The following is a 57,305-nucleotide window of genomic DNA, read 5'->3' as shown; positions in this document are numbered from 1 at the left end:
CCAATTGAACCTAACAGAAAAGAAAGACTAAGGGCGCAATCCTAACCCCTTATGTCAGTGCTTTCCAGCACTGACATAAGGGCAATGCAGCTCTGTAAACATACCCTTACTTTGAGGAGGTCTCCGTGAGTGACACCCAACTGCAGGGTGCAACACACATCCCATTGGCTGGAAAGCACTGACATAAGGGGTTAGGATTTTGCCCTTAGCCACATGTTGCCACACTGATCCTGATTATGTAAGAAAGAAAATAAGGAATAAAAAGGAGCTTATTGTGGCCAAATTCTGCCTGATAATATAGAGGGAAGTAGGTGGAATAAGGGAGTGCTTGGGGGGAAGGAATAAAATACTGGTGGTCAAACAGTCTGATTGTGTAAAAGGGGGAGGGGATAAAATTAGAGCCACATGTAGCCAAATTGAGCCTGATTTTTTTAGAATTGAAAGAATGTAAAAATGATCTATGTGTAGGGTTACCAGATACAAAGGGGGGACAGAGTGCATATACCTTCAACCATTGTATAGAAGAGGGACTTTTATCAGGTGCAGCTTTTTAAACCCTTCCATGTTGAACTGTTCCTGCCAAAATTCCTTCTTCTATACAATGGTTAAAGGTATAGGCACTCTGCCTCCCTTTGTATCTGGCCACCCTAGCTATGTGTGAACTACTTGAACCAGATAACATGAGGGGTGGGGAAGAAAAACTCACTGAGAAAGAAAGAAAATAAGGCACAGGTAAGCAGTGGTCAAATACAGCCTAATAATGTAAGAAAGAAATGATGGCATACCAGAGAGCTTGGTGTGGACAAACCAAGCTTGAAAGGTAGGCCCCCCCAAAAGGAGGAAGAATGGAGACCTCAATGGGAAAGAGGAACAAGACACAGGTAAGTAGTGGCAAAATGAAACCTGATACTATCTGATAGAAAGGAAAGAATAATATACAACCATGAGTGGCTAGATTGAACCTGATAATGTCAGAAAGAAAAGTCAGAATTAAAAGGCACTGAGGGTGGCCTCTTGATCCCGATAAGGTAAGAAAAAAAAATTATGGGCCAGCAATTATGGGAAGGGAAAAAAAAAGGAGTACAGCACAGGAAATTAGTTGCCAAATTTCAAGGATGTGACAATCTACCACCGCTTGACTCCAGTCTAACCCTGCCCCATTTGACTTGTGCTCAAGTCATAATGGGTGGCTGTGGGGACCTGTCCAGAGCATTTTGGGAACTCAGACTCAAGTGCGAGTCTTTTCATCAGGCATGGTTCTGCAGAAAAAACAGAGGTGGTGGTGGTGGGTGTGTGTGTGTGTGTGTGTGTGTGTGTGTCAGATAATGTATTTAACACACCCCAGATGTACCCATCCCATCTGTAAACAAAAACTTTTCTGTTCCTCAAGTGAGAGCAGTAGCACAGAGGTTGTGGCACAGTTGAGTCTAGTAAAGTAACAAAAGAGGAGGAATAAAGGAGAGTAAAGTGTGACTAAACTAAACCTGATAACGGAACAAAATTTAGAATAAGGGAGAACGCAGTGGGAAGGGAAAAGATGTAATAAGACACAGGCCAAATATAGTCCGATAATGTAAGATAGAACAGATAGAGCTTAGCTCTGTCTTAGCTCTCCAAGCCTGCAAATTTCTTAAAATAGTTCCAAAAAAAAAAAACTGCCTGAGGTGAGTTTTTTTTTTTAAACCCTTTACCCCTGCAGCAGTGCAATTGCAGTGATCTTTGCTGCCTTTGCCCGCCCCTTAAGGGGGCAGAGACAGAAATTCCTGGGCTGGGGCATCATGACACCCCAGTTTGGGAACCTCTGACCAAGGGAGAGAAAGGAAGAATGAGAGTGTTGGAAAGGGAATATTAGTAAGTTGAAATTATGCCTGCCAGTGTAAAAATAAATTTATTTATTTATTAAATTTGTATTCCGCCTTTCTCCCCAAAGGGCACCCAAGGAAAAGGAGGCATGAAGGAGAGCTACACGGTAGCCAAACTGAATCTGATAATGTAACAAAAGGAAGAATAAAAGAGAGAGAAGTGTAGCCAAAATGAGTATAAAAACTAGGAAGGGGGGATGAGAGAGAGCTCAGTGGGAAAGAAAGAAATGGCATAAGATACAGATAAGTAGTGGCCAAAACCAGCTGAAATAAAATAAGAAATACAAGGTAACTCAATGTGTCCAAATTTAGTCTGACAATGTGGGGGGAGGGAGTGAATGAACTGGGGACACATAGTGGAAAAAGGGAAAGAAAGCAATAGGATGCAGTTAAGTAGTAATCAAACTGAGCCTGATAATGGAAAGAAGGCATGAATGGGAGCCAAGTGTGACTAAATTGAGCCTGATAAGGGGGTTGGGGTTGGGGTGAAATACGGGAGAGCTCAGTGTGAATGAGAAAAAAAAATAGGACACAGGTAAGTAGTGGCCAAATAGAGCCTGAAAACATAACAAAGAAAACAAAGAATACAATAGCACCTGGTGTGGCCAAATTGAGCCTGATAACATAAAAAAAGAGGAGGAGTAAGGGAGAGCTTGGTGGTTAAATAAAGAAAAGAAATAAGGCACAGGTAAAGTCTTGGCCCTTCTGAGCCTGATAATGTAAGAAGGAATAAAAGAAAGTCAAGTGTGGCCAAATTCAGCCTGGTAAAGTAAGAAAGTGAAGGAGGAATACAGAAAAGGTAAGAGATGGCCAATTTTAACCAAGTAGGAAAATGGGAGATCTCAGTGAGAAAGAAGAGAAGGGAGAGCTAAGTGGTGGCCAAATAGAGCCTCATAATGCAAGAAGAATGAATAACTAAGACACATAACAGTGGACTGAGCTTCATAACTTAGAAGAAAACATGGAATGAAATAGAATTCAGATAAAGATAAAGAATTCAGATAAAGAAATAAGACACAGGTAAGTGGTGGCCAAATTGAACCTGATAAGGGGAGGGGGGGGAAAAGGAGGAATAAAAGAGAGCTAAGTGTGGTAGCTTTGAGCCTGATAGTGTAGGGGGAAAAAGTTGGAATCAGGAAAGCTCAATGGGAAGGGGAAATGAGACACAGGTGGGCAGGGGCCAGGGCTCGCAGGCTGGGGCGTCGTGACGCCCAAGTTTGAAAAGCCCTGTAATACAGGATTCTTGAAGCATGGAGTACACTGTGCACAATCAATGAATATTGGTAACCTGGAGAACGTATACATGTAGAAACAAAAAGCAAAGCATTTGCACAATAACTGCATTAACTGTTCACCAGGGTCCAGTGTGGATTTGAGATATTTATAGTGTAAAACTGACACATTTTCTGAACAGGAATATGGAACCATCAACATACAACTGAATGGCTATGTTGCTTGAATATATATGCTGAAATAAACTCATGAGTGTTCCCTATAGCAAATCTAGGAGGAGTTTGTTGAGCGAAAGGGGCAGAGTCCTGTAGTACCTTCAGGTTGCCATGCTATACATACTTACCTGAGAGTAAGTCCCATTCAACTCAGTGAGATTTACTTCTGAGTAGATATGCATAGAAATGTGAGCTGAAAGACCAGGATTTATTCTGGTGATGTGCTGTTTTTATCCACTAGGGAAGCATTTGGATTTACATGGGAACAGCAGTAAAAACAGTATAAAAGAGACGGAGGTGACAAAAAAACTAACATGTCTGGGAATAAGCTGGGCTAGAACTGTTTTCTGTGTCATGCTGTATTTGTATGGGCAGGGAATCTGGGAAGCAAGAATCATGAGACTTCTTACCTGTTTTGAAGTGGTAGAAGGAAGGCTGTAGTATAATTTCCTTTCTAGGCATATACATGGGCCCTCAGTCTCTCTGCAAGCAGTTGCTCATTACAACAGTTTTGCCTGCAGCCATTTTATAACTACGACCATAAGGTAACATACAATTAGAAAGAACGTATAATGTAGGCCAGTGGTTCCCAAACTGCATGCCAGTGACCTGTTATGCCACAGCAAACTCTGCTGCATGATTTCCATGGCAGCCTCTTCTTGGCTCTTCCAGGTGCTGCCGTCTTGACTGGGCCAAGATCATGTGAGATCTCAGGGGAATGCTGCGGCCAGCTCATCCTCCCCATTGTGGGGCATCATCACAACAGGGTGCCGTGAAAGAAGAACTTCAGGAACCACTGACCTAGGCCTTTATGCACACCTCTATTTTCATATTTCTTTTTCTTGGGTGAACAGAGAGCCCAAAAATAAAAACAAAAGCCCAAAAATTAAAATTAAAGGGGTCCACTTTAAAATGGGCCAGGAGTAAAACATGATGGTTAGAGGCATAGCAAACCCACTCTATTTCTTTACTCAGCGTGTGGTTGGTCTGTGGAACTCCTTGCCACAGGATGTGGTGATGGCATCTGGCCTCGACGCCTTTAAAAGGGGATTGGACAAGTTTCTGGAGGAAAAATCCATTACGGGTTACAAGCCATGATGTGTATGTGCAACCTCCTGATTTTAGAAATGGGCTATGTCAGATGCAAGGGAGGGCACCAGGATGAGGTCTCTTGTTATCTGGTGTGCTCCCTGGGGCATTTGGTGGGCCGCTGTGAGATACAGGAAGCTGGACTAGATGGGCCTATGGCCTGATCCAGCTGGGCTGTTCTTATCTTCTAAAGTGTACTTAGGCCAGGTAGGCAAAACAGTAAAAGTACAAGAGGTGAAACTCTGATGCTGATCATCTGACCAAAGGAGGAAATTTCGGGTAGGGACATTGGCAAGGAGGTTAAAAGGCAGACTGAAAATGAAACCGATCTCTGATGTGCTCTACTACTTTCCCTACCCTAGTTACTCAACTTGTTCCAGGGCTTTGCTTCTTATGCTCACATAGTGGGTAGGGTGCACCTTTTGCAAAGCAGCACCTGTTTTCAGTGATAGGCTAGGCCAATGTACCTAGAATTTTCATGCAAGACTAAACAACCTGGCACTCATGTATATTAACTTGGAGGGTTAGACTACCTGAGAATACAACAAACCTCTTCCAGCAGTCTGTGGGACTCAGAGACAAGTACCCACTCACCAAACAGTGAATGAAAAGGGTTGGAGATTCCTTCACACAAGGTGACTTAGCTAGGGGAAGAAAGGTCTAGGTAGAAAATGTCAGGTTTTCTGGTTCATTTTAGTCCATACTCAGAGCTAGTACAAACTCAGCACATGAGCTGTGAAGCAGATTGAGTAGGGTTGTAGCGCCATCTGCTGGGCATTAATGGTAACTGCACCTTTAGTAACCCTTTATACCAGGGGTGTCAAACTAGTTTCATACCAAGGGTCGAATTACCTGCTGAGGGCCGGAAGTGATGTCATTAGGCAGGAATTGATGCCATTAAACAGGTCATAAGCAAAAATAAGCACTTTTTTCTTACTTAGGAACTCATTAGCTGCAAACAGAAGAGAAAATACACAAATCTTGATCATATTTCAAGATATGAGAGAGCCCAATTTTCACATTACTGTTATCTTCAGCAGTAACATTACAGCACTGCTTAGCAGATGAGAGCCTGAGGGCCGGATAAAAAGCTTCTGCGAGCTGCATCTGGCCCCTGCGCCTTATGTTTGACAACCCTTTTTACATATTTAGGCCTCTAACCTGCTATCAACTTTGACCCCCATCCCACCCCTTTCTTCTCCTACTGCTTTTCAACTTTTAAATAAAACTAGTTCTATTCTACCCTTATTCTCTGCCTGGTCCCTGGTTACCTGGAGTTTTGTGGATTATAGCATCTCTTCGCTCTGGGGGGGGGGGCTCCCGGTTTCAGCAGGTACATTCTAGCAAGGCTTTTCCAGTTGCATTGGATATGCAATACAAAGGGGAGGGGGGAAGAGGCAGTGTGCAAATTATTTGGCCATAGTTCCCTAGTAGTTAGTACAAAGAAAGAATGAAAGAATCCCAAAGTGTTTGGAGTTCCCCACATAATTGAATTTGGTGTTGGCTAATAATCTTTTACATCATTAACTCAAGAAACGGTTGTTGCCTGAAATACATTAAGATCCATTCATTGATGCCTTCTGCTTGCACCACTTTGGATTTCATCCCCCCCCCAGCTCATCCTTGCTGCCATGCTTCTTTGATCATCTTTCTTACAATAAAGGCTTCTGCTCAGCTTCTTCCTTGAAGATCACCTCCAGTACTGAAGCACATCAGAACTATTTTGTGACTGAGGGACTTTCTGACAACTGATGACTGTGTTTTGTCCATTTACTTGAAAGAAAACAGCTCCTCCCAAAAACCAAGCAAGTGTTAAAAACGGTTTATTAAAATCCAGTTTTAGTGTTTTCAGAAATGTACATAATGCTACTATAATAGCCTCAGTCCATGGAAGTGCTTTTGGGAATACAGTACTTAAAGCAGAAACTCTTTTCAAGATTTAGTTTGCGAATACATATACTATCTCCCCTCTAGTCCACCAGAGCCGTTCAGAGGTGTCATAGCTTGACAGAAAAAAAACAGGTAAAAATAATATCTCTGAAAGCAAACCCACAAAAAAAATATAAGAATATATACAGGAAACACTTTCACGTGAAATCTTACATTGTAAAGGCAGGACAGGAGAGCCCATTGCAAAATGACTCAAACTGTACAGGAGGTGTAAGTTTAGCTTCGAAGAGTTGCTAACCGTGACTGCATAGCTTCAATGTCTTCTTCTTCATCCTCATCAATGGCTGCTGCGGCCCCTTCAGGCTCATGCTCAGGAAGGGCATCTGTGACTTTACTGGGCGCTTTACCCAAAGCTCCTGCAGAGAAGCAAAGCAAAAAGAGGCAGGACAGCCTTTAAAAACAATTAGGAAAATGTACAAGAATCAGCCAGAATGCACTTGGCATTTTGCAGGCTTTCAATTTAATTCCAATTCTACAGTCAGAATTCTTTCTAGAGGAGGGTGAGCCTCATCCTGTTTTTTAATCAACTGGCTTCAATTTGCTTTTGGGCAACTCAGGGTGCTGGCTTTCACCTTTAAAGCTTCAACCTATCTTAGGAAACACCTCTCTCCATAAGAGCTCTCTAGGTGACTGAGATCAACGGGTGTGAGCCCCCAGCTTGGGAAGCATCTGGTCAAGCCTGTAGCAGGACTTTTTCTTGCATTAATCCCAGTTTTATACAATTCCATCTCTAGAGAAGCTTGCAGATAGTGAATACCATTGGCCATTAGAACGCTGTTCAAAATAATATATCATTTTCAGAGTGCTAATGAGAACCCAAAAAAACCATGAACTTTCATCACATTTATAGTGAAGATTTTTTTTTTTTGCAATATGGCGATATTGGTGATTTATATTTAATTACAAACTACTTTGAAGCAAAGAAAAGTGGTATATAAAGGAAATACAGGAAGCTGCCTCATACTGAGTCAAACATTTGGTTCATTAGATCAGTACTGTTGACATAAGCAGGCAGCAGCTCCCCAAGGCTACAGACAGGAATTTTTAGGAGGGACTGAGCCTGGAACTTTCGACATGCAAAGCATGCTTTCTTGCTTTCTCTGGATTGCTCTCAGATTTCTTGACCAACTGAGATGCCTGGTAGTGATCGCTTTTCACTCCGGGTCCTACACTGACAAACTTATTAGCAATCAGACTTGCTAATCCAAAGCATCCATATGCAATCCACTGGATCCCACAAAAGTGCATGTGCAACAAGCCATGAGGAAGTAACAATATTGCTGTGTTCCTTTGAAGTTTTAAGTCCCATTCAACACCATATAGATGCGGTTGTTAACCTTTTCTGGGTTATGGATCCCTTTGAGAATCTGAAGAAAGCCATGGACCCCCTTCCCCAGAAAGATACATGCAAAGAGATACACAAGTTTTTTGCACCCAGTTCACAGAAACCCACCCCCAGAGGCCCATCCATGGATTCCAGGTTAAAAATCTCTGCCACACAGCATCTGAGCAAGAGCTCAGCAATACCTGTGAGACTTGCCTGCATTTTTAAATTAATAGTAGAATTGACATTGCAAGGAAAGGAGGTTCACTTAGCTATTAACAAAAAAGCAGTATATGGCACACGCATGCATACTCCTACTTACCAGCTGTAATTTCAAACAAAATTTTGTCAATCTCCATTTCTGCTTCCTCTTCCATCTCCTCTTGGTCTTCCATACTTTCAAAAGTATCCTCCAGCATCTCTTCTATAATACCTGCCTAGAAGATGCACAAATGCAAGATCAAGTTACTTACTTAAAAGGTTAGAACTATACAGCTTCAATCCTATGAATCAGGCCTCTCTCACTGGCCTATTCCAACAAGCAATTTCATGCAGCTAGATTTAAACATTCTAGAAAAAATGGGTAGTATGGTGCTCAATCTGCTATGAACAGGTGGTAGAGAGGCTTCATCTGGACAAAAGGAAGGGGAGATGGGAGTCCTAACCCAAAATAACAGAAGCAACATTCTGAAGCAGATGCCTCTTACATACTCATGAGACCCCCAAAATTAAGAGCGGCTTACCTTCATCATTTCTTTGGACAGTTCCCTCATTGAAGCCTGAATTTCAGGGATTTTCACTAAGTTTTGCATGGCTTTCATGACTTCTGTGCTTTTCTGTAATGACCCAGCTACTCGCAGGACAGCTGCCAGGAAAAAGCATGGAACAATCAGTAGAATAAAATCTTTGACATTCCTTGCCACCAATTCAAGTTTCCAAGTTCAGAGAGGAACCAGGATGCTGGAAGTTTCAACATGCCTACTTGTTCTTCACTTCATAAATTTGTCAAGGCAGCAGGAAAGTGTCAGTAAAGAGCACAGAATTATTTTCCTTTTCCAGTTTTGAAAAACCAAGCATTTCTACAATACAGAAAACCTCTGCTAGATCAGACCAAGGGAAGATCTAGTCCAGCATTCTGTTTCCACTGATCCAGATGCTTACAGGAGGCACTCTCTCTTCTCCACTACCCATCCCCCACCGACCAGTATTCAGAAGTACACTGCCTGAACAAACAGGTTCTGTCAGGTTATCTTGTCTAATGGCTACTGATAAAACCACAAGCCATGAATTCATCCAATCCCGCTTTAAAGGTATCTAAGCCAATGGTCATCATTATCTCTTGTCACAATGAAAAATGATACATTTTCCCTTTAGCCAAGTCACACTTTTACAAATGTGCCAAAGCAGATAGCACAACAATGAGATTAATTAAATCAGGGTTCCAAAAGTGAGCTTCCCTCATCACAAGTTTATATGCCAACTCAAAGTTTAAGTGTTTACATTACAGCCCTGATGCAAACAATGGAAGGGAAGCAAGCAGGCAAAGAAACTGATCTTAGACCTTATATTCAACTCCTGACTCATCTGCAATAGGCACTTGCCAGAAAAGTGTGAAGCATGGACTTTGACTGGACTATGTCAAAGCTCTAGAACTTTTCCACATTCAGGGCTGCACATGCAAATTCTCAAAGTTGTGACTGTACATCCAGAAAGCAATTTCTGCAGGCAAGAAATGCAGTTTTCACCACTTTTTTTTTAAAGAACTACATAATTCAATAAAGCGTTTAGATGCACTTATTGCAATGTATGCCTTTTTAGTGGCCAATGTTATGGGCTCCACGATCTCCTCCAGAGTGTTGTGTAGTCTGCTTATTGCCCCTAGAGGTAATTAAGCAGCCATAAACCCATCCAGCCACAACACCTCTCAGGTTTCTCCTGTTTCAGTTGCCAATTGCTCCATAATCATAAGAGCTTCCAAACCTGATAGTCAGGTCAGTTTAGCAGACCCCTTTGAACTATGCTCCAGCCTGAGCCTCCGGCTTGAACCCAGGAGCAGGTCTCCGTTACTGGGGTCTCCAGTTCACATACCAACCAACTCTGGATTAGCTCCCACAACCAAGTCCCTTTGTTCCATCAATCCAATAATCTGGTCAGCTGTAACTATCACTCACCAAAGTCTTACACTTTCAAAGTTCCAGTCCAACCCATCCTTGCTGCAGTCAAGGCAGGTCCATCTTGACAGAAATGGTCAAAGCTCAGCCCCCCCCCCCCGGCCAGAGATGGACTAAGAAAAATGAACTAAGACAAAGGAAAGCTACTTCCTTCCACCTTTATAGGTCTCCTGACCCATCCACCAATTAGATCCAGCCAAACATTTTAGTGTGGATGTGCCACAGGCCTTCTCCCTAATGGTGGACTCTTCCCCCCCCCACCTGAAAAGTTCACAGCTGCACCTTGTTGTTAATCAAGCGGCCTTGGAGCCAATTTAGCAGCTTGGTACCTTATCTAAGGGTCCTGTGAAATGGCGGCCGCCTCCACAGTTCTCCCAGACATGGTATGTGCTAATGAGCACTTTGGACTGCAGCTGGGCCTTGCAGTTTGGGCTTAGCAAAATGGCCAAAGGCAGAATTTCCTTGCTCTGATTTTACCTTGTCAACCTAATGTTAACTTTTCCGTCACAGCCAAGTTAACTATCCTGGAAAATGAACAACCATAAAATAGTAAACATCCCTTTAATGATATCAGCAAAAGTAATATTGAAAAATGAAAGCGTACATCACCACATTTTTTTTGAGATACCAACTGTTAACAAGGCAAAGTAGATATAGTGTTCAACTCTGACACGAACCCTTAAAACCTCTGGAACTGAAAGATCTGGACATACTAAAGTGAATACCACTGCCAAGCATAAAGCTGAAATCTCAACTATCTTTCTGCATTTAGAAGACCGTATTGGCAATACATGCCCTACAAATAATTCAGGGGTTGGTAAATGATTAATGCAGAAACTATTTACTATTTCATCAGATAGGTTTTATAGATCCATCTTGGACCCATGAAGTCAATAAATTCCAGGACGGAAGTTTTGTTTTAACATAAGTTTTTCTGGAATCTATCATGACCTTTCTTCCAAAAAAATAATCATAAACATGAACACTTCTCACACCCATACTCATTGTGTTCTTTCTGACACTGAGTTATTGGGAGCCTTGAGAGTTTAACAAAGAGATGTAATCGCTTGCATGCAAAGAACCATCAATGGACATATACAACCACAATCAGGTTGTTTCACTGATTCTATTGCTCAGTCTTGTTTTCCCGGCTTTCCTCTTTATGAAACCCCTTAGGATGGGAAAATTGATAGGAAAGAACCTGTCTTCTTCACAGAACTTGAAGGAAACTAAACTTATCTCCAAATCCCTTCAGATCTCCAGCATCACAAAACAGACCATGCTCATATGGCACTTTTGAGAAACACTATTTTACAGAGAGAACAAAGGTTGCATGAAACTATTATACGGGGAGAGACAACACTATTATACAGGGGGGAGAGAACACTGCCACATTTCAGCTCTCTTGCACAGATTACTTGAAATGAAATAGTTCTGGATTAATAGTTATTTATGCTCCCCTCCAAAGATGCACCCACCGATGTGGGAGCTGCTTCTGTGCAATATCAATGTGAGAGTTGCACTGCACTGTTACAAAATCAGATATATAAGTTTATTGTTTTGTATCAAGCTGAGTAGAGATCAGCTCTGGGATCACCTGTGGGATCAGGTGAGGTAGAAATTCAGTAATAATTCCATTGAATTCTATTCTGATTCTTACCCAGCTGATTCTTCATCCCCATCAGCACAGAATTCATGTGGGCTTTGGAGGCATAGAGTTTGCTCACAGCCTTCCGTGAACAAATCATCTCTTTGGCCAGGACTACACACACATCTTTTTGGCCCTTTTTGGCAGCATCTTTGATGGATCTTTTTACCTTTTCCTCTTCTCGCTGAATATCTGGGATCAGAAGGAAATAGAAACAAGGGTAAACCACAATGATTCTGCCTAGGATTTTAAAGATAAATATGCTGCTAGGAGCAGTGCTTTCTCTTGGAGCATCATCCTACATTGGCATAAATGAGTCAAGTATGATTCACTCATCACCAACAAAATACCTACATTCCAGCAACAAGATTGACAGTACAGGTAGAGAATATAACCGAGTTAGGCACCAGGATGTGAAGCATCCAGCGGTTTGGCAAGGCTGAACAAAACAAAAATCTTCTGAAGGAAGAGGTACTCAGAGACAACTTGTAAGAATACATACCTCTGATCTGCCTATCAATCACTCTCATTTCTTTCCGTATCTTCAATGACCACTCATTGACCTGAAAAAGACAAAAATACAAGACATCACAACTGAGTCTGTAGTAGTTTGGGCTTAAAAGGAATGTTCACCTGTTATGCTCAAATTTACCATATAAGTAACCTTTATAAATTGAAATGCCAAAACCTTCCTTCATCATCAAGAACAGTTGATGTTGCTTCTCAACAACAACAACAAAAAGTTCACAAACTTGTTTACATGGCAAAACAAACAGACAAACGGCTCCTTAACCCCAAAGGGCTTACAAACTAAGAAAGATACAGAAGAACCACCAGCAAACATAGCTATGCTGGGGTAAAGAGGGACAATGCTCTTTAAAAAGGTGTCTCTTTGCTAGGATTACCTTTCATCAGGCAAGATTATGATGATGGATATTTGGATAGCAGGTGAGCTAGCCATGAGCTGTTCCTGTGAACAGAGATTATCTAGTTTGTTGGCCAGGGAACTATCAGCATAATTTCAAAATAATGATTTGGGTTTTAATACACAAGTTTGAATCCAAGACTGTGAGGTACACTGATTACGCAAAGAGATTTTCATATAAAATGGCATGAACACAGCTTGCTCTTGTACAGAAAGATCTGTGGATCAGGGCCTCAGATTATCAATTAGAAAAACTAGCACATATATGATATAGATATTTATTTATTTAATTGGATTTGTATTCCGCCTTTCTCCCCAAAGGGCACCCAAGATAGGCAATTTAAGCAAAGTGGGCACTTTCAAGAAAGATAAATGAGCAATTCTTCATGATCTAAGCATAGATAAATGCAACAGAGTGAACCCTTAAGACAGGGCTTTTCAAACTGGGGCATCGCAAGTGGCCCTGGCCACTTTCACCTTAAGGCGCAGGGGCGGCCTGGAGGCAGGGAGGAGGCAGAGAGGATCCTGGCTGCAGACTTGGCTGCACATACCTGAGCCTCCTGCAGCCTCCCTGGGGTGCAGGGAGCCCTGCACGACCTTCTGCAGGGCTCTCCGCAGCTTTGAAAGCTAAAGCAGAGCAATCGCACCCCACCTCCACTAAAACGGAAGTGGAGCATGATTGCTCCACTTTCACTTCTGAAGCTGTGGGGAGCCCTGCAGAAGGTTGTGCAGCGCTCCCTGCACCCCAGGGAGGCTGCAGGAGGCTCAGGTACATGCAGCCAAGCCCCTGCAGCCCCCTGAGCGGTGCAATCCTGGAGATTGTGCCACTGCCTTCCTGCTGCCGCCCCTGCAAGAACTTAGAGCAGCTCAAACTCTCTTGGAGAGTTTGAAAACCACTGCCTTAAGACTTAATAGACTAACAGGGGAAAGGTGTGTCTATTAATGCCTTTGCAGATTTGACTATCTCTGATGGCAATGGGGGGGCACTTTGCACAGATGTCCCCATGCCTGAAAAAATCTTAGTGTTTTGCCTCTCTTCCAGAATGCCAGTGCCCTTGCGATTATGAAACCAGAGGGTTGTCAGGTCACATAGTAATACTGGCCTAAGTGGCAGGGTTATACTATAGATTTCCAAGATGTAAAGAGCTCTGGTTACTTGAAATGTATCATATAAATGTTGAACATTGCATGCATGTTCATCCCTTGATGATCACAACATCCAGGAATAGCTTGCGTGTAGAAATAAGCCATTACAGATTCAATATCATATGACAGAACTCCACTGTCTGTTGTCACCTTCAATGCAACTCATGCCCTCAGCAGCTATTCAGTAAGAAAACAATACACCAGAAGCAGTGCTGATTTACAGCTCATGAAGATAACCAAACAGCCCAGGAACTAAGCTCTCCCTTCCTCTGGGGTAACTGAAGTCATCTGCAGCCCTGTGCACGAATTGCCCCTGTAATCCGTTCACTATGCCTGGCATTTCCACCCCACATCCAGTGGAAAGTCAGGGAGATTGTGTGGTTGGGGGCAAAGGCTAGCAAGTACACCAACATTGGGGTGGGGCCAGTAGGCACCCCCAGCTCCTCTCTCTATACATTCAGCACATAGGGTAGCAATTTCCAACCTTTTTCATCTCATGGCACACAGATGATAAAATTGCCAAGGCACACCATCAGTTTTTTGACAATTGACAAGGCACATCCATTGACAGCAGGCATTTGCATCCCCTGGCAGCCCTACTCTCTTTCCCACAAACTTTCACAGCACACCTGCAGGCCACCCGTGGCGAGTGTGCCACGGCACAGTGGCTGAAAATGGCTGACGTAGGAGCAAGCTCGTGAACAGAGCTTGTACCATTCTGCAGCGATTAAGTCAATTTTACCACAAATTCTTGTAGGTAAGGTGTGACAACCATGGAAATTTTGTACAGGCTCATGTGCGGCACTTGAACTCAGGCTGTCTGCATCTAGCACTGGGTCTGTTCTAACAAGCATTTATCAAGTTGCAACTGACCACAGTGAGCATGTAATCACTTGGAAAGGCAGTTGGTTGTCTGTGGTGCAAGGTGGGTGGGGAGGCAGGTGAGGCAGAGTCTCCCCACCGGAGTCCTTTGAAAAGCGCCACCGCCGTGGGAGGCACCCAAGCACCCACAACCCATGCGCGAGGGTTGTGGGTGCTTAGGTGCCTCCCACAGCAGGGGCGCTTTTCAGAGGACTCCGGCAGGGAGGCTCTGCCTCACCTGCCTCCCCACCCACTGTGGCTTCCTGCCACATGTGATACACCTGTACACACTCCCTGAGATCAGAAACCTCAGGGAGGGGGAAGGCTCCCCTCAGCAGGAGAGGATCCGGGCCCTACCAAGTGGTCCCAGGTACAAGACACGTGTTCAGCGCCTATTCACACGTTCAACACTCTTCCCACGGACATGTGTCGTGCTTGCCACTGCAGTCTCAAGCCCTGGCCAACGGCCCGGCCCTTCCCTAGCCCGCCGCCCCCTTAACGCTCCAGGGTGCGCCTTCAGGGCCACCTGCTCTCTGCTATTACCAGTTCTTTCGGTGGCTTCTCTTGGGTTTTCCCGAACAACCCCATCTCCGGCCAACGGCGCTAACTCTGTCCCTTCCGGCTTCCCGTCTCCACCTAAGGCTTCCTGCTAGGGAAACAAGGAAGTGGTGGAAACAGCACGCACGCGCACCCTCCCAACGCGTGAATATTATGCGCTCGGAGTTTTTTATACGCGTGCGCACTTGGCCCTCTCACGCCATCGTAGAGATAGGAAAAGGCTAGAGTTATAATCCATAGCGATAAATGATTAGAGTTACAATCTATAGAGATAGGAAAAGACTAGAGTTACAATTCAGTAGGAAAAAGTTGGAACTTCCTGGTTCTCTTGGATACTATTTTTTTTTCCTAAGGTAGGAGTGAAAGCAGCCCCTTTGGGGGGATATAGTCTTCCTCTTCCTCGTTTTAGCATAGCTGGGATTGGGCAGCAGTGTGTCCACCTAGACACAAAAGGCAGCAATAACGACAGGACTTCATTGTTTAAGAGCCCAACCCTATGCATGTCTACTCATATGTAAGTCCCATCATAGTCAGTGGGGCGTATTCCCAGGAAAGTGTGGATAGGATTGCAGCCTAACTCGTTATTTCATGTGAAAAATGAGTACTGTATGCATCTTTAGTATTGCAAAAAATTGCTCAAATGTTTTTGAAATTGCCCTTTAAGTGTCAGTGCCAATTCAGAGCACTAGCCACTGCTTTGCAGTATCTCTGGGCCTTTTGAAGAGCAGCTTCCAGAAGGTGGTTCTAGGAGGCTCCTGCCTTCATTCAGTTTTGCGTGGTGCACCAGCTGTACCTGTTCCTGGCCCAGGCTACAATCCTATGCACACTTTCCTGGGAGCAAGAATATAACAGGACTTACTTTAGGCCTGCTTAGGCATGGGTTGTCAGTTAGACCTGGCCTTGATTCCCCATGCACTAGTCACATTTCATTTGGATTACTGCAACACTTGGGGCTGCCCTTGAAGAATTTGCAAAAGCCTTGAGAACTTCTTGGGGACTCTCTTGTGTGTCTGCTGACTGATGTGCAGTTAAAGGGAATTTATTGGAGGGTCTTCCCAGTGGTGCGCCACTCCCCATGAAACTTCCTTTTATTTTCACTCCCAGCTTAAGATGCATAACTGCTTACATTGTATTATGTTGCTTATGCTGTGTTTGCTCTCTCAGCATCCATGATTTACTTGCTGTATTTTTAGATTTTGTTTTAACTGCTTTTGTATTTTATTGTGTATTTTGTATTTCTAAATCCACATGAATCCACATCTTTTTGAAAAGCTAGATATGTTTTAACAAATAAGATAAAACTAAGTGAGGGAGGCAATCTGTGGCCAAGAGTAGCTTAAAACAACCATGCATTGTAGTCCACAGCTGGTTTGGATTTTCATTCAAAAATTCCCCATGCAAAATTTACATGGGGAACAAAATTCTGTTGTACATGTTACAACAAAATTCTGTTTCACTTTCTGTGATAGGTAATCTGTATGTTTTTCATTTTTTTAAAAAAAGCAAAGATCAGTCTGCTTAAATTACCCCTAAGGACCTTTTGCTTGAACGCAGGCACCATCTTTTTGCTTCAGCAAAAATAATTAAGATTCCTGTGGCACCTTAAAGACTAACAACTTTACTTCTGTATCAATTTACATCAGATTAAGGTACTGTCTATGAAAGTTTATTCTAATCTGTAAATTACAGCAAGACTCTTTATTGTTTTTGCTGCTACTGAGTAACATGGTTATTCCTCTGAAACTTGCTCAAGCAAAGAATCAAATAAACTTTCTCAGACAACCCAAAAGGTGAAAAGTGTGACTTGAGGGTGTTTCTTTAAACTCAGTACCCAAAGCTAGTTTTATTTGGAATTTGCATTTTACACTTTGTGAGGGGCAAAGTCCACCATGGCTGCATAAAAGTGAATGAAGTGCAGATGTAGCTCCATGCAACTGAATGCTGTGTTGGGCCAGAAGCAGGTTTCAGTTGGCAATTTAACTGAATTGGTCTCTGCTGCAACCTCTGCTGCAGTGTTTTATAGGGGGTATTTTTTCCTGGAAATTCAAAACAGTCACCAACAAAAAGGCACAGGGAAGTATAGTTTCTACTTATAACCATTGAATTGGTGCAATTTAACAACTACTGTACATGTTGTTTTAAGGAAATGCAGGCAGGAGCTGGATGGGAGTTACAAAGCTGAACACACAATGATGACACTAGGGTAGGGTGTGCAGATGCCCTTTTTCCAGGACATGCCCTCTTTTTTAGCCTTGTGTCCTGGAAAAGAACTTAAATGTCCTCCTGTCCTCTTTGAGCAGGCCCCTGCAGGCAGTGCACAGCCTTCTTGTAATAAATAAATTATATGTAATGTAGTTTTAAATTTAATAAGTAAAAATGTTTAAATGAACCACATGAAGTCAATATAAAACTATTTTAGCTTTTATTTTGTCACTTCCTACATTTTTCTTGGGTGCCCTACATTTTGGAGTGCCTTGTCCTCTTATGCGGTTATGACATCTGTTCACCCTGCACTAGGGAGAAAGGGGAGATTAAGCCTTCAGATTTTGCAATCAAAATCACATGCCCCCCAAGCAATCTGCCTATGAGGGGGGAGGACTTCTGTGATTAGATCCCCTCTCCCCAGTGCCACTACTGCCACCCACTTCACAGTCCTCCTCCTGAATAACAGAAGAAAGTCTACTTCAAGTCTGTTGTACAAAAATGTGACTAAGATGTATTAGCTATTGCAAAATATATGACAACTGGTCTAGGTGGCATATACTATCCTCTCAGCATCATTCTCACCTCCCACCCATGCCCTACGGGAAGAACCACCTATCCCTTTGCAGGGTTGTTGGAAACCACTCTCTCAATCCACCTCCAACTTGCAATATTAACAGTAGATTGCATACCTTATGGGGCTATCATCATAAATCAAAGGACCCACAATTTGGTAAAATTTAAGGACTTTTAAAAAAATTCCCTCGTGAAATAAAACCAAGAGATTTCTTCTTCCTCTCTCTGTGGCGGGGACCCACTGCCCTCAGTCACACCTGAAGAGGAGTGTGTTCTCAGAAATTGCTTTCTACACATCACAATTTTTTGTCAGAACTGTGTACATTTAATCTTTTTGTTTACAAAGATAGCAGAAGGCCAATGGTACACATATAGCCTTGAGGGTAAAACCCAAGGAAGTATTGTTGGGTCTCCAGCTCAGCATTCCTCTCTCACAAGCCTTGGGTGATGGGCCCATCTTGCTTACAGATATTCCCACTATTTTAAATAGCTGCTTTGAGCAGCAAACTATCACTTGACATAGCCATAAACATAGGGACCAGACTCTGCAACAGCCTCAGATGTGAACATGGTCCCAATATTCACACAGGCAGCACTATAAAAATCAGCCATAGGATCAGGAGTTCATGCAGCTGCTCATCATTCAGCATGAAATATAGGCTATCATCTGCCAACAGTAACTTCACACAGATTTGCCTAACAGTTGATATATCCAGGCCTTTCTTGGTGGCACCTGGTTTCTAGAACTCTCTTTCTAGCAAGGCCTGCACATTCTTTTTCCATTTTGAAGCTAGTGAAATCTGTTTAGATTTAGGACGACTAAATTTACTATTTGATCTGTGGAGCGTTTTACATTTGGCTGCCTGTCAAATACATGGAACTATTATGAAGAGAGTCAGACATCTAGTCTGATCCATCTAGCCTGGTACTGATGGAAGCAGTCTCTAGAATCTTGGACAGGAGTCTTTTCCCAAGCCCTACTGAAGGACCTTCTGCAATGTAAAGCACGTGCTTTGCCACTGAGCTGCAGTTCAAACCCAACTCTTTTTGTTCTATTTGAGGTGATTATCCAAATGATTGTTTTTAAGGGTTGTATAGATTTGCTGTAGTATGGATTTTCTCAACGAGTCCTGTCAAAAGCCCAGCAATTAGACTAATTAGGCAAGAAAAAAAAAACACATTAAAAACATTTGAAAAAGTACTAGATGAAGTTTCACATTTGCCATTTGGTATTTAAAAAGCACCATTGACATACATGTCATTTGCTTGTGCCAAAAGAAACAAAAGCAGGATACAGTCGCAGCAAACAGGATATAACTATTTTTCTCTGTTGGAATGGTTTGTTAATAAAATTGTTTAGACTAAAATCCAAACATAGCAGCTAGAAGTATTTTTGGAAAACAAGAGAAGGACAAAACATTACTGGAATTATTAATATGACAAATTGTTAACCTTCTTTTAAAATAATTTATTTTCATGGATTTGTTTTTAAATGTATTCTCACAGACCATACATTAATCAACAAAGGTGCGCTGAACAAACTCTAAAACAAGAAACATTTAAATAAAACAATTACTTTATGCTCAGATTTCCAAGGTCACCCATCCTGCTGAATGTTTGTTGAAATATACGTTTGTTGACATACGTTTGATTTTGTTTTTATGCTTGCAAAGAAAAAAGCAAACACAAACATGTTAACTTTTGAAATGCAAAACATTGTAAGGAAAACTGTAATTGAACAAGAAGTACTTATTGTTTCAACATACAAGGCAACCAAATGATTCTGTCATCAATGTTATCATGTTTATTTTAGTTCACTGCACTAACATTTAAACTAAAACTTCAAACCACACAGCCTGTTTGTGACTAACATTTAAAAGGCAAGCAGTAAATATGCGGGAAGATTACAGAGGACATTATTTAGCACACAGCTAAGATAAGCTGTGGTTCGACAAAAGCTGATGATGTGTGTATGGCTTCTTTTTCTTGTAAGAGGCCCACCTACAAACAGGGCAGCAATGTCGCCCCCCAGCTAGCCACATCACAATGCAATTCTGGTGAAACACATGGCCACATGGCAAACCCATTAACAGGCATCCATTTTCAAAATTCTCTAGACACACAACACATTCTGTACAGTGCAACATATTAGCAGGCCAAGCTGACCAATCAGGCTCCATATCTTCTCCATCACTATCACATCTGGCTTTGGCACATGAACAGGTTTCAGCATTGCAAGGAGGTTCTCCTTCACAGATGTTCTGATGGGTACTTTGCTCGTCTTCAGATATCTCTTTGTCACTACTTGGAACATCTTTGCATTCACTGTCCGAGTCACTTTCACTTTGAGAGATTTCCATTTCCTCTTCAGAATGGCTACCGAGACACTTAAATCGCCACATAGGTAAGTTTTTAATGTAATCAGTTGGTATCAGAGGGTGAAGCCACAAATCAGGGAAAGCTAAGTGCTCGAGGAACAGATCTGGGTCTTCATCCCAATCAGATTCAAAGGGGAAGTGCTGGAAAGAAGTAATTGGGTGGAACAGATAGCTAGTGTACCAGTCCCAAAGACTCGATAGCCACTCTAGATTATTAGCATTTATTTCATCACTGTTATTGTGCCGTCTTTTTTTCTCAAAATAATCTATTAATAAGCCATGACCCAAATAAGTGCTGAGGAACAAGGCAGGATGTGAAGAGTAGAACATCCAGTCAGCTCTTACCCATGAAGCTAGTGTAGTTGTGTTAGAATACCTGAACAGTTTTAAACTATATTCATAGAAACTGTCTAAATAAGGTAACTGCAAAAAACCCAAGACTGGAAGCCAAGAAATAATTAAGAGAGAATTGTATGTCCCTAAAGTGCTTATAAGAACAACAAAGCGCTTTATAGTAGCACCTTGGGTAATAAATAGGTCCATCCATGCCATTAAGTTAACCAACACCAGACTTAAAACAAATAAATCATTCACTTCAGGTTGTAAGGAGCGCAAGAATGAGTCCATGGCATGTAGGGAAATAAACTCACCAGTGTTATTCCCATACCTGTAAATTCCTTCAGGAGTTCTAAGTATGTAGGATGGTGTCTTATAGATACCCATTTCTGCCATGTGACTCTTGTTGTCCCAGTTTTCTACATTCACAAAAATAAATTCAACTCTGCCAGTAAACTTTACACTGAGTGCAGAGAAGAAAGCTGGAGGCTGGTCTAACTTAGCAAACAGGTATATTTTTACCCGATACTGATCACTTTTGTTCCATTCTTCTTTCAAGTGTTCTGACTTGAAGATTGTTTTGATCCGAGAAGCTGCATGGGCTGTTATCCATTTGAAAATATGCTCCGTCTCAATTTTACGTCCAGCATATTCTTTAAGCATCACTTTTCCTTTTGAAGTGCTAGTTTGTGGTACTGACATAATTAATGTGGATCTTACCCAACCTCTTCTCCTGCAGTATCTACAAAGAAAACAGTAGATTAAAGCAAACAGTGCTTTAAAATAAAAGTAATTACCATTTGTCTCACTTACTGAAAGTAAATATTTTAAAATCTACAGCTCTTGCAGAAGTTTGTACATGAAGTGCTTCTGAAATATAGTAAGAACCATTTTTTCTTCTGCATCTATAGAAGCCTGCAATAATCTAACAAGCAGCCCTCCCACTATTAGGAAAATACTGATACACAGCCATAGTTCAAATGTCCTAACATTTTGAAATAAATGTTTTATGGAGGAAAAGCAGGATAAAAATCCAATATATTTGTAAAGCACAATTTTACTTCAAGTCAGCAAAGACTGTACTGTATTTCAGCCATCTCAGTGTGGGCGAGACACATACCCTGATATATCTGCATCCTGAAAGCTAGTACAAATTTAAAGCAAATATACATGACTTTATCACACTTGCTTGCTCATTCATGCACACACATGCACCCACCAGAATCCATGTAAAAGATTTGTAAAAGATGCTGGTTTCACTGTTTTAAGAACTCAAGTACCCCTGGACAAAGAATCAACAAATTTTATTTTTTCATAAAAATGTATTAATCCAGTTTTTCATTTAACTGCCTATCTAATGACCACATACACACTTCTCATATAAACCTTTTTACAACCCATATGGGTGACCAAAATACTGAAGCATGGAATTTAAGTCCCCAATCTTTTTACAACATTTGCAAGCAGCAAAGGTAATGCTCGGATGTCGGGTGTTACAGAAATGGCATAAGACATTTTGGTCCTGAGGTAGAAAATCCAAATTGTGCCCCAAATAGCAGTTAAATTATAAAAATAAGCCCAATAATTGACAACTTACTGCCTTTTAATAGATCCCCAAAATATGTCATCTTAGGCAGATTGCCACACTCTGCCTAAATATAAGGAAAGCCCTATAGTGTTATAGGGCAGTGCTTCCCAAACTTTTTAGCACTAGGATCCACTTTTTAAAATCTATAACAATCTATTACAATCCACTAGATGAGAGAAAGAGAGACATATATAGAAAGAAATCATAATAAATTATTAATTCATACTCAGGATCCTGTGTTCTCGAGGGACCTTAAATATAGGGAGTGGTGACATTTGCTAGACTCTCCCTAGAAACAGAATTCAAGGACTGTTCCCCAAAACATTTACAGCCAGGGTACCCAAAGGGCTGGAGAGTAAGATGTGTAGTTAGAGACTTCCACACCAGACAAAAGGCTGAAACTGGGCATGGCACACCAACAGAGAAAAATAAAAAAATGTGACATTTTAATTTTGGGGTAGGATGACTACCTCATATACCATAGGTTAGCATCCATGCTAAACATTTTCTTCTGCAAAACAAGAAAATGCGCTTGGAAAGTGGTTTTTCTTTTACATTTCAAGAACTTTTTACAACTCACTGGTGGGTCTTAACCCACAGTTTGGGAAACACTGGATAGGCAATTCTGGGAAACCTTCTTATCATTGCAACAATCCACTTGCAATCTAGCTTACCATCAACAACAGCATCTTCAAGTAATCTCAGTACTAAAACAAATTTCAGCCGAGTCAGAATAATTACTTGAAGCAGTGATTGAGAAGAACTTTGTATACCGCTATGTCTAGCACAGTGATTTTCAACTTTTTAAAATCATGGTGCACTGACAAGGTGCTAAAATTTTCAGGGCACACCATCTGCTTTTTAACAATTGACAAGGCACACTGTGCTGCCACTGCTCATATTCTGAAAGGCCCTACTAATAAATTACCCCTTCCCCCAAACTGCTGTGGCACACCTGAAGACCATTTGCAGCACACTGGTTGAAAATTGCTGGTCTAGCACTTCCTTTTCTCCCAGCTGGGTTCAATTCCAGTATGGGAGCTGGGCTGAGGAAAAAGTTATGTTAAGCGATAGACCACAGCAGGGCAAATTGTAGAGTTTAGGTATCTGTGCTCTTTTTCCTCTTAAAATATTATCTTCTCTATGCAAAAATAAGGCAGCCTCATTTAAAAGACAAGTATAGTACTGTCATGTCTCATATGACCCATAAATTCTAAACAAGCCAATGAGAAAGTGAGAATTAGGATTGTGACGAACACACAAAATCAGACACAAAGAAGACATACAACTTCCCCAATACCATGAGTACTAGAAGCATGGAAAGGGAAATGCAAATCATTCACACTATCTGTTGCTGTGCAAGGCTAATGTTCAAAACAGTTCTCAATTAACACAAATGTGCAGTGGCTTTTTATGTTGGTTATGATTTACTTACAATATTTCTAAACATTAAGTTCACAACACGGTTAACCAACGTTTCTTCAAAACCCTCTATAACATCTTCAAGTACATACCTTGGGTCACTGGAGCAGTTAAAAGTGCCTGTACGTATGCCAAACCTTGACACCTTCTTCACCATTTTCTCCCAATGAACCTTTCCCATTAGAGGACTTCGATCATTTGCTATGACCTGTTATTCAAAGTAAATTTTAAAAACACACAACTTTGTATGAACAGTTATATATTTAATGAAGCATACACTAAAAGAAATATGTAAACAGAAAATAAAAAGTTAATATAAAACTTCAAGAAAAATCATTCATTATGAAACATCATATCTGGCTACTTTTACCGCAGAGCTATCCCTGACATGCCGTTGCATGAAACTGCTATCACAAGCGTAAAGAAACCCATTGTATAATATTGGGTCAGCCTATAATGTTAGAATGCTATTTGCAATGTTGCTGGCAGATATTAAAATTTTCAAAACAGAAACAGCCAAGGATGGTGACAGGAGTCAAGCACTGGCTAGGGGCCCACACTCAACAGAAAATCCACCTGGTCAGGCTGACCCTTGAAATGTCAAGTACGGGTGATAATAGTAGCTCCCAATGCATCAGCGTGGGTAGAGAGCATTGGGAGAGACAGTACAGGACTTTGCCCCAGACCTCCCAGTAACAACACCAACACTGACAATTAAAATATTGTGAAAGGAATTGTTTTTGAAAGAGAGCTTCCAATAACCCCACATCACCAAAACAGGAATACCATTAAAAATGGAGACAAAAAATCAGGTAATATTAATGGTTACAAGGGCTACAAGCCACATTGATAAAAGCAATAAAGGGGGGGAAGGGAAGAAACAGGAGCTTGGTTCAGCCTGACAGGCAATTTTAAATGACATGTCTCTTGGTGCCTGGCAGTTACATGCTCTGATTATTTTAGGAATGGCTCACGGACTGATTGGCTATGTAATTTTAAGCCTGTATTTTAGATCTTCCATTTGATGCAGAATGAAAACTGTCCCACTAGTCACCTCACACTCAATAATTTGTTTCCCAAGTTGAATGGTCAAGCAAATGCGATCACACAGAATGGAGAATAAGAATTAAAATTGGAAGATATTGTCAAAACTGCAACCTTCAAAAGAGCCACAAACATATCTCTCTCTAAAGCAGAGAAACACACAGCTGTTATATTAGGAAGACAACACATTAAGTGTTCTCAAGGTAATATATAGACAATCAATAAATACTGTTTGACAGCCTCTTCTACCTCAATTCAGTTGATACCTAGGATATCAGCTAAGGCAGGGGTCTGCAAACCCCAGCCTGGGGGCCAGATGCGGCCTGCGGCAAGCCTCTATCTGGCCCATGGCTAGCCTCTTGTCCCCTGAAAGCCCCTGGCCCACTTTGCCAAACATGACTGGAATGTTGGTTGCATCTGGAAGGTGTTCTAAGGGCCAGAGAGGTTGAATGAATGAACCCATTTATTCACACATCTAAGTTCCATCTCTAATTTATTTATATAAATTTTATATTTAAATTTTTTTCTGGCCCTCAAAACTGCCAGACATTTGATGCGGCCCTCTGGTCAAAAAGTTTGGAGACCCCTGAGCTAAGGCAATGAGACCAACTGCCACTAAATGAATAACCATTCTATTTTTACTATTTGTACTGTTTTTCAAATGCATTATTTGTAAATAGAGCACATGGAAAAAACTCACAGATCTGCTGTTCAGTTAGCAAGGCTAAATCAGATGTAATGAGGTCTGATGGTTTTATTTTTGCTTTTTTAACAGCAGCCTGGGGGCCTTAGAAAGGAGTGAAACTGCAGCGGTGACAGGGGAGGTTGGGTGACTTTAGGACTTTGCCTCCAGCCATTCTGCTCTCAATTGCACCCTTGTACCATTTCAAAACATAAAATATTCCACTGGCTTTCAACTGCACCTTCCTTCCCTTTAAAAAAGGGCTTGGGGTTGTGTAGACCACTGGGCCATGTTATACATTTCACCATAATGGTTTTTGCTCCTTAAATTATTTACTCCTTTGTATTGGCAACCTTCAGTCTCGAAAGACTATGGTACCGTGTTTCCCCGATAATAAGACCTATCCCGAAAATAAGCCCTCCCCTTACAGTGTAAGATTCCTCTAAAATAAGCCCTCCCCCGAAAATAAGCCCTACTGAGATTGCTACTGTAGTGAAGGTGATCCCCTGCGCTACGCGCTACATTACGGTACCCTCTGTATGCACCGTCCCGTCCCCCCCCCGGGTGAAACGCACGCCGCGCTCCGAGCTGCATCCAATCAGAGCTGCAGCAGTGAGCGCGTCATCCTGTTCTTCCCCAGTGATTTGCTTGCTGGCGCCATTGAGAGCAGTGCCGCGGAGGAGAGCTGAGGCAGGACAACATAAAAACCCGGTATGTAAGCGGGAGTGAGGGGGCATGATGGAGGATAAAAGAAGAACTCAGGAGGCATGATGGAGGATAAAAGGGGCACGATGGAGGATAAAAGAAGAACTCAGGAGGCATGATGGAGGATAAAATAAGCACTCAGGGGGCATGATGGAGGATAAAAGAAGAACTCAGGGGGCATGATGGAGGATAAAATAAGCACTCAGGGGGCATGATGGAGGATAAAAGAAGAACTCAAGGGGCATGATTTGTTCACATTTACCTGTTTATTAAAATTGCTGTCAATGTTCATTAAAATAAGCCCTCCCCTGAAAATAAGCCTTCTGGTGTTTTTCTGTCCAAAAATAATAATAAGACAGTGTCTTATTATCGGGGAAACACGGTATTGCGCTCTGAAAGGTAGTTCTGGCACAGCGTCTAGTGTGGCTGAAAAGACCAATCCGGGAGTGACAATCCCTTCCACACCGGGAGCAAGTGCAGTCTGTCCCTGGTCTGTCTCCCTGGCTATGGGCCTTCCTTCTTTCCCTCTTAGCCTCAGACTGTTGGCAAAGTGTCTCTTCAAACTGGGAAAGGCCATGCTGCACAGCCTGCCTCCAAGCGGGCCGCTCAGAGGCCAGGGTTTCCCACTTGTTGAGGTCCATCCCTAAGGCCTTCAGATCCCTCTTGCAGATGTCCTTGTATCGCAGCTGTGGTCTACCTGTAGGGCGCTTTCCTTGCACGAGTTCACCATAGAGGAGATCCTTTGGGATCCGGCCATCATCCATTCTCACGACATGACCGAGCCAACGCAGGCGTCTCTGTTTCAGCAGTGAATACATGCTATGGATTCCAGCACGTTCCAGGACTGTGTTGTTAGGAACTTTGTCCTGCCAGGTGATGCCGAGGATGCGTCGGAGGCAGTGCATGTGGAAAGTGCTCAGTTTCCTCTCCTGTTGTGAGCGAAGAGTCAATGACTCGCTGCAGTACAGAAGTGTACTCAGGACGCAAGCTCTGTAGACCTGGATCTTGGTATGTTCCGTCAGCTTCTTGTTGGACCAGACTCTCTTTGTGAGTCTGGAAAACGTGGTAGCTGCTTTACCGATGCATTTGTTTAGTTCGTTATCGAGAGAAAGAGTGTCAGAGATCGTTGAGCCAAGGTACACAAAGTCATGGACAACCTCCAGTTCATGCGCAGAGACTGTAATGCAGGGAGGTGAGTCCACATCCTGAACCATGACCTGTGTTTTCTTCAGGCTGATTGTCAGTCCAAAATCTTGGCAGGCCTTGCTAAAACGATCCATGAGCTGTTGGAGATCTTTGGCAGAGTGGGTAGTGACAGCTGCATCGTTGTCAAAGAGGAAGTCACGCAGACATTTCAGCTGGACTTTGGATTTTGCTCTCAGTCTGGAGAGGTTGAAGAGCTTTCCGTCTGATCTGGTCCGGAGATAGATGCCTTCTGTTGCAGTTCCAAAGGCCTGCTCCAGCAGGACAGCGAAGAAAATCCCAAACAAGGTTGGCGCAAGAACACAGCCCTGCTTCACTCCGCTTCGGATGTCAAAAGGGTCTGATGTGGAGCCATCAAAGACAACAGTGCCCTTCATGTCCTATTTACTCCTTAGTTGTAAACAACTGTCCTTTTAGTATTCTTACAGCTTATTACAACATTCTAGTTACCTGCCATTTTGAAGTGAAATGTACTTCCCATTTTTCTGCCTTTCATCTTTCTACATCCCAATCATCTGGAAGAAAGCCCCATTGCTTTAAGGAAGAGTTAACTCTATTATGCTCAGAACTGCAACATTACTGATAGTTTCATTTTTAGAACTATCCTGATGCAGCCCACACATTACACAGCCATAAAGTACTGTACAGCAAAAACTTCCACAATCAAAGAGTTTTTGCTGTTCAGTGCACAATTGAAGCATGTATTCCTAAATATATCACCTAGAAAAAAGGGTGGGATATAAATGTCAGAAATATATAAAATATTTTATTTATTTAAGATTTATATAGGGAAAAGAAATATACTATGCTATACACAGAGAGGGATGACACTACAATAGAAAATCAGGATTTTAGAAAGCAGTTATTAAGGTATTTTAATAGCAAGCAACCTTCATATTCAGGAAAGCATGGACCATATTCTGTTTATTTTTTAAAACTTAACAATATTTTGCAAGCAGCTAGCTTCCCACAGTTAGTCTTTCCCACAGCAGTGAGGCACAGAAGGAACATAACACACAGGAAAAACAAGATAAATCAACACTATGTTCAAGGAAAGCACACTGAACACTGAAAACAAACCCATTACCCAAAAAAAAAAAACCTTATCAGTTCATAAATTACAAGAACTGAAAGCACAAACAGGGAGGATCTAGCTTCCTCCTTTTTTTTAACTGACTCTCTCATATTGCATCTTCATCAAAAGCAAGGTAGAAACAAAGCTGGAAAAAGAACACCTTCCTTCCTTCCCATTATATTCAAAGTGCATCAGCATCTCCTATTATACCACACACACAAAAAAAAAACTTAGAAGAAAAAGTGCAACCAAGACAAGATGCACAGTTCATTGTGGTAACGAAAATCAGAGGTTTTCTGTGAAGCCTCTTCTACTGAAAGTGGTCTTGTTGCACAAAGCCCTGCCCCTTGGGAATATGGCACAACTGTAATGGAGATAAGCATGACCCTGACTGTTGATGGTCTCCAGCCAGCAGCTTGTGGCAAATGTTGCCAATTGATTTTTTAAAATCCTGTTTTACTTCTTTGTTCTTAACAACAGCTGTAAAAATGTATAATTTTTTTTCCTAAGCAGTGCAAACTGCTTTGAGAAGTTTTGGCCTGAAAGCTGCTATACAAGTACCTCAAACAAATAAATAAAAAATGCTAGCCTAGGTCCCCCCACATTGGTGGACACCTTTCTAGACCTCATGTAGGGAGAAGTGAAAGGACATGAAGGCTGATCCCGACATGGCCGTGTGGGGTTAACATTCTTAAAATGTTAAGAAAGGTAACATTCTTTGGCATTTGACACGAGTCTTGCTCTGGATCTCTTCTTGAACACAAGTTAAGTCTGCAATCCTATGCATACTTATGTGGAAATAAACCCCACTGAACTGTGTGGAATTTACTTCTGAGTAAATGTACACAGGATCACAGTGTACATTTCTCATTGTGTTAATCTACTCATTTCTCAATGAGTTAATCTCATTGTTTAAAGCAGAAATTAACATCTAACAAACTGTACCTGGAGAGTTAAAAATTGTACTTGCCTAAGCTGAAGCCATGACACTTGCAGCCAAATCATAAGGATGCCTACTTGGAAGTAAGTCCCGCTGCATTCAAGGGGTTAGATTTCTCAGAAGTTATATTTACAATTGCAGCTACAGATATGCAACAAATACTAATTATGAACTTTAAGACATGGTGGCACAAAGTGATCACCATTATTGGTAGTATGAATTCAGAAGCTGCTTTTACTTTCAAAATGAGCATATTTAATACCTGTACAAGCCAGATACCATCCTTTGTATCTTCTACCAGCTCATAAAAGTGCATTTCACCACTGAAGTTTGTGCTAGAAACAGATTCAGAAGCTTCTTCTTCCTTAAGAGCAGAATAAAGTTCACCCTCCATGAGGTCTCCTGAGTAAAATGAAGAAACACCAATTAAACTAATCTCCCAAGGTCACATTAGTCAAAAGGCTGCAATAATAAAATTATACTCATACCTTGCTCCATATACTGTTCATTAAGAAAAATGCCAACTGAATGAGACTTAGCACTTTTTCACATTTTAATCATACTAAAATATTTTTAACATGTTCTTCAAACTTTTGCTACGTATAGGATTTTCTCAGCTGCAAGGTACAGTTTCCCCCCCCCCCCCCAATGCTGCAGTTGGTTGGTATTCTTTTACTTGGTTGCCTCCATCAGAACCAAATTCTGGGCATTTTACATACTTAATAGTATACAAAAACTTCTTCGTAGTCTTAATGAAATGTCTAAACTGCATACAAGTTCAGAATGCTTGTCACCATCTTTAAAGACAGAATCCTCCCATAGACCAGGAACTGAAAAGTGAAAGCTACCCTAGTCTTTTTCTATCTTTTCATGTCTGTAAATTAAGTACATTAAGGACCTTAATTAGGGTTCAATCCTGAGCTCCCCAGTGCTGGTGCTCCAGCCCCACCACCGGTGCTAGGTATCATAAGGCACTCTGACACCAACAGGAGACAGCAGCAGCCACCAAATCCTATATCTCCTCCCAGCCAATAGCGGATGCAGTTCTGAGGAGACCCATTGGGACCAGCAGTATTCTACCTGGGGTAAAGGAACATATATTCCCTTACCCCAAGGAGATTTCAGCAGCTGCTCTGGCCCCACAAAACACAGCAATGCCATTTCAGTGCCACTGTACCTTGCAGCATAGGATTGGGCTTGCACGTCTTGACTTTTCTATGCAAGGGATTGAATTAAACCAGGACTATTCATACACAAAATGTAATTTAAACCAGGATCCAAAGGAGGGCTATGCACCGTCAGATTTTCGTTTGCTGTTTTAATCAGGGTGGTTTGCATATCGTTTTATATGAGATGCAAGCATGTGTGTTTAATAGAGGGAAACGTGGCTCATCCACATCGTTTTCTATCACCCAATCAACGCTATGTATGTCTAGTTGAATTAATTCCCATTAAGTTCAAGGTAAGGGGGAAATTTTGTCTGGTGAATTTTTTCCGAATCCTATCAATCTGGTTTTACAGAGACAGTGCCTTAATTGCTCTGGTGGATAATCTACATTAGAAATCAGACAAGAGAAGCGAATTCCTGTTGGTTCCCCTGGATTTCTCAACAGATTTTGATACCTTCGTCATTTTGATTCCATGATATTCATCTAGACCGGACTAGGATGACACCATTTTCCAAGGCCTCCAGTTATTCTAGATGGCAAGTCTTAGACGGTGGTGCTGGGAGACTGCTGTGCTGCACTACTCCACTCTGTCTTTCCCTTTGGGGTTCTACATCACTCCATCTTGTTAATTGCTGCATTATGCCACTCAGGGGGATTACCCTGAGAATTGAAGCCTGGTGCCATAAATAAGTTGATAACACACAAATTTTTCACTCATTTTCATTGGAATACAAGGAAGCAGTGGAGGTCTTGAACTGGCGTCTGAAGTCAGTGACAGACTGGATGTGAGTAAATAAACTGAGATAAAACACAGACAAGACAAGATTGGGATCTAGCCTATTTTGAATAGTGTTGCACTCTCACTGGAACAGCAGCTTGGGACGTTATTGGGTGAGATGCAGCTTCATGAACTCAGTAATGAAAGTGGTCAGGAATGCTCCCCCCCCCCGTTTAGGTTGGTACACTATCTGTATCTTTTCTAGGTGAAGTCTGATCTGGTCACAGTTATGCCTGCTTCTGGTAACATTCAACCTGGATTATTGTAATATTGTCTATATGAGCCTACTTTGAGAAGTGTTCAGAAAAGTCAGTTGGTACAAAATGCTCAAGCAAGAGTCCTAACAGAGACTTGCTGGATGGAACATATATTTCTAATCTTAGGTGGAGCCTTGCTTGCTCCTCCAGAAAATTCCATGGTCAACAGCACATTTGGCCTTGTGAACAAAAGTCACCTTTAACTTCCTGACTTTGGAAAAACAAGTTGTTAGCAAGATAAAAGGAGGACCCCCAACCCTAGCTGACCTCACCAACTTGATGGCCAAACTCAATCAAGGAGGAGCACTAGGGGAGCAACTGACCTGCTGAGCAGGGTACCACTCTCTTAGCCAGGCACAAGAACACCTTGTATAAGCACCTTGCCAATATTGTATACTGACCCGCTGGTGCTGTGTTAAGCTACCTCCACTCCAACCAAAATTCAAGGACTACCATGCTTCCCTCCTTTGAGACAACGAAGACTACCACCTAGTTTCTTGGCTTGCTCCAAAGCCATTTTTCAGATCTTGCTTGCTACTCAGAGAATTGCCTGGTCATGGCACACTCATCCCATGATTCTTGCAATGCATCACACCTCATTCAGCAGAAACAGACACCTTAGCCCTAGGTGCAGCCTCATTACTGACCCACAAATGTCCCTCTATCTTTCCTTGTTTGTCTCACGTGCAGTTAATGACACATGGTATCATTTTTCTCCTTTGTGTGAATGCACTGTTGTTGGGTTTACATGGAATACTTTATTTTGATTCCCCTTCCCCATTATTAACTTATGCACCCCCCAAAGTTTTGCTGTACCTTTCATCCTCACTTTCTTCTTCAGTCCCCACCAGGCCTGTGTCACTGGCCGTTAAGTAGGATCTCAGCACATGAGCTACTTTTTCCCTCTTGTGTGCATGTTAACATGTGTTTAAAAGCACAGCAAGCAATACCTGTCTTACCTTCCCTGACTTCCTATTGGTTTCTGGATCCTAATTTGAATGGAACGTTCAATTCCTATATGACATAAACCAAGATGTCTAAAGAACTATCACTTCCCATATGAACCTACTCAGGTCTTCTATCTCGGGTCTTCAATGGGGACCACTCTGTGTCCCCCTACCATCCTACGGGGAATGAGCGAGTATGTTAAGACATGGCCTTTTAAGCTATTGTGCACAGGCTCTGGAATTCCCTTCCTGTAGAAGCCTATTTAACTCCATCACTTCCGGCTTTGTGTAAAGACCTTTTTTTGTTTCAAAAGCCATTTGGAATTGGGACAAATTGAATAGAAATGTATGTACTCTAATCACACAGGCCAACACACATTTTGCTTCCTTAAACATTACACCAATTCCTGGGTATATTTGGGGTGCTGATTCCAAAAATGGCATCCGTTTTGCCCTATCACGTCTAGTTTTGGAGACACGGCATAGCCTCTTTAGTGAATGGTTCAAGCACCTTCCTCATGAGGAAGCCTACACCATGGCTTCCTCATGAGGAAGCTGCTTGAACCATTCACTAATGAGGCTATTCTATATCTCCCAAACTAGATGTGATAGGGCAAAACAGATGCCATTTTTGGAATCAGCATCCCAAATGCATATCAAGCACTATAAAGTTTGGGAAAAACTTTTCTGACCCTCAGTTTTGTAGGCCTGTGGTATGGTACAGTGGTTACCATTACAACAGTTCCCAAACTGTGGGTCACAAAACAGAAAAGGCTATGCGTGTTAAGGGTTAAACAAGCTGTTACTTGGGGTGGGTACTGCTGCCCAATTGATGTTATAGCCACACTCCTTGGCATTCAGGCAGCAGCAGCCTTTATGGCAGTAGCAGAATAGGCCTGATCCAATGAATGAGGAGCTCAACAAATGCTCCAGAAGGCAGTGACCCCCCCTTCCCCAATAGTAAAAAGGATAAAAGCAAAGGCTTAAGTGACTGGTAAATTAAATCACTTTTTCAAAGGCATGTAAAGCTTGGTGGGTCTCAAGAGAGTGTCATTTTAAAATGTGGGTCCCAGTACTAAAAAGTTTGGGAACCTCTGCTCTAATACAAATATTTACTTCTGTGGTTGATTAATCTTAGTCTCATTTGCTGTTTTTAATTAATGTTTGGTTTTATTGGGATATGTTATTAATATAGAATTTTGCCTTGTGTGTCTATAAAATAGAAAGCCCGGCTACAAATATTTTTAAATATAGTAGGCAGCCTTCAGTCTCGAAAGACTATGGTATCGCGCTCTGAATGGTGGTTCTGGAACAGTGTCTAGTGTGGCTGAAAAGGCCAATTCGGGAGTGACAATGCCTTCCACACTGGGAGCAAGTGCAGTCTGTCCCTGGTCTGTCTCCCTGGCTATGGGCCTTCCTTTAAAAAACTGTAATATTATATATCTGGACTTTCAGAAGGCGTTTGACACGGTCCCTCACCAAAGGCTACTGAAAAAACTCAACAGTCAGGGAATTAGAGGACAGGTCCTCTCGTGGATTGAGAACTGGTTGGAGGCCAGGAAGCAGAGAGTGGGTGTCAATGGGCAATTTTCACAATGGAGAGAGGTGAAAAGCGGTGTGCCCCAAGGATCTGTCCTGGGACCGGTGCTTTTCAACCTCTTCATAAATGACCTGGAGACAGGGTTGAGCAGTGAAGTGGCTAAGTCTGCAGACGACACCAAACTTTTCCGAGTGGTGAAGACCAGAAGTGATTGTGAGGAGCTCCTGAAGGATCTCTCCAGACTGGCAGAATGGGCAGCAAAATGGCAGATGCGCTTCAATGTCAGTAAGTGTAAAGTCATGCACATTGGGGCAAAAAATCAAAACTTTAGATATAGGCTGATGGGTTCTGAGCTGTCTGTGACAGATTAGGAGAGAGACCTTGGGGTGGTGGTGGACAGGTCGATGAAAGTGTCGACCCAATGCGCGGCGGCAGTGAAGAAGGCCAATTCTATGCTTGGGATCATTAGGAAGGGTACTGAGAACAAAACGGCTAGTATTATAATGCCGTTGTACAAATCTATGGTAAGGCCACACCTGGAGTATTGTGTCCAGTTCTGGTCGCTGCATCTCAAAAAAGACATAGTGGAAATGGAAAAGGTGCAAAAGAGAGCGACTAAGATGATTACGGGGCTGGGGCACCTTCCTTATGAGGAAAGGCTACGGCGTTTGGGCCTCTTCAGCCTAGAAAAGAGACGCCTGAGGGGGGACATGATTGAGACATACAAAATTATGCAGGGGATGGACAGAGTGGATAGGGAGATGCTCTTTACACTCTCACATAATACCAGAACCAGGGGACATCCACTAAAATTGAGTGTTGGGCGGGTTAGGACAGACAAAAGAAAATATTTCTTTACTCAGCGTGTGGTCGGTCTGTGGAACTCCTTGCCACAGGATGTGGTGCTGGCGTCTACCCTAGACGCCTTTAAAAGGGGATTGGACAAGTTTCTGGAGGAAAAATCCATTACGGGGTACAAGCCATGATGTGTATGCGCAACCTCCTGATTTTAGAAATGGGTTATGTCGGAATGCCAGATGCAAGGGAGGGCACCAGGATGAGGTCTCTTGTTATCTGGTGTGCTCCCTGGGGCATTTGGTGGGCCGCTATGAGATACAGGAAGCTGGACTAGATGGGCCTATGGCCTGATCCAGTGGGGCTGTTCTTATGTTCTTATTGAAGATGGCAGGCAACCTCATCTGCCAGTTTCCCAGCTTTTCCAGCTTATACCCACTCACCATAAATTGAAACTGCCTTTTGTGGATAGAACTTTGCCACTGTAGTAAACCACGAGACTACCACCCTCTCTCCTAAGTCTCATGTCTACAACTACAGTTAGACCAATCACTGAACCTACTCTCTCAACCTGATTATAACCAGATTATCAATTCACATGCAATTTTTATCACTTGGACATATACACCAGTATGTTTATTGTTTCTTCTACATTCTGTTTGTGTGTTTACACACAGCACAGATTGTAGATCTTTACACATATGGACTTTACTTGCACAGAACAGACTGACATAAAGCCAAAGTGACAATGTGTGATTTGGGGGCTAGAATTACCCCAAAAGGGGAGGATTGCTCTTAAGTAAAGGATGGCCACTTGCACCTTTCAAACTGGGCTGAGAGGAATGATGTTATACAACTCCCTTTGCAGGTTCTACTCAAACCTTTCCTAGTATCTCCTTCTCTGGGGAAAAAAGTGGAAAGTGTAGGGGGGGAGAGAAGAGATGCTAACTACAGATTGGAGATGGAGTTTTCCTGTGCTGAGCACCTGGGAAGGAAGATCTCCAGACCTGCTCACTAGGTACAGTAGTACAGTTGTCCACAGGTGTGCCACTGGAATTTGGGGAAAGTCATTTATTAGTAGGGTCAATGGGGATGTGAGCCCCCCACTGGCAGCATGGTAAAAAACCATGACGCATGGTCAATGGTAAAAAACCTGACGGTGTGCCTTAACAATTTTAGTGGCCTTGTCAGTGTGCCATGAGATGAAAAAGGTTGAAAATCACTGGTCCAGGGACACAAAGTGGTTAATCAGCCTTGCTAATTTTTGTCATCTGACTTATTATCTAATGGTTGACTAATGCTTTTTTATGTGACCAAACAATACCAGCACTATTGGTCACATTTACAGATACACAACAATCTTAAAGTGTTAAAGTTGAAGGGCTACATTTTTGAAGATGAGATATTTGTTTTGAAGCAGATAGACCTTTGGTACACTCCTTATTCTACAAACAACAGCTAACATTCAGACAAACTAAATTCTTCCTTAAATACTGTAAAGTTTGTCAGAATGTTAGCTGTTGTTTGTAGAATAAGGAGTGTACCAAAGGTCTTGTTTCTCAGTAAATTATTTTTGCTGTTCTAACAGGATATCAAACAATATCTTTTGAACAGAGGGTTTTATTAAAACTACACTCTTACTCACAGTTGCTTAAGATCTGCTGAATTCAGTGAGATTTATTTCCAAATAAGCATGCACATAATTAGGATGTACGTATCCTTACAAGCCTGTTACCAAGGTTAGTGAAAAGGCAGGTTGGATATGGTTAGAAAGTGCAACCAACATAGGCAGCAGTGAAGATTTGTCATAGTAGCTATTAATGCAAGCCAAGCATCACATGATATATTTCATTGTATGACTCTTTGTGGAATCTGAAGCATATATAGCACAGAACAATGTCAGAAAATATTCATGGCTGCTTTGGACTAGCTCTCTCTCTCTCTCTTTCTTCTCTCTATATTGTTGTGCAGTGTGTTCCATGCCAGCCTGTTCCTGCGCTGCACCCCCAGACATGGCCACATTTCAGCAATTCATATATAATCTGGATGCATTTCAAGCCTGAGGTCACTCTTTATATCACTTTAAATTTTTATGTAGCATTACTCTCTAATAATTTTTCCACATATCACATGATAAAGTGGTCCTACCTATTTAACAAAGGGAAAAACCTATGCAGGGAGGAAGATGGCAATGCTGAAAGGTGTAAAGGTCTACAAATGCAGACTTTGCTTACCTGACTTCTCCACCAGTTCCCTGACATCCTTCTTTTCCAGGAGCCCTGAATAGCCAAGCCCCCTGGATTCCAAAATGGTCTTCAGTTTCTTGAAGCTCAGTGCCACAGGGTCCACCAACTGGGTGGCAAAGAAGCCGGTTTCATACCACACAATGGCCTCAAAAAATCTGGCCAGGACAAAGAGGACCAAAAAATAGAGCAGCAAGAAAAACAGCTTTAGCCACATCTTTCCTTTGTGTGCTTCTCTGACCCTGCAGAGAGTCAATCAACCCTACAAGAGAGGAAGAAAGAAATGTCCTGATGGAGGAAAGAGAGCCAGGAGCTCATATTAACACCCCTGATTTCGTGGTCTCTCCTGTCCTGTCCTATGTAGAACTGTATAGGGAGAACTGTATATGTATAGAACTGGGTGTCACCCCCTCCCCTCCTATAAGGCTGAGGCAAAGAGACTCAAGGGGGGAGTGCACCCCTGGGGGTCAGACCAGCTCATCAGGGGGCAGACACCGAGTTCAGGCCCCACCATAAGGTCTGTGGGAGGCTCCTGTGTGTGGCCCCACAAGGCCTGGAGGCGAAGGGGGGGTGAAGGGGCACCGGTGCTTGGGGGGAAGAGGAGGGGGCGGCTGACGTGGGTCGGTCTCCAGGCAGGCGGCTGCTGTAGCTGCGCTGAGGTAAATGGCACCACTGGACGGTGGAGCGAGGGGGCAGAGGCGCGGGGGGGTGCTGCTTGAGGCGGGCGTTGGGAGAGGGAGCGCGGCCTGGCCGGCAGAGGCGCCTCACTCTTTACCCCTCCTCGGGCTGCGGCGGCCCTACTCCTTCCGGGGGGACCGCCAGAGGTGCGGCGGTGGTTAGGCTTCTCCGGGCCCCGTCGTCGTCTCCCCGCGACGGAGCGGAGCCCGAGCCTGAGGAGACATAACAAGTGACGTCTACACCCGTGGACGGCAGCGAGGGGAGGGGGGAGTGAGGGAGGGATGGGGAGGGGCGGGCTCTTCCTGGGGGAGGCCCCCTGACAGGCCCGCCCGCCTGCCACTCCTCCTCGCTGGAAACTCGAGCGTCGCTCCTAAGGGGGGAGGGTTTGTTTACGTCCCGCGGCCCCTCAGCAGGAGAGACGCAGGATGGCGCATGCGCCGCAGCTCCTTAGCTCACGCGCCCCCCCGCATCCCGCCCCGCCCTCGCGCACTGAGGCGGCAGGCGAGGCGACGGGGGGGAGAATCAGCCAGTGCGCTCGGCCCGGGCAAGCGGCTGCCGGCCCTGCCACGTTGGTTGCGGTGGAGAGGGGCGTCCCCTCCAGCCCTTTGCACCACACGCGCAACTGTTAGCGCAAGTCTAGGCGTGTCTACTCAGAAGTAAATTCCTTTGTCTTCAGTTGGACTTTCTCCCAGGAAAGCATGCTTAGGCTTGCAGGCTGTATAGGATGTAGCATTCGAGCCCAATCCTATACAGGGCTACTCAGAAGTAAGTCCCATTATGGTCAATGAGGCCTACTCCTGTGTAAGTGTGGAAAGGATTGTAGCCTTAGAGCCCAAGCCTATGCAGGACTACTCAGAAGTAAGTCTGAGTAGTCAATGGGGCTTACTCCCATGTAAGTGCAGCCTCAGGGCCCAATCCTATCCAACTTTCCAGCACCTGTGCAGCTGCAATGCAGCCCTGAGGAAAGGGGACAAGCATTCCCTTACCTTGTGGAGGCCTCCATAACTACCATGCCACTGGCTAAGACACAGCTACACCAGGGCCAGAAAGTTGGATAGGATTTGGCCCTCAGCCTCAGTGATTGACTGAGCGGTGAGCCAAGACATCTTCAGTTCCAATATCTCCTCTGCAGTGAACTCATTTACTGGCCTTAGGCCAAGCCACCCTGCTCTCAGCCTCAGTCCCAAGGAGCTTTTATTCCAAGATAACTAATAAAAGACAAGCAACTTTCAAGCAAGGATTGAGGGTTTGAAATATGCAGATCCTTTTACCAAAAATATCTACTTGTTTGCCTCAACATCCCAGTTACTAACAAGTTACCTCACATCTTCAATCACTGAATGTGACTTACAAGTGATTAGAGAATGGGAATGAATTCTAGCAAAAGTAATATAAATGTTTACCTTTTACATTTCCTTGCAGTTCTCTCCATGTCTATTTCTCTCATCAGCTCCCACCATTACGCATGCAGTTTGTCCCATCTACAACCTAGATGTAGGAACTAGGAAGGGGCACACAATGAGTGCCAAGTAACTGTGATAGGGCCAACATGGAACCATGATGTAAACATCAAGTGCATTCGGACAGGTAGGGAAGTAGTTTGGCTGGCAAATAGTGGTACTAGATCCAAATCCTAGGATCCAAATCCAAGGCCTAACCAACTTTCCAGCTCTGATGTAGCTGTGCTAATGGGGCATGTGCTGCATCCTGCAGTTGGGGGGCAGTCGTGGAGGCCTCCTCAAGGTAAAGGAATGTTTGTTCCCTTTTTTCAGAGCTGTGTTGCCCTTTTCTCAGTGCTGGAAAATTGGGTAGGATTGTATCTTAAGTGGACCAAACTGGTGAGGATGAGCGGAAGATGGAACATGGGAAGAGAAGTTTAATAGACAAATGTGTCTGAGTAGGCACATGTTTGATTTTCCATTGTTGATCCACAACTATATGGGTCACTTTTCTGAAGCACCCTAAAGCATATTAAAAACTTTAATTAGTTTTTAGTTTTAATTGAGATGCATTAATCAGTCAAACTGAGGTGGAAGATCAAAGTGCACTTTTCTAGATCCTTAAACAAATACTGTACGGTATGATAAAATCAGACGCAGCAAAATTCCAGTGCCACCATTGGCTGAATTCAGTTTGGATTTAGATTTTTGCATGCCACCGCAAGCCACCCAAATGGTCAATTTACTCATTTAGAAATGCTAATGTACTCTGGAGCTCTGAACCTAGACCAGTCGCATCACTAGGGAAGTGCAGGGAGTGCAGACTGCATCTAGTGACACCATGGGGCATGAAACCAGAATGACTGTTAACCCCCTGCAAGGCCCCCCATGCCACACACTTGGCTCTGCACCTCCTTCTGTGCCATCCAATCTCAAGGTCTTTCAGTGAGAGCTCAAAACACATGTTCATCAGACGCACAGGCATAACTGAGTATGAACACATATACGATTGTGTTGCAACTTGTGCAAGGTTGCAGTCCTATACACACATGCCTGGTATTGCACTGTTAGTCATATAACAGAGAAGGAAATTAATGGGGGCACCTCTGCCTTCTCCACAATTAGAAATTCAGTTTGCACACCTTCAATCTTTGTTGCTCCTATATGTTTCTTCTGTCACATCTCACCCACTAACAGATTCACATGCAAGTCTACACTTGCCTACTCAGAAGTAAGTCTCATGGGGCTTCTTCCCAGGAAAGCATTATAGCAGTGATTTTCAACCTTTTTAATTTCAGGACACACTGACAAGGTGCTAAAATTGTCAAGGCACACTATCAGCTTTTTGATAATTGACAAGGCACACCATGTTGCTGGTGGGGACTAACATTCCCCAATGGCCCTAATAATAAATGACCCCCAAATTCCCCACAGCACACCTGTAGACCATTCACAGCACAGCAGTGTGCCATGGCACACTGGTTGAAAATAGCTGTGTTATAGGATTGCAGGCTTACAGCCCAATCCTATGCATGTCTACTCATGTCCCATTGTGTTGGATGGGGCATACTCCTAGGAAAGTGTTACAGGATCGCAGTCATAGACTGTAAGGTTTTTGGGCTAATTTATTGTGCTGTGTTTTTACTTGTTCCATAAAGCACCACAACACCACCTAAATAGTCTGTCTCATAAAGGAAGGTGTAGAATGATAAAGTTATGATGAAAGAGGGACATACTATAGGTTGAATTGGGACTAAGTGTAACAAGGGAGTCTGAACAGCCCAGCTCAAGAAAAGTTGACCCTACTGTGTGCAGTGCATGGCATCATTCACAACAGTAGTACACCTGTAGGTACCTTTATAGGGCTGAAAAACTCCTGGCCCGACCACCTTTACTGCAGTGGATGGAAATCGAAGTCATGGAGGGAGGACCCTACACTGTCCCTTCCACTTGGCTGAATATATCAGTATAGTAAACAGACCCACCTCCTCCTGCTCCCCCCCTTGCTGGGGCTGACCCACCTTCTCAGACAAGCACTCCCAGAGAGCTCAGTCCAGGAGGCGCTTACTAGGTACAGTAGTAGGTGGTATGGACTTAACCTGGGTTTACTCACAAGTAAAGCAGGCTTTTCGAAGAGAGCTCTTAGAACCCAATCCTATGCATGTCTGTTCAGAAGTAAGTCACATTATAGTCAATGGGGCTTACTCCCAGGTAAGTGTGGATAGGATTGCAGCCCTAGGCATCCAAGCTGTTGCCTGACTTGAACACACAAGGGGACCATCTACAACTATAAAAATATAGCAGAAGTCTAGAGTCACATTGCCTATCTTATAAAGTCAATCCTGCTTTGTTCATAGAGGTCCTGTTTTCCTTCTAGCTCTTTCTTTGGGGTAGAAGCAAGAGTTGTTCAGGGGAAACTACATTCCTCCATAACAGTAGTTCCCAAACTGTTTAACACCAGGACCCACTTTTTTAAATGACACTCTGTTGGGACCCACCTAGCTTGACAGGACAAAAAGATTCACTTTACCAGCCACTCAAGCCTCTGCTTTTATCCTTTTTACTATGGTGATGGGGGAAAGCACCCTCTGGAACATTTGTTGAGCTCCATGTTCATTGGATTGGGACCATTCTGATGGCCTTGCATTCCCCTTGGCCTGTTCTTTGAAGTGGACCAACGCACGGTTTCCTACTTATGCATAAACATGCATATACTGCTCCTTTCAGTTTCCATAGGGCTTTTTCCTGGTCACCTATCAATTTGTCAGTTTCGTGACCCACAGTTTGGGAACCAGTGCATAAAGTTTCATTTTATCTCGCTCATGAAGAGCTTTTTACACACCTTTATAAAATTAGGCCTAGGTGGTTCCAGATTATTCAGATGCAATATTTTCCCTCTAACATTACAACAATGGCTCATATTATTCACTCACTGGGTAGAGCGTGAGATGTTAGCAATTAGGCTCATGCAGGAGAAAAGGGTAGGAAACATCATAGGTCTTAAAATGACATGAAAAGTGGACATGAAAAGCTAATTGGGTAAGAGGCACTTTTTCAAGTGGGTGCTCCTTTTTTTAGCAGGGGGAGAGTAACTGGCCCACCTCACCCCAGCACTGTCTGTTCTAGTGGCTGTCTGCTGGTATTCCTTGGCATCTTTTTAGATTGTGAGCCCTTTTGGGACAGGGAGTCATTTAGTTATTTGATTTTTCTCTGTAAACCGCTTTGTGAACGTTCAGTTGAAAATTAAATTAATTAATTAATTTGAGAGAATGTATCTTGATGCAGAGTTGGCAAGGGTTATGGATGAATTAGAGGCTATTAGAGGCTATTTCATCAAGGATAACAGGGAACTCAATAACATTAATTCATTCTTGGTATCTATACCCACTGAAACTTCATTGTATCTATTAGTACTATTTCTTCAATATTTTGACCAGAGGAATGGGAACATATTTTTACATTTGGTGGAAATACAAGGTTATCAATAGGTTCTGGAAACAATTCCCACCCCCCACCCCCCACAAAATTAACATTACACATTACTGTTTTGTAGCACCTTCAAAACAAACTTATGTGTTTTTGAACAAAATCAAAACAGTATGGACATAAATCTTGTTCTCTTTCTCTGAATGGCAGTGAGGCTAGAAATAGAATGCAACTGGATTCGTCTGGAACAGTGTTTCTCAAACTGTGGGTTGTGAGCACTAGGTGGGTTGTGAGCCAATTTCAGGTGTGTACCCATTCATTTCAATATTTTATTTTTAATCTAGTAGACTTGATGCTACCATAGGATGTGACTACATTTGGGGAAATGTTACAGACCTGTATATTCTTTTAATAGTGATAGTCAATGGGACTTACTCCTGGATAAGTGTGAGTAGGACTGCAGCCTAGGATTGCTAAAAAATTTTCCTGCTTGATGATGTCACTTCCTGTCATGGCATCACTTCTGGTGAGTCCTGAAGGATACTTATTCTAAAAAGTGGGTTCTGGTGCGAAATGTGTGAGAACCATTGGACTGGAGCATTCGTACGGTCCTTGGTGTTAATGGAAACATTAACAAAACTAATTCATGCTTGTGCTAAGGCCACACACCTGCAAGGGAGGGGGCCACAGCAGGCAGAAAAGCCCTACAGAATCCCTTGCATATGTGTATGGCAGTGATTGTGGGGGTGGGGGGGTGGAGTCTGGTGGAAAGTCATCCACACTAGGATGCTTGCCAGAGGATGTAGCAAAAAATGTGGTGAAGGGGAACAACTGCCAAGGCCAGCCCAACACACAAGAAATGACAGCACAGTCCTTCAGATAGAAACCTATTTTCTAAATACATGAAAACCTATTTTCTAAATTTTCTATTTACCTATTTTCTAAATACATGAAAAAAGAAACATGGGGCACACAAACAGGAGAATGGGACTGTGGCATAGGAGGTCACAAACAACCAGGACAACAAAAGAAGACCTATGATAGAATGAACACTCACAGCCCCATTCTATGCATGTCTACTCAGAAGTGAGTCCCATTAGAGTAAATGGAACTTACTCCCAGGAAAGTGTGGATAGGATTGGACTGTCAGGTTGCAATCCTAACCACACTTTCCTGAGAGTAAGCCCCATTGAACAAAATAGGACTTACCTCTGAGTTAAGATCCTCAGCAGACCTGGTTAGGATTGTGCCCTCAGTCCCATCTTTGTTGCTACTTTTTGTTGGCAAAGGGGGGGACATGCTGCTACCTCTCACAGCTATGTGAATGTCCCTCTTTCCCAGAGCAGCTCTTACTGCCAATTAGAGGAGACAAAAAAACTTTTAAAGTGACCCGGAAGTGTTCCCTATGGGTGAGTCTTCTAATTAAAAGTCTATGCTCACAACCAGCCTTCCCTTGAGGACCTCTGGGGTGCCCGCGGCGGCGCCTGTGTCGCATCCTGAACCCTTCGTCGTGAAAGGACCCCGCCTGTCCAGAGCGCCGCCTGTAAAAACAACAAGCAGCCAAGCTTCGGTCCTGCTGTCCCCCCTTGCGCAGGTCCTCCGAGGAGCCTCGTGCGGCTGCCCCCGAAGGGTCGCGCTCGGTCGGCGGGCGGGCGGGAGAGGCCATGGACCAGTGCGTGACGGTGGAGCGCGAGCTGGAGAAGGTGCTGCAGAAGTTTTCGGGCTACGGGCAGCTCTGCGAGCGGAGCCTGGAGGAGCTGATCCAGTACGTGGCCGGGCTGCGCCGGGAGATCCTCCAGAGTGAGAGTAGGTGCCTCCCCCGCCCCCTCAACAGGAGGGCTGCTGCTGCCTCCCTCTCCCCCCCCCCTTGTCTCCTGGCATGCCTGCCCTGTGCCTTTCACAGCAGCCTCCACAGGCAGAAGTTCAGAGCAGGGGGAGCTTTCCCCACCACTGTGGACCACTTTGGGCACACTCGCACTTATTCCCAGCAGAGCCTCCCACAGGGGTGTGTGGTGGGTGGGAAGGCAGGTGAGGCAGAGCCTCCCCACCAGAGTCCTTGGGAGGCCCCAAGCACCCAAGCATTACGCGTGGGTTGTGGGTGCTTGGCTGCCTCCCACAGCGGCGGTGCTTTTTGAAGGACTCTGGTGGGGAGGCTCTGCCTCACCTGCCTTCCCACCCACCACACAGTTGGGAGCACATTGGGTGTCATGTGTAAAGACACCCCACGTCTCCATGCCAAGGAAAGCTTCACCTGCTACATTTCCAGGGGTTCGGTTCCTTGGAAAGAGGAACAGGATCAGTTGGAAAGAAACAGTGGGGACTCTTTACAGAAAACCCACCATATATCTGCATCAGTTTCTTCCTTTGTGCTTTCTCCTCCTGAGTACCCCCTCCCCTGAATTTGCTTATTGTCGTAGTCCACCTTCTGCCTGTGTCTCAGGGACCATTCGCTTATCTCGTTTTGACTAGGTGAATTATTGTATTTTTTTTGTTGTGAGCCACCATGAGCACCTGTAGATATAAATCCTTTTCAGTGTTTCTCAAACTGTGGGTCAAGACCCACTAGGTGGGTAGCAAGCTAATTTCAGGTGGGTCCCCCTTCATTGCAATATTTTATTTTTAATATATTAGACTTGATGTTACCATGATATGTGACTGCATTTAGGGAAATGTTGCAAACCTGTACTCTTAATAAGCTGTTATGTATAATCTTTTAACAATGATAGTCAATGGGACTTACTCCTGGGTAGTTTATTAGATTGGTCTGTGACTGCATTTGTGCAGATGTTACAGTTCTGTACTTTTAACATGCTGCTATGTATATGCTTTTAAGAATGATAATTCTTGGGTAAGTGTGGGTGGGATTCCAACCTAGGATTGCTAAATATTTTCCTGCTTGATGATGTCACATCCGCTCATGACATCACATCCGATGGATCCTGACAAATTCTTGTTCTAAAAAGTAGGTCCCGATGCTAAACCTTTTGAGAACCATTGTTTTATATAACTTATGGTTGTTTTATACATGGAGAGAAATATTGTTCTTCTGGCCCCTTTCAAATTGGTGTACAATTCAGTGTAACCCTGTTTTTCCTTTGTAGTGCTTAATGGAGTTTGTCTTCCTTCATGCGCTATGTTCTTTTACAGAGGGTTTTAATTTGCCCCCCACCCCCCACCCCAGAGAATCAACTGCCTGGAACATATTGTGTCTCAAACAAGTGAGCAATAACTTCTCTTCTGTGTCTCTTGCTCCCAAACAACAGCAGCACAAGGAAAGAGTACTCAGAAGCTGGCCTGACAAGTCATGTAGTAGTTACGTAAGAGTCATTAGCCAGGAAATGATATATTGGCAATAGAATCTGCTTGGCAAATCTGGCACTCCCAGTCAACAGCCAGTTTTTAGGGAGGCCACGTTGAGAAGTGAATCAGGAATGGCAGGCTAGCAGCACAACCTTCCATTCCTAAAGTGATGTTGGCAAGATTTGTTGCCACAGGTGAACTCGCTTCATGCTACTTTTTCTTCAAGGCTGCTACCTTCCAGTCTGTGTCCCTTGGGCCTGGTTTTGGACTTCCCAGGTGATCCCTAGTCCACATATTTGTTATTAAGATACATTTGAAATAAGCAGTGAGACAAGCTTCATTCTTTGGGACACGCTGTCAGTTTAAATTGATATTGTGCTGTCAGTGTGTTCATTTAGAAAAGCAGTATATAAATATATTAAATAATCTAAAAATTTACTGGGAGCAACTTGCAACTAAAACCTGAAACAAATCCATCGTTGAAACAACCAAAAGTTTCCTAAGTAACAGTTAGCATGATTTTCTTGTTTTCTGAAGGAGCTATTTTCTTTTCTTCTCCATATAAAAGTATTTTACATTGTTGGTGACAAAGTACCAAGAGCTACATGTTGCTTATCATCATGGATTTTAGTTTGGAGATGAAGGTACAGCTTGAATGTTGAGGGGGGACGCTGCAATCCTATCCACAGTTACCTGGGAGTAAGACCCATTGACTAAAATGAGATTTACAACTCAAGTTGTGATAAGCAGAAGATCAGTAAATACTGACTAGGTTTTTTTTTTAACTTATTGAACTGGAGCTGTGATCAAATCACCCATCCATCCTCTTCTAATTGTAGTTAATGAGTTTAAAAGGAAGCATTAGTCAGTTTCCACATTGGTAGGTATGTTTACTCTTTCAGGCTGAGTAATAATAGCATTAGGCAAGCTCATGAGAGAACAACCCAGGGAGCAAAGGTAAATGAAGTTCACAACAACAGGTTTTCTGACTTTCTCATAACTTGCATCTAACTCAGAATTGGGGCATGTGTGTGCATAATCTTTCTTAAAAGGAATGAGACTGTATGCGATTATATGCAAGGTTCCATTGAGACACTTCAGGATTGCATATTTTATTTGGAAGTAGTTTTATTGATCTCATTGCCACTTGAACCAAATCTAAACACATTTACTTGAGACTAATGACCCAATCCTAACTAAGTGGTGCACCAGCAGAGTATGTGCTCTGCTAGCACAAAAGCACTGTAAAGCACACAGTAGATCAGCAAGGGGAGGGTGTGGAATGGGGCAGGGTGGGTGGTAACAGAGGGATGGGTAGATTGAACCCAGGATTGGCAGTGCTGGCATGTGTAGTATCCTATCCCACTTCTCAGGCCTGATATGCTGACAAAGACCAATGTATTTGGCATGTGATATTGCTGTTGCAGGTTTGAGTTGACCCATAGTGGCTGCTGGAATTTACAATGGGGCAAGGGGAGGAGGCAATCTTGAGGAGACCTTCAGCACCCAAAATTTCCCCATGGGATGTAGTGTAGCCCTTGCCATGCCACTGCATTGGCATGGGTGAATTTAGTTAGGATTGGGCTGTAAGTTGTAATTTACATCTTGTGGTTTTAAAGGAACATTTTAAAATTAAAGGCTGACCCTAAGAGACCAAACACTTTGAAGTGGGAGGCAAATACCACCTCCATAATATAATGGTTGCCAGTAATATTGATTAATTGATTGAGACCTTTATTGGCGTAAAACAATTTCCAGGAAGTAAAAGCAATGGAGAACATAGAATGCAAACAATAAAGACAAGCATGAGCAAGATTTTAAAACATCAGACAAAGCAAAGTGAAACAGCCAGGCACAAAAACCACTCACTATTCAAGATCAACATGTGAAGGAGCAAAATTAGAAAAATTTATCTTGGTCAGCACAGAATACAAATATTTTGCTATACTAAGCAAGCAGGACTCATTTCACCCATCCAACTAATAACAAACAGTATCAGTATCAGTTCTGTATAGTGAGGGCAGTAAAGTAGCATATGAGTCAAGATTTCGGTTGTGGTTAAATCACATTAAGTCTGGACTCTCCAGTGACTTATTGGAACATAAGAACAGCCCTGCTGGATCAGACCATAGGCCCATCTAGTCCAGCTTCCTGTATCTCACAGTGGCCCACTAAATGCCTCAGGGAGCACACAAGACAACAGGAGACCTGCATCCTCGTGCCCTTCCTTGGATCTGGCATTCTGACGTAACCCATTTCTAAAATCAGGAGGTTGCACATACACATCATGGCTTGTAACCTGTGATGGATTTTTCCTCCAGAAATTTGACCAATCCCCTTTTAAACCACATCCAGTGGCAAAGCGTTCCACAGATTAACTACACGCTGAGTAAAGAAATATTTTCTTTTGTTTGTCCTAACTCTCCTAACAATTTTAGTGGATGTCCCCTGGTTCTGGTGTTGTGTGAGAGGGAAAAGAGCATCTCTCTATCCACTCTATCCTTCCCATGCATAATTTTGTATGTCTCAATCATGCTCCCCTCAGGCGCCTCTTTTCTGGGCTGAAGAGGCCCAAATGCTGTAGCCTTTCCTCATAAGGAAGGTGCCCCAGCCCAGTAATCATTTTAGTTGCTCTCTTTTGCACCTTTTCCATTTCCACTATGTCCTTTTTGAGATGTGGTGACCAGAACTGGACACAATACTCCAGGTGTGGCCTTACCATTGATTTGTAATTTGAATTGGTCTATTGAATTTGGCTTTCAAAACATTCGTAGGCATGACATTAAATCTAGCCAACGTAAAGGCTCTACGAGCCTGAGGAGAAAGTAAAAAGGACAAGGTAGCTTGAACCAGAATCAGAGGGCCACAGAAGCCCAAGATGTGAAGAGGAACATAATTTAAAGGCTACCATTTGTAAATCCTGTTTTTCAATATCAAATAGACTAGTCCAAATGAGTTTAAAGGCTGTAGGCAAAGTAACTCGCCAACCAGGTCAGGCAATTAACTACATCTGTAGTTTTTTTTTATAGAAAAGAATAAGACCTGGAGAAAGAGTAGCATTAGCTAGGATATTTCTGAGTACAATGTTCCGATCTGCCTCAAAGCAGACCCTTAACCAGAATCTCAGAATTGTAGCCAGGCCAAGATTTCGATCTTATGCAGGCCACCTTCAAGGCACTATGCTGCGTTAGGGAAGCCAGTAATATTTAGAGAGCAATATAGGTCTTGATTAGCTTGTTCATGTATATAAAAGCCCCCATGTGGTAATTGGAGGGTGTGCAGCACTACTGGCATGCTTGCAACCTGATAGGAATTGCATGACAGCTTCCACCTGGGAACTGTTGACATGAACCATGCTGCTGTACAATTGGTTGTAATTTTCGCACGTTGCACACCAGAAACAGTGGGTGACTGCATATGGGGCTTCTAAACATTGAACTGAAGCTTTGTTATTTCAAGGCAGGCAGAATTTTTACAGCAGGAATGAGAGGAAAGTAGGGAGTTATTTCTTCAATGTCCCTGTGCACTGTAAGGCAGACTCATGAACTTGATTAGACTATTAAATACAAATGTAGGTAGTAGCAAGTGGAGTGTGAGAGAATAGTTAAGGGAATATCTAGCAGTGACACAGATCTGTTTTTCTGAAGCAGTGTGGCAGGAGCAGAAGATGTTGGCTAACGTGGAGGCAAGGTCGGTAGGAGCAGTGTTTCTTCTGTCCCCTTCACTGTCCTTTTCAAATGCTGGTCTGAATACTAGCATCGGAAACCCTTTTTCTCTTGACAATGCCTTGCCTCGCTGGTTCTTCCTGTTTCCCATAGTTTTGTTTGGTTCTTTACTTTGGTTATTGTTTCTGATTAATAGTATCGGAATTGATGTGCATCTTCTGGTCTTAAAGTGAGGGGGTATGTCAAAGTGAATGAGACCCTTTATTTTGAAGAAGAGGCAAACACAATCTCTGCCTCCCTCATCCTGAGATTCACCCTAAATCAGTCAACTACCCTGCCCCTTGCAACCTCTCTTCTGCAAGGAAAAAAAAGGATAAGGCAAGCTAGACCACCTAGACTTTATTTCTTTTAAAACTGTTTCCCTATAGTCTGTCATCCATGTGCCCCCAGCTGGCATGAAAGGATGCCCCCTAAACTTCAGATTATGTCAGGAAAAAGCATAATCCGTGATATAATTGCAATAGCATTCACTCAGTAGTAAATCTGACTGATTTGATGAAGTCAGTTTCCTTGTAAGTGTGCTTAGGACTGTGGCTTACGAAAGTGGTTCCTATTGAACCCTGGCTCTGTTGCAGTTGTCGGCCAGGTAGAAGTGGCTGCAACCACAGCCGCTGATGTCTTGGCAGTTTTTCCTAGCCAATGCTTGCTGGCCACTTTGCTTCTGCCCGATCTACTGAAAAGGAGAGATCCAGTGGTTAATATAGGAATGAAAGCTCCACACTTCTATTGTGTACACCTGACAAGGCCATTTGGGGGCCTTACTTGCATGTTATGTTTTACAGTACACAGTATACAGTATACAGACTGTATACAGTCTGTTGTATACAGTGTACATACAGATCAATAATCATAGGCATAATAGTACAAGCAGTCTTTACTCTGCCTTGTTGATGGGTCTAGTACTCATGGTGACATCTAAAATGTCACTCACATGAAATTAAGAAAGTGTATACAGACAGTTTTATGTGCATGCCACATAACTCTTGGAAGGGGTGCTTTTAGCAGTTAAGCAACTCCAAACAATATAGTGTAGTGCGTATCAATACAGGTCTTCAATGAATTTGACTTCAGGCTATAATGTTGATGTGAAGGTATTCCACAGTATTATATTCTGTGCATGTTACAACTGTTAGCAAATTCTGTTATAACATTCTTTTTCTTTTTGCATTTCATTCTTCTATAAGCTTCTATTGTTTAAAATTGAATGCTTGACTTGTTTCTGCTTCCTTCCTTTTGATTCTGTGAATTTCCAAAATGTTTCTTCAAAAGTGTTATTTTTGTATATTTTCATATCTTTGAAATGTAGCATCATTTGTTCACCATGGAATTAGTCCTTTTGTTTCTCTCTTTTCCACGCAGATCAAGATGGAGACCTATCAGGGACAATATCGCTTGTTATGACCCAGTGTTGTAAACGAATAAAGGACACCGTTCAGAAATTGGCCTCAGATCATAAGGACATTCATAGTAGTGTTTCCCGAGTAGGAAAAGCAATTGACAAGGTATGTATAGCGTGAATTTAATTGTATCAGTTTGGATCTTCTAGGTAATAGATTAATACAGCGTTTCTCAAACTGTGGGCCGGGATGCAATTTCATGGGTCATGCGGGGCCTCCAGTGAAAACACAGGTGATGTTTAGACCAGATAACTAATTCCTTCAAGCCCTAAGGCTATTCAGAAATCAGATAGTTGTTAATTGCCCTCCAAACAGCTGAGCTCCAGCAGTTTGCAAGCTTGTGTTCCCTTATCTTAAAGAGAACTCTGTGACTGCCCCCCTCACTACAGGATACAGCACATGCCCCGTTGGTATGGCTGCATCAGTGCTGGAAAGTTGGATAGGATTGGGCCCCTACAACCCACCCTACCATCTGTTAGTGTCCTATCTGCCTGACCCACCACCTTCCCAACTTCTTTGTTGACATCATCACAACCTCAGTGCCTATTCTCCATTTTATAGCCCCCCACTCCTGCTGCTAAGAACTGGCACATAAAAAACACTTTGAAGAGGATTAGAGTGGTGAGCTGGAGCAGTCACCACTCTTTCTCCACATTTCTTCTGTTCCTTGTTCTTGCTGTTCTGTCTTTTCAAAACACAGCATGAGTGGTGGCCAGGAGGAGGAACAGTGGTGGAGACAGCAGTAGCAGGGGCTACTACCCATTAATGGGTCTTTGGAGGAATGGTGAGGCAACCATGGAGGCAGAGTGTGGGCACGGAATGCCCTCTGCCTATCGAAGTAACCTCCTCACTGTGCCTCATTGGCAATCTGAACCTGGAAATATCAGAAGGAATATGCAGTCCTATGGCCTGCTCTTGATTTCTTATTTGCAAGTAAGAGAAAACCCTTGTTTTTATAATTTATCATAGTTTATCCCTGACCTTTCCCATGGTTTCAAGGCAGCTTACAACAGTTCCATTAGTAACCATCTCTGTCTCCAAAGGACTTACTTCTTTTAGGCCCAATCCTATCCAATTTTCCAGTGTCGGTGCAGCTGTGCCAATGGGGCGTGCACTGCACCCTGTAGTGGGGAGGCAGTCACAGAGTTGTCCCTCAATGTAAGGGAATGCCTTTTCCCTTATCTTGGGGCTGCATTGTGGCTGCACCGGTACTGGAAAGTTGGATAGGATTGGGCACTTAGTGTTCTATCCTGAGACTGCAACCCTATATACACTTAACCTGAGAGTAAGCCCCACTGAATACATTAGGAAAAATTCTCGGTAAACATGTATAGAATTGTTCTGTCAATCTATTTAGTCCTGACTAAGGGCTCCATCCAGATCTGTTTGCCAGCTCAACACAGTGCACAATGTCGCAAACATGCCATAAGACACACCTGCGACACTTTGCTGGGCCAGTTTGGGTGCTGGCTCATTGTGAGCTTGTGCTGAGCCTGTGCTGAGTGGAGGACAGGCAACCGCCACCTGGAGCTCCAGGTGAGCGCTGGATGGTGGAGAGGTGAGTGGGGACATGAGGGAGGTGTTCCAGGGCAGGGGGAGAGTGGGGAGAAGGCAGGATAGGGGGCGGGAGGGGTTCAGGATTAATAGCCTCGGGTTGGACCAGGAGGCCTGACATGGGGCTACCTTACTCTGTACTGGCTAAATAGCCACACCGAGTTGAGTAGTGTTGTTGTGGGGCTACTTTCCTTACTCAGGGGAGGGGAACAAAGGGATTTTGTTTAGAGGCCTGGTGAATCATCTTTTATCTTTTGTCGTTAAGTTTAAATTTAGATGTTTCCTTCACTAAGGTCAAAAGAGGAGCATGGTATGCAAGTAATATAAGTGGGTAACCCAGTCCCTTCAGTATCGTTATTCATTTTCATAGAATTAGAGAGTTAGAAGGGGTCTAATGGGTAGCAGGAAATCCTCCTAGAGCCTCTCCAACAGGTGCTTATTGAAGATCTCCAGTGAGGGAGATCTTTTGTTAGTTATAAGTCAAAGAAACAACATGTCTTTGATGCATTTGTTTACAATCCAAGTGTCTGTGTCTGTGCCTAACACAAAAATCCTGTGGGATCCCACTTCATGGTTTTGTCGCCATCCACAAAAAATAATGCAACCACATTGACAGATACTTCCCCATCATCTGTGGCAAGTTCACTGCCACCTGACTGTCATGGCATTGTACACAAACGGTGACCCACATTATTTGTGTGTGGTAGGAACCAATCAGTGGATGGCAATAGTTGGGGACTATTTACCTAATTTCCCCTTGCTTACTTTGAATAATAACTTTTCCCCTGTCTCATATAAAGTCTTTGATCCTACAGGAAGGCTGCAAATTGCTTCAGATTTTACTGTCTAAGTGGGTCCCACCATGAGAGGAGAAGCAGGTGCACTCTGCTCTTGCATGACCACATGGGGCTGGAGAGTCCAAATCAGTCCTTGAATTGTATAGCTTGCCCACTCTTTTAAACTAGTATTTAAATAGTGCAATCAGGGTCCAGTTTGAGTGTTATAGCTTTGCATGAGAGAGGTTGCTGTGGCATGCCAGGTGGGGAGGGTCAGATTGGCATGTCCCTTTTCTCATATGACGGCCTGATTCTCTGATGGTATGGTCTAATAATCTCAAATATCTCAGGCCAGGGAGTCCAATACAGGGAAAGCTGCCTTGTACTGAGTCAGACCATTGGTGGTCCTAGCTCAGTATTGTCAACACTTCAGATAGTGGCTCTTCTGGTTTTCAATCCGGAATTTTTCTCTGCCCTACCTGGAGTTGCCAGGAATTCAACCTGGCATGCAAAGCACCTTCTGCATGCAAAGCAGGCGCTTTACTATAGAACTATATCTGCTCTTCCTAGATAGCACAAGACTTGGATGAAGTACACAGAGAGTTTATTTTAGGCACTTTCCTGTTCCAAAGCCTTGAAACTGCCAGATTCTTGTATTTGATAAATGAATCTCTTCAACTATTAACCCTGGACTTTTTTTTTTAATGACTACAGAGATTTTCAGGACTCTGAAAATAATTTGTAGACCATAAAGTTGTTGAAGTGGCAAGGAGTCTACAGTTTATATTTTTACTAATTCTTTAGTAGTTTAAAGTTCTGCGTTCTGTGGTGCAAAAGATTTACAGATTATTATTATTATTATTAACAGTATTTATATACCGCTTTTCAACTAAAAGTTCACAAAGCGGTTTACAGAGAAAAATCAAATAACTAAATGGCTCCCTGTCCCAAAAGGGCTCACAATCTAAAAAGATGCAAAAAGAATACCAGCAGACAGCCACTAAAACAGACACTGCTGGGGTGAGATGGGCCAGTTACTCTCCCCCTGCTAAAAAAAGGAGGAGTGCTAAAAAAGATCTAATTGAGTGGGGGGGAGGGCACATCAATATTAGTGTTAATACTCATTATGTAGCAGAATAGTTCACTACAACCAACTAAAAGCAAATGCCAGATATGATAATTCTCACCCACAAAAACTGCATATGCATGATTAACATGCACCACAGAAAAAGAAGCTGCACCAAATGTCTTCATTCAAGTCACAAAGGAGATCCTTATAGTCCCTTCTTTTCATACATATTCACCCAGTCCAGCTGAGTGTTCTGGAACAAATCCATCTGTTTTCTTTACTTCATTTGTATGACTCTCTGTGTTCTGCACTTATGCTTACTTAAGAAAGAAGCATTCTCATTTCTTTGCACTTCTGCAAAGTAACATTTTCCAATACCTCCTGTGTAATCACTTATTTTATCTGCTGGTGTGTCATTAAAACTTTTTGTCTGCCCTGTACTAGACGATAGCTGTGCAGTTTGAAGTTTGAATTCAGAGTTGAGCTGAAATGGGATCTGCAGACCCCCCCCCCCACCTCCAGCTTTCACAAAATGTTTCACCCTCGGTGAAAGAAGCATGGTTTCTGTGATCTTTGGGAGTGTGAAGAAAGATGACACTCAAAGAGGCCTCTCAAAGAAAGTCATTTACAGTATACTACTCATTCTTTTGCTGAGAGAGGGAAAGGCAGTGCACTGCAGGTGGTGTTGCAGTTCACCTACAGTTAGTTCTCGTTATCCACTAGGGTTCGATTCCTAGAAAATCTAGTGGATATTGAATCATTGAGCCTATGGGAAAATGGGTTAGGTTCTAGGGGGCCCTCTTCACCATACACTTTATGAACCTGAATCTTAATTTGAAGTCTGTGGGGCTGGGTAATAGCGAGGGCTCATCAACATCTCCAACATCTGATGCTTCCTCCTCTGTGCTAGATAATACTCGATGCATTAAAGGTTGTGGCAATGATGATTTCTCTGTGCTGGCTATCCCTCAACTCGCTGGAAGTTGCTGGGCTAACAACGAGGCCTCAGAGTTCAGCAGTGGGAAGAAGGTTGTTTCACCTATCCTCCTCCTCCACCTATCTCTTGGTTCCCTCCCTAGGCTTGTCCCAGCCCCACAGTAGCCCTCAGGTAGCCTTCCAGAAACCACTTATCACCAGAGTTGCAAAGGTTCAGCGGGAAACCTCAAGATGGTGCCCAAAATTATGGGGCAAAAATCCTTTCTTTCCAAAATCTGGAAGGAGACACAAACGAATTTCATGATTCTCCATGGGCAAATACCAGTGCCCATTTGATGTGGAAAATTGACCCAAGCCAGACAACTTTCAGCATGCACTGGCACAGTATTCACAGATAACAAGAAATAGATAGCAATTCTGCTATTTGCAGATAAGCAAATTTGTAAATAGTGAATTCATGTATTAAAAGAACTGATTGTACTTTCAAGGAGGCCTTTTGCAATATCATGCCCAGCACAATTCCTCCCCCCACAAGTACTTTGTCAAGGGTTGGGGTTGGATTGAACTCAGCAGCAAAATACAACTTTTTTCTCTAGCACTGTTCTTTAGGAGAAAAGGTTTTGCCATCCAAGGTGCCGTCTCTCACTGTGAAAAACAAAATTTGGCACAGTCCTGTCTCAGTTTTGCATCGAGGCAGCTCAGATTCCATGTTGAGAAAAGCTGAGTTCTGCACCTTGTGTGAATTAAATGAAAATACTTGGATGGCCATTTTCGTATACATTTTTTTATAACTATTCTGCAGTTCATGGGAAATGGCAAGGAGTATGCAGATCACTGACTAAACATAGCATAGCATCTTTCTAGCGCTTCTCCAAGGTGTTTCACATGCAGCATCTCAGCACATCTTCCAACAGTCTTGTAAAGAAGAGCCATTAGTTATTTGATTTTTCTCTGTAAACCGCTTTGTGAACTTTTTGTTGAAAAGCGGTATATAAATACTGTTAATAATAATAATAATAACAGGTATTTATATACCGCCTTTCTTGGTCGTTATTCAAGACTTTATTCAAGGCAGTTTACATAGGCAGGCTTTATTAAATCCCTATTAAATAGGGATTTTTACAATTTCAAAGAAGGTTCTTTCTTTCAAGAACGACTACATTCAAGGTGTTTCATTCCAATCTGGCTTCACATTCTGGCCTCCATCCTCCCACACTCAGAGCAGATGGAATTGCTCGGCTTCAGCTTGTCAGCTGCTCCAAGGTCGCACGGTGCCAGTGGCCTCGAACTGGCGACCTTGTGGATGTTATCTTCAGGCAGATGGAGGCTCTACCCTCTAGACCAGACCTCCTGCCCTTCTCCTCCTGTTAATAATAATAATAATAATAATAATATCCGTGCCCAATATTGCAGACAGGGGGAGGGAACTGGAACTGAAACATGATAGTTCACATAAGGCCATGTGGTGAGTTCACAGCTCCTAGTTCAAAGTTCTGTACCTAGTCACCTAAGAACATAAGAATAGCCCACTGGATCAGGCCATAGGCCCATCCAGTCCAGCTTCCTGTATCTCACAGCGGCCCACCACATGCCACAGGGAGCACACCAGATAACAAGAGACCTGCATCCAGGTGCCCTCCCTTGCATCTGGCATTCTGACATTGCCCATTTCTAAAATCAGGAGGTTGCACATACACATCATGGCTTGTAACTCGTAATGGATTTTTCCTCCAGAAACTTGTCCAATCCCCTTTTAAAGGTATCCAGGCCAGATGCCGTCACCACATCCTCGGCAAACTTCAGCAAACTTGTTCTCATGGGACATTCTATCATCTTTCTCACTTGCTTCTGAGACTTGGCCTTGTCACCCACATACTTTTAAGTTCGACAGTAGAGATATAAGAACTAGAAACTTGCATTTTAAAATGATTAAAGATAGAATTTTCAAGTTGCTAAATTCTGTGCCCAGTTCCAGGTAGGCACTGATGCTGTGGAATCCCAGAACCATAGCATTTAACCAGCAGTTTATGTATTCCCATTGTCGACAGGGGCAGGATGCTTATGCAGCTGTTGTGTCAAGTCCACTACTCATGATGGTAACCAGCATTGCTCATTTCTGTTTCTCTTTTTTAAGGTATCTTTT

At 43.0% G+C, this 57,305-nt stretch overlaps 2 protein-coding genes across 7 annotated transcripts in view; one reads left to right on the top strand and one right to left on the bottom strand.

The window, feature by feature from the left end:
• Nucleotides 1–6,206: 6,206 nt before the first annotated feature.
• LOC136652069 (charged multivesicular body protein 3) lies at nucleotides 6,207–37,779 on the bottom strand. Of its 5 annotated transcripts, XM_066628919.1 has the most exons (8): nucleotides 37,638–37,779; nucleotides 36,854–37,124; nucleotides 29,396–29,535; nucleotides 11,995–12,055; nucleotides 11,505–11,684; nucleotides 8,417–8,538; nucleotides 7,996–8,110; nucleotides 6,207–6,705 (listed from the first exon to the last, which is right to left on the bottom strand). In XM_066628919.1, exons 2-8 carry the CDS (start codon nucleotides 37,077–37,079, stop codon nucleotides 6,566–6,568), a joined length of 984 nt encoding a protein of 327 aa, XP_066485016.1. In that variant the 5' UTR covers nucleotides 37,080–37,124; nucleotides 37,638–37,779; the 3' UTR covers nucleotides 6,207–6,565. The 5 variants fall into 5 exon arrangements, with proteins under 5 accessions (XP_066485016.1, XP_066485015.1, XP_066485013.1 ...); XM_066628918.1 differs by lacking the exons at nucleotides 29,396–29,535; nucleotides 36,854–37,124; nucleotides 37,638–37,779 and adding an exon at nucleotides 14,968–15,096; XM_066628916.1 differs by lacking the exons at nucleotides 6,207–6,705; nucleotides 7,996–8,110; nucleotides 8,417–8,538; nucleotides 11,505–11,684; nucleotides 11,995–12,055 and adding exons at nucleotides 19,214–20,279; nucleotides 20,997–21,216; nucleotides 23,577–23,692.
• Nucleotides 37,780–43,954: 6,175 nt separating this feature from the next.
• Nucleotides 43,955–57,305, top strand: part of RMND5A (required for meiotic nuclear division 5 homolog A) — a 26,283-nt gene continuing 12,932 nt past the window's right edge. Inside the window, exons 1-2 of one of the 2 annotated variants that reach the window (XM_066631079.1) lie at nucleotides 43,955–44,211; nucleotides 50,790–50,932. In XM_066631079.1, coding sequence (XP_066487176.1) covers nucleotides 44,070–44,211; nucleotides 50,790–50,932 — 285 coding nt within the window. In that variant the 5' untranslated portion in view covers nucleotides 43,955–44,069. The remainder of the gene's footprint in view (nucleotides 44,212–50,789; nucleotides 50,933–57,305) is intronic. The other variant, XM_066631080.1, reaches the window with a different exon arrangement.

Source organism: Tiliqua scincoides, chromosome 5 (genome assembly GCF_035046505.1).
Source record: "Tiliqua scincoides isolate rTilSci1 chromosome 5, rTilSci1.hap2, whole genome shotgun sequence".
NCBI lineage: Eukaryota > Metazoa > Chordata > Lepidosauria > Squamata > Scincidae > Tiliqua > Tiliqua scincoides.
Note: the sequence above shows the minus strand (reverse complement) of the source record. Positions and strands in the feature narration are given on the sequence as shown.

Coding starts and splice junctions, on each gene's coding strand:
- LOC136652069 (XM_066628915.1), bottom strand. CDS start 37,079: ATGTGGCTAAAGCTGTTTTTCTTGCTGCTCTATTTTTTGGTCCTCTTT. Junction 29,536..36,853: donor GGAACTGGTGGAGAAGTCAG/GTAAGCAAAGTC, acceptor CATTTTACTCAG/GAGACCTCATGGAGGGTGAA. Junction 21,217..23,576: donor AACTGCTCCAGTGACCCAAG/GTATGTACTTGA, acceptor TTTTCTTTGTAG/ATACTGCAGGAGAAGAGGTT.